General features: G+C 44.3%; 1 pseudogene; it reads right to left on the bottom strand.

Moving 5' to 3' along the window:
- Positions 1-31,904: 31,904 nt before the first annotated feature.
- LOC147665129 (uncharacterized) lies at positions 31,905-49,423 on the bottom strand (annotated as a pseudogene).
- Positions 49,424-72,089: the final 22,666 nt, after the last annotated feature.

The raw sequence follows: 72,089 nt of genomic DNA, 5'->3' as shown, positions 1-72,089 counted from the left end.
CGGAGTGGAGGCACTGGCTGATGGGGGCCAGACATGAGGTGACGGTGTACACGGACCACCGCAACTTGCAGTTCATGACGGCAGCAAAACACCTGTCGCTTTGGCAAATGCGGTGGATGCTTTTCTTTTCCGGGTTTCGCTTCCACATCACCTACAGGCCCGGCTCGGAAAACAGGAAAGCGGATGCGCTGTCCCGTCAATCGTCCGCTCTGGAACCACCCCCTGCTCCGGTGCACTCAATCATCCCGCCTGGCGCGGTGATCAGGGCTGTACAGCCTGACCAGTTCCTAAAGGGAGTCCAGAAAGGGATTCGAACATTTGCATGGAAACAATGGCTATCGTGCCATAAGGAATGGAAGACGGTAGACCGCATGCCGATGCACGGCAACCGTTTGCTGATACCCACTCCCCGCTTGAGGAAGCAGGCGTTTGCTTGGTGCCACACGTCGCCATGCGCGGGCCACCTAGAGTTCGAGAAGACCGTGTCCAGTCTAGGAAGACACTTCTGGTGGCCATCGATGCGGTCGGATGTCCGCAGATGGGGGATGGAGTGCACCGTGTGTGCCGCAGCGAAACAGGACCACAGCAGACCACAGGGCCTGCTGCAGCCTCTTCTGTCGCCCAGCAAACCATGGGAGAGCATTTCAGTGGACTTTATAGTGGGGTTGCCGAAGGACCAGGACTGTACGGCGGTGATGGTGGTTGTGGACTATCTCACAAAGATGGGGCACTTCGTAGCCTGCAAGCAAGTACCCTCGGCGGGCCAGCTAGCCTTGCTCCTACTGAAAAACGTGGTACGGTTGCATGGATTGCCCACCACTATCGCATCAGACAGAGGCTCGCAGTTCACGGCCCAGTTCTGGAGAAAGTGGTGTTCGGCGTTGCACGTCAAGTCGGCTTTGTCTACCAGCTATCACCCGCAGACGGACGGGCAGACGGAACGCCTTAACCAGTCCCTCAAGCAGTATCTGCGATGTTTTGTGGATCAAGGAAAGGAGGAGTGGGTAGATCACCTATGGCTGGCAGAAATCGCCTACAACAACGCTACCCATAGCTCCACCAAGTCGTCCCCATTTTACTCCAATTATGGTCATCATCCCAGGTTCCTACCTTTCGTTCACCCGGCAAGAGTCCTACAAGTGCCAAAAGCCGCCAGGAGAGTGGCACGTATCAAGGACGCACTTCTTCGGTCTCGTGCATGTCTGGAGGCGGCCAAGAAGTCATACAAGGCCGCGGCGGACAAGAAGCGACGACCGGGACCTCTGTACACGGTGGGGGAGTATGTGTGGGTGTCCACTAGGAATCTACATTTCCGGAAGCGCAGCATGTTTCAACCTAAATTCATAGGTCTGTATCGCATTACCAAGTGCCTCAGCCCTGTGAATGTACGCTTGTGTTTGCCTAGCCACTTGAGGATCCATCCAGTGTTCCACGTATCCCTCCTGAAACCGGCCGCTAAAGGCGGTCGAGTGCCCTCGGTGCCTGTGTCGGTTGACGCCGATGTGGAGTATGTGGTGGAGGGGATTCGGGACTCCAAGTGGCGGGGAGGCAAGCTTTGGTACCTGGTGGCCTGGAAGGGATACAGCCCTGAGGAACAATCCTGGGAGCCCGAGGCTGGCATCAACGCGCCGCGGTTGGTTGTGGCATTCCACAAGAGACGCCCTGATTGCCCGGGGCCTGTTCGGTGAGGCGGCTGAAGGGGGATGTACTGTCAAGCTCCGGGGTGCGATGGAGCGCTGAACCCAACCTCCGCACAGAAGACAGATCACGTCACGGAAGACTCAGGAACCACAAGATCCGGCATGCCAAGCGCGCGCATCATGCACCCGGATATGAGTACTTAAAGCGCATGGGCCGAAGGGACATTGTCGAATATTTTGATTGCTGATCGGCTGTCCGTTGTGTCCCGCTTGTCCTGTGTTCACGGGAGCAAGGAGCTGTGAGCAGTTCGACGTTTGGAGTAAGTACTGCAGTTTGGAACTCCGGTATAGTTTCCCGGAAACGAGCGGCTGCTCGTTTCACTCTGCAGCATTAGAGTCTTGGTCGAGCGTTGGTTTCTACGCTCCCGAGACGGACAGGAACAGAGACGCCCACCAAGGGAGGTGGTTGCCGCGTCTCTGTTTTGGGTTGTTCGGTTATCATTACTGACCCATCGGTGGAGCACCTGGCTTGGTGTTCCCGAGGCAAATTGCAGATTAAAGAGGACTCCTCAGCGCGCTCCCCCATCAGTCGTTTTCGAACGGCATTTTCGTCCGTTTCTCTGCACAGTGTCCTCTGTTGGCCGGACACCGGGACCGGTGTCCATGCAGAGGACGGTTGGATCACGGCTCTAAAGAACTAGGAGCCAACGGCTGATGGGTAACGTATGAGAGACCTTGCAGTGCGAGACTTGAATCGCTCTTTCTATTTGTTTTCTCTATCCTATGTGTACTTGTGTTTATTAAACAAGAACATAGCAGTACAATTGTTTCCGTGGGTTGTTCTTACCAATATTCTCGATCCCGAGTAGTGGGGGGATTACAATTCTCGAAATTTCTTTGACAGTTTCTGTTTTCCTGAATCTTCTTCAGATGGTGGTCACGTTTCTGGTTCTGTTTCAGATGGCCTTATTGAGAATGGTCTTGAGCAAACTCCTTCTCCTGTTGTGGGATGGAACAGTATGTCTGGGGAATTGGGAGTTGCTGATAGTACCTCTAAAGATGCTTACCAATGCATATGTGAACCTAGAAGGAGTTGTTGCACTAGGAATGCTCCGTTAAAAACGAAAGACTATGTGAATTATTGATGGTTTTTTTTCTTTTTGTTTTTTTGCTGTTTTTTTGTTTTTATTGGGGGAGGTGTGTTGTATTTGTATTCTATGTTCTGATTCTTCTTGGGGATTCTATGGATGGGCGGTTGGGGATGAGTGTTGGAAGAGACTGTTGCTTGGTGGTTATGTAAGCTGTCCTTCTGCTATAACTGGAATAAAACTGGGAAAACATCTCATGCTTCGTTTCTGAGTTACTTCAATGTGAAAGAGGATGATAGTGGTAAATTAGCTGCCAAATGGACCACTAGAATGGGATTCAACATAACACCAAATCAGATTTCTGCGTCTTTTTGTCAATTTAACCAGGCTGTTCGATCCTCCAGTTTAAGACTTCAATCATATAGAACCGTCTGTCAATTATATTATACTCCTCAAATAATTTCCAGTTGGCTACCAAATAATCAATCAAGTGATCGTATTAATTGTCCCAAATACAATTTGGTGGCTGCCGACTTGGAGCATATGCTTTTTTCCTGCCCCACTTTGGCAGAGTACTGGAAAGGAATTGAAGGGGTTCTGATGAAGAACTGCATTATTTTTCCGCCCCTTTCAGCACACTTGATTTTATTAAACTTTCAGGATCTAAATAGCCCACATAAAGAGTTAAACACTATTTTATTTGCTTGTGCAAGATTGGTAATAGCTAGGGCTTGGATCTCTCCAAAACCCCCGCATGTTATGGAGTGGTTGACTTTAGTTCATGAAATTCATGCCATGGAATTAGCACTTGCAAAGATAAGGGGCTCACGCTCCTTGAAAAAACGAGAGAGAATCTGGGGAATGTTTATCTGAATCTATGACTTTGTTAAGACTAGTACAACTAGGCAATTTGGCTAACTGCCTTACTATCCTATGAAATTATTGTTATAAAGGATACATTTGTATTGTTAATTTACTATGAGTTGCGTAATACTATGTTTAGATTGAATCAATTTTTCTGTTTTTTTTGTCTTTCTCTTGCAATGAAAATAAAAATATTTTTTAAAAAAAAAAGACAAGTATGATCAAACTCTAAAGCATGGGTACTTATAAACTTTATCTCGGGGGCCAAATTTACAGTGTGGTTTGTGGCCGAGGGCCGCACCGGTGGGGGAGGGGTCAGGGGGAGAGGGGAGCCGGGCTAGAGCAAAATAAACTGTGACCATGAGGTTGAACACAGGCCCCTGCAGTGGACGCCTTCATCCACTGAGCCACCAGACCTTGCATATTTTTTTTCCTCTCTCTCTCTCTCTCTCTCTCCCTCTCCCCCTCTGTCTGCCCTCTGTCTGTCTGTCTCCCTCTGTCTCCCTCTGTCTCCCTCCCTCTCTCTGTATCTCCCTCTCTGTATCTCCCTCCTCTGTCTATCTCCCTCCCTCCCTCTGTCTATCTCCCTCTGTCTATCTCCCTCTCTCTGTCTCCCCCTATGTCTCCCTCCCTCTGTCTCCCTCTCTCTGTCTCCATCTCCCTCTCTCTGTCTATCTCCCTCTCTCTGTCTCCCTCCCTACTGTCTGTCTCCGTCTCCCTCCCTTTGTCTCTGTCTCCCTCTGTCTCTCCCTCCCTCTGTCTCTCCCTCTCTCTGTCTCTCCCTCCCTCTGTCTCTCCCTCCCTCTTTCTCCCTCCCTCTGTCTCCCTCTCTCTGTCTCCCTCCCTCTCTCTGTCTGTCTCTCCCTCCGTCTGTCTCCCTCCCTCCTTTTGTCTCCCTCCCTCCCTCTGTCTCCCTCCCTCCCTCTGTCTCTCTCTCTCCCCCATCTCTCTGTCTCCCTCCCTCTCTCAGTCTCCATCCCTCTTTCTGTATCCCTCTCTCTATCTGCCTTTCTGTCTCCCTCCCAACTGTCTGTCTCCGTCTTCCTCCCTCTGTCTGTCTCTGTCTCCCTCTGTCTCCCTCCCTCTGTCTCTCCCTCCCTCTGTCCCCCTCCCTCTGTCTCCCTTCAGTATGCACTTCATATCCTGGGGTCTGCAGGGTGTACACTGCCTCCTGTGCAGTGTACCATTCAATGTGTCCCCTGATCTGAGCATTCATTGTGTGCTCGGACCTCTGAAGCATGGGTTGTATATCACGTGCCGCAAACACTGTTCATGGTGCTGTGCCATTACTGTGAGGCAGGCTTGTTATGAATCCCACACTGCAGCATGTATTTCATTCTCTGGACCTTGGATTCTAAATGTGCCTCTGTGTGTCATGGTCTTCGTGTGTTGTCATCTGTACATCTGGCTGCACAGTATGTGCTGGCTATCCCTTGTTCTCAGTCTGTGCTGTGTGCAATGTGATTGTGCTGCACATTGTTCACCGAATATGTACTCTGTGCTATACATTGCATGTTGTGTACTCGACATACCTATGGATTTTCTCCATTTGCCACATAATCGAACATGTTGCATAATTTACAGGTTTCAACATAAGTTGAACATTGACAACGTCTATATGCCTGGCCTTTGCGAATTGACTAGTTTTATTTGCAAGCATATCTAGTGTGTTGCCGAGAACTCTGCTCTATGGGGGTCGGGCGATTCCCTTATCCTTCTGTCTCCCTCCCTGCTGTCTTCTGTCACCTCACCCCGAGCATGTGTCAGCCTGGGCTGAGACAGCTTCCAGGCACACACAGCTGCACCCGAGTACTTCACAGGTCTTTAAAAAGACCATTTACATGTTAATGAGGCCTTGTTCTATTTCACCTCTTCTTAGGCCCCTGAAGCTCCACTGTGACTATTGCTGAAATCGCCCTGGAATCGCCGGACCCCTTAGAGCAGAGTTTCTCGGCAACCGGCGGTGCTGACACTCAAAAAAAAGCCCCAAAACACAGGTACAATGCAGCAAGGTCAGCGGGCCGCCAAAGAAGGCTTGCCGGGCCGCCACCGGCCCGTGGGCCGTACTATGAGTACCCCTGCTCTAAAGCATGCCCTAATCTGTAAACACATAAAACATTCAAAAGAACACATAAAGGCTTGCTATTCAGCTCCTTCCTTCAGTCGCAATTCCCAATGCAAGAACCCAAAACCCGATCTCCCACATCGCTCTGCCACGTTGAGCATACCTAGTTTCTGTTGTCTTTTTCTGTCCTAAAATGTTAATGCCATTGATAGACCTGACAGCCTTGGGGTAGTCTGCCCCCAACCTTTCGCCGGCCTCTCTTCTTTTTTCTGTTCTTATTTATGCTGTTTTGAAGACTCTGAGCAATTTTCAAACTGCTAATAAGTGCTAAAGTGCAAGTGCTCTCTCCCTTTAACATGCTATGATCGACTTACACCTATTTGGTATATTTATTTTGCTTGTAAACCCCTTGTAATGTGGTATAAAATATATAGCCAGCGCCTGTAAATTAAATGCTACTAGTGGGCCTGCAGCACTGATTGTGCCACCCCCACAAATAGCCTTTAAAACCTGTCTCAGACATGCCATTGCAGGGTTTGCGTATGCAGTTTACTGCTACTTCAACTCTAAAACTACTTGCTGAGCCTTAAACTCTCCTTTTATTACATGTAGGTCACCCCTAAGTAAGGCCCTTGTTAACCCAAAGGGCAGGGTGTTAAGTAAGTTAGGTAATTTTATGTTTTACATGTCCTGGTAGTGGCTAACAGCGTATTTCATTTTTTCTCTAGTGTGAGGCCTACTCCTCTCATAGGCTAAAATTGGGAATTCCTTAAAACACTTTTTTCGCTGTAATTTATGATTAGAGAGGAGTAGCTTTTTCATATTTCATATGTTTGGAATCATCTTGATAAATCCACTTTACTGGTGAAGTTGAATTTAACATTACTGTTTTAGAAATGTCACTTTTATAAAGTGGACATTTCTCTGCTCTCAGCTTTGTTGTGCCTTACAGCCTGTGTACAATATACATCTGGGTTGGGTGACAGCTACACTTTGTGCATTCCCTCTAGACAGCCACAAACACAGGAAGGTGAGGCTAATCTTCATTCTGAGCACTCATTGCAATTCTGATGTGTCTTCCTGGGTGGGGAGGAATGGCAGGGGCTGACACACTAGGTAGCATTCTGTTCATACATAAAGCACTCATTTACCCCTCATAGTTAGCTTGGCAGACAGACTGGGCTGGAAGTGATTGTGTACACTTCAGAAGCCTGCCTTTGATGTCACCTCCACTTCCAAGGCACTTTGTGTAAAAGTACTGGATTCTTGACCCACGCAAATGAGATATTTCTAGACCTACAACTGGTCTATGTCAGACGAACTGCGGTGCTGCTCAAAGGACTCAACTGGACTACTGATCTTGAATGCCTGCTTTTCTGCCCTTCTGCCTTCTGCTCTCTGACTCTGCTGAAGAAGAGCTGGACTCTGTCTTCTTTCAAGTAATCTCCAAGGGCTTGTTGGCTTGCCTCCTGTTGCTTGAGACTCCATGCCTCTACCCCTGCTTTTGACTCACTGGAAGTGGTCCAGGTACTTGCAACAAGGATTTCAACGCATCTCCCGTCTGTAGCAGAATCGGCGCATCGACCTGGTTGCAGGAGTAAAATCAACACATCATTTGAGAACCAGTGCTTTGCCTCCAGAGATGGATGTATTGGAGAGCGTATCAGCATCGCTGCAGCTTGGTGAGATCGCCTCTTGACTCTGGCACCTGTCTTCGGAACTGACGCATCACCTTCACTGCGTGGAGAAGATCGGCCCATCACACTACTTGCAACCAGGAAAGGTTGTTCACCTGGGCCTGCATGGGTCCTGTAGCCAGCCAGCGATCCATCATGGTCAGCCCCAACTTTGACTTTGCCCGGGTCCAGCGTGAACGAAAGTAACCTTTTTAGAGCTACATGCCTCTAAGTGCTTTACTGCATTTTTTTGCTTTAAAATTTAGTATCTCAACTTCTACACTTTGACTTTTTGTCATTTTGGCCTTTTATTTCTCAGAAAAATGTTCTATATTTTTCCAATCTGTTGTGGAGTCTTTTTGTGATGTTTTCACTGTGTTATTGTATGAATTGTTGCACAAATACTTTAGGCATTTTCTTCTAAGTTAAGCCTGCCTGCTTTGTGCCAAGCTACCATTGTGAGAAGTTGGTATGGTATATGCTGTCCACTAGTTAAAGTGGGCACCCTGGACTAGTCCAAACAGCCCTTATGGTGATTAGGTTAAAGATGTCCTTTATGAAAGCTATCCTAGAGGTAGCTATGGAGAGCAGCCTTCAGGCTAAGTCTTTAAGGAATCTAAAGCAGCTTGTTTTACCATATCAGAACCTCTTGAATAATCAAATGAAAGGAGAACCACACAAGTGTTATATAAAATATATGTATTTATTACTAAACACTCTCTACTAACCTCTATAGAGATTAGAGCACAAAGCACACAATACGTAATCAATAGAACAACAGTAATAGCACAATACACAGCGGGCTCCAGGGGCAGACCAAACCATATACTAAAAAACTGGTATAACAACAAAGACTTCACTAGACACTGTGCCTAGAGCACCTAGAATTACTAGGACCCCAAGGAACCACCCACAGGATTGGCACAGGGAGCCCACGGAGCACGGGTGCAGTGTGAGAACATAGACGCGTATTCTGTACAACTATAGTTGGGAAAGTCGCGGTAGGAAAATTACAGTTTACGGACACTTCGGAGAGGACTTCAAGCAAACCCTTTGGAACAAAGAAGTTTCTAAGGCCATCACCCTTGTGAGTACTGAGGTACCCGTGTTATTTATCCCAGGGGAGCCGGGTGCATAGGGGTCAAGTGGTGTCGGAAACCCTTGTTATTTTGAATGGCATGATGCAAGGAAGTGCTGCGGCCGGAAAAATGAAAAGAGTCCGGTGGAATGCAAGCCTGGATCTGAGGTGAGAAGAACCTGAAAGCAGAGGGAACAGAGTCTGGGTCACTTCAGGGTGACCAAGGGCTTGGTAGACGAATGCCCACCGATGTCGACTGCTTCAGGTGTGAAGATTGGATGCTTGACTCTGCAGCCACGGGGACCAAGAGATGTCGACAACAACCAAAGTCTGGAGGTGAGCTTTCCCACAAAGAATGTCGAGTGCTGAGGGGGTCAGTTTCCTGATTGAATACCAACAAGCCTTGGCAAATGCAACCCATGTGGGCAGAGGAATCATGTTACGGTGAAGACCAGCAAGGTGCAGGAGACTCTCCACTCTATCAGGAGTCAGGGCACATCTGGAGCAACCAGCAAAGCCCGCAAGAAAACAAAGTTACTCTCACAGAGACCCACAGGTCAAAGGACCAGGGATCGTGAAGAGACCTCGAGCTGAATCACAAAGTATAGGCCCACGGAGCACTTGTGAAGTGGAGGCCAAAAATCTTCAGTGAAAATACTGCTCGGCATTAGCACAACACATAACACAAAGCAAAACCTCAGGGGTTGGCAAAAAGCATATGCTGCTGCAAAAGTACACGGTGCACTGGAATTCAGATTGCACGGTCCCCACAAGTGATACTGGTCTCAGAATTGCTTAGAGAGGAGATCGACCTCAGAGATGCTCAGCAACCCACCTCCTGTGTTGCAGAAATCTTCCTCAGTCCTCAGGAGCTTGTGAGATTGAAACTGGTCAGATGCGTAAAGGTGCCTGCTTCTACAGGGGAGTTACTCCTTTGCTCTAAGGGAGATTCTTCTGTCTTCCAGTGAAGTGTAGACCATCGAAGTACTTGGTTTCTGCTTGCAGAGTTTAGTCCAGGTAAAATGTAAAGTCCTGTAGTCAGGTTTCCTACTTTATACCCAAGGAAGGGGTTGGACAAACTCTGGGCACCCACCTATGGGAGGGTCAGGACATAGGGGTGGCTACACCTATGTCCTTTGTCCAGTTTTGTGCCAGTGCAGTAGCAAATGGCTCCTTCAACCGGTTTGAGCTGGACTATGCACTGGGACACCAAATGTGCCCCCAGTGCAAACTTTCTGGCACTCTCAGAGTGCACCCACCTATTCCCAATACACTAAAGCCTGTCTGGGAGGTGTTCACACCTCCCTGTGACAGGAAATGTATTGTCAGGTCTTCCCCTGCTCGAGCTCAGCTCAGCAGCAGGAGGGTAGACTTGTGTCTGTGGCTGGTAGCATCCATTTTGTGATGCCCAGGTCCGAAAGCTGGTACCAGGTGTACCGGTGTTTCACATAAGTACCTCTAGAAGGGTGGAATCATATTTCCCCCACCAGTTACTGGCGGAGAGGTATGCTTCCAAGGTGTTTGACGCTAAGCAGCCGTTTTAAAGTTAGCATTTATGGCGAGGTTATATAATGCAGTTAAGTATATATGGTTTGGCTGTATCACAGACAACCCCAGAGAATATATTCTGATGGCTGCAGAGGGGCTCTGCTCATGCAGGGGCACCCTCTCACACAAAACCCAGCACCCTGCCTTCAGGATTGAAAAGGCCTGCCATAGGGATGACTGATTTAGAATAGAAAAGGTAACCTATTTATAAGTAAGGGGTGCATGCACCACCTTACACAGGCTGTAGTAGCAGACCTGTGTTGCCATTTTGAATGGCCTCTCAGGGGTGGTGTAATACATGCTGCAGCCCCTGGGAGGCCTCTGGGGTACCCATGCCCTGGGTACATGGTGTACCATATACTAGGGACTGTAAGGGTACCCCAGTATCCAATCTGGAGTGTATCTAAAGTAAATGCAATCAATTTAGAGGAGAAAGCAGATAGACTGGGTCCTGAATAGCAGGATCCTAGTCAGTCTAAGACAAAAACAGTGATACGTCAGCCAAAAGTGGGGGCAACCATAAGAAGCAGATCCTACTCTCCTTCCACAATAGAGTGAGCTCATGGTAATTTAGGATTGTGTTGTAACTCGCCATGACTAGGAATAGGGTCCCTACTTGGACAGGGTGATATCTCTGCCAAATAGAAACTCAATTTCTAACAACCATGATATACAAAATTGTAGTTCCTCACGTACAAGTTCTCATGCCACAATGGAGCAGAGGAGTCCTCAGTTAATGAGAAAAATTGCCTGTGTAGGTCAAGTGGCAATGGTATATCTTAGTACTTTTTATATCTATATCTGGAAGGGACATAGAAATGGAGTGTAGAATAGTAAACCTATATTTATCTATGCATACATACCTTAATGTATTTTGGTAGTCAAAATGTTGGCTTTGGGATATTTGCATGGAAATATTTTTGCACACAGAATCCCAACATATAATTTTTTGTATGTCACAGTTCACACAACAATTTGAATCAAATCAAAATGGCAGAATTGGACGCATTTCACGTGGTGTGGTACATTTTAGCAAAGGGTAATTGCGTAATATTCTTCGATGTCTTTTAGAGCAATATCGGCTGACCTGGATGTGCCTCTTTAGTCCACAGATATAGTTTAGAGACAAGGTACGAGTATTTGCTTATCACGTTCATGGCCTTATATTCTGCGGCTAACAATAGCACATTAATGTGATATTCCAATATGAGAGGAACATGGTGGGTGACTGAAGAATGGGATGAAGGGACTAAACATTGAGTGATCACCTCAGTGCAACATTTCTGTCCTGGACAGTAGAAGAGATTTTAAGACATTATTTGCTGCAGAGCATTGTTTTAATCTCAGTGGACTTCATCAATGCGCAATATAATTTGGTACTAATATGTTCATTGAGAAGACAAGTTTTATTTCCATTCCACAATACATTTGACCTGTGCATTACTTCACCACTTTTTGAACAGGCAGTTTAGAGGTGGATTTAATTAGTATATTAAGGCTAGCCAAGTATCTTAAGAGGTTATCCCAACTTCTTGATTCATTTCTCAAGAATTTCTTCGCAAAGCTGCAATTGCCCTTCCACCCATGGTGCTGGATAGCTACAAAATCTGCCCTGTATTTTTTTTCCAGAGATTTATATAGGGCGAACTTGACCCGAATAGGGTATCAGAGCGCTTTGCATAGCACCAGTCACACTACATGAGGACACACATTCATTTTTGTTAGGCACAGGGAGATTAAGTGATTTGCCGAGAATCACAGGATGTTTAGCAACGTTACTGAGACTCAAACCCAGATCCCCAGGTCCGAGGTCGAGCGCCCAAGCCGTTAGGCCAACTCCTCTCCCATGTATTGGTTTTGCAATTCAAATCTTACTGTCATCTAAATACCCTTTTAGTACATCACTTCATTGATAGATGTACATTTGCAGATAAATAAGTAACATCAATGTAATCTTAGAAGAATATTCCGCACAACTTGTTTATTACATGGGACAGTCATCTTGGGGTCCTGCCACCCTAGTTTGAAAAACAAAAAGCAATTAGGAAGTGCCTGGCTCCCGCAACTCTTCAGTTTTTATCACCGCCATCTTGGAAGGGCAGTTTTATGCTTATGTTTTACTGTTTTTCCCTTATTATTATTTTGAAGTAGCATTGTCACCACAGGGGTGCCTGTGGGACTCAGCAGGGGTTGCTGGACCCCAGTCTGTTTTACGTTGCATTCAGTTTTTTAATATTTAATACGCACCGAGGAGCGTCCTAGACCATGCCTACTTTGACACCCGATGCCAGCCTATAAAGCCAGCCTGTCACTGTGTCCGCTAAGGAAAGATAAGTCAAACCATCTCCTCTTGTTTCTACATCCTAAAAATTCTCAGAAAAGTCTTGCCCTATGTCCCAATAAGCTTGCAAAAACCGATAATCATGGCAATCATCTCCTCTAAATTGGATTATTGTAACGTACTCTTCATAAATATTAAAACACGGTTTCTGCACAAGTTGCAGACGCTGCAGAATTCAGGACGGCGTTTACTGCCAGGTATTCTGAAACATAAATCTGCATCTCAAGCTCTGGTCCAACTACACTAGCTTCCCATCAGACAACCCATCCAATTTAAGGCACTTTTTTATAGCCTTCAAAGTGTTACAAGGCCTTGGCCTACTGTTTTTGAGACAACGTTTCTGTTACATTCCAGCACGTTCACTGCGCTGAACTACTAGTAGAAAAATCGTAGTCCCTAAATTCAAACGAGTTAACTGGAGAGGGAGGGGGTTTGTAACATGTACGACAAGGCTATGAAACTCCCCATAGAAGTCAAAAACAAAGCAAATCTATTGGAATTCAGGAAGAACCTAAAAACCTGACTTTTCACCAAATAGCCTCTCATCGCTTATCTATAAACATATTTGGTTTCTCAGTCAGGCTCAGTGCCTAAACACCTCTGGGTAATAGTTGCGCTTCAGAAATGTTTTTTTGATTTCATATCACTATATTGGCACCTCATTAGAACCACCAATATCACAATCTGAAATACCACAAATAACACACCACCACTAATAGTACACCACCATCAACACCGCAACATCACTAGTATAACACCATTACCATCACCATCAACAATACCAACACCATTAACACAAGCACAAATACTAATAATGAAACCATTACCAATACCGCAGCTAGTATTCAACAACTGCCACTGTCATCCCAAATGCATTAAATGATAATATTGATATCACCACCACCACAAGTACCAAGCAATATCCACCCTCGTCACTAAGACCATCACCACTAACATTATATAAACCAGTACCACCGGTACCAGAAGTTCCAACAACTAAGCCACCACTGTAACAATTAACAGCGCCTTCCACTAACTCCACCACAACTAAAAACACACCAAAATTATCAGTGGCAGCAATACCACCATTTATAGCAAACCAACAACTCCACTGCCACCAATAGCCCCACACTTTATTACTCTGGTTGCAACACCAATCCCTCTACCAATAACACCACCAGTATCATCACTACTATCAATACCTCTACCACCAATATTACTAACACAACCGTAACCACACCACTAATTCTACTCCATGACCACAGGCCAACCATAGTACAGGATAAATCTCTCCCGAACATCTTTGGCCACTGTGGATGCTTTCTGGACTTATGGGAAAATGACAGTGCATAGATAAGTACTCAAACTCTTTTCAAGTACATATTTGAAATAACTTTACACTTTCCCATGCCAATCTCAAAAAGCCCATCAAGAACAAATCCAAAGCGCTTCTGTTTTTCTACCTAAGAGTGCTGATGCACTTTTCGGTTGAGTCATCCTGGTGATGCAGTGTGGTTACTGCTTCTGTACATCTCTAGCTAGGCAGGGCCAGCAGAACTATCTTCAGACCAGGTTAAATTGTGTCAAATCACAAATGCCCCTTGTCATCTTGAGAAAGTTGAGCCTTATTTTTCAATATGCTCCTATGGCTGTACCTGTCAGTGATACCTATGAAATTGAGACTCTCAATATTTCTGTAGAGCATGATTCTCTGCTCAGTTTCATCCAAGTCAAATCAAGTATAACTTTATTCGATTAGATTAAAACCATCAAAGTGCACATCCAAAAACTCTTTAAAACTTCAATTCGTTATTACAAGGGTTATTGTTTCAAAAAATTCACACTACTACACAAATTATTAAAAAGCCATCATATGCAACGCAATCCTATCCAACACCATAAGTCCAAAGTCAATGAATATGTAATAATAAAACTACTATTGTCCAAAACATCTCATGTTTACATAATATACTGTTAAAAAACACTGATATTAAATAAATGAATTCCTTTTAAAACATAGTCCCATTTATGCTATCGTCAGCCTATTCCTACACCTAATGGCGCCTGTTATGTAGCTGGCAACCCCAAAACACACCATGGGTGATGCCAACATTTGTAAATATACCAGCGCTGGTCTGACTTTTCCAAAATTTAGGCCTTTTAGGAGGGGGATGATGTATTTCCTGTGTAACAAGACGTAAAACTCACAGAAAAAAATCATATGAAGAATATTTTGATCTGAGAAGTTGTCGCAGGGACAGGGTCTTAACGTTCCCTCTTTAAAAAAAACTTTCGGGAAGGCCAGTAGCCAGGGTACTATATTATGCTTGAATCTAACTATGACAAACAGGTGATAGGGCCTATTTATATATGTTAGATATGGTTGCATCTGACTACCTATACTCAATATGAAAAAAACCTCTCACTGTGGGTTTCACTGATTCCCTTTCCTCCCTAGACAGTATAGATCTATTCAGGAACTGCCGCTTCAAGTCTCTAATCGCTATTTTTCCCAGAGCTCTAGGGCTTGAAAATAGGTCAGGTCATACAAGAATAGCCATTTGAGACTTGATATAGCGAACCCAGGGTATATCTAATCCCTTGTCTAAAGAGATGTAGTCCTTGATGATCAGCTGGTTTAGGTTAGGGAATGGTTTGGCCCAAATTCTCAGCCAGCACATAATGGGGGCAACCGCAATCTGATCTGAGATGAAGGTAGCTCCAAGTTCCTCATGGATATTAAAAACAGGGGTGGAGGCCGGGACAGACAGTAATTTACGAGAAAAAAACGCCTGAATTTCACTCGACTCTAGATAGCCCCATAGATCACTCCTGTACGTCACCATTGGAAGACACTTGGGATTATAAAGGGGAGAGGTTTCGAGCCAATTCTTTTAGCGAATTCCACAATGGCTCCCGAGGTTCGAGCTAAGGTGTTACTTTTATGCATACGCTGCATAACCCACGAGCGTTGGTCGTCAAAGAGAACCCCCAAATACGGGAAGGCAGAAACCTTAGTTAATTCCATATTCTTACAGTAGAATTTAGCCTTCCATGTTCTAACAGAGCCAATGGACATGGAATAGTACTTTTTAAAATTTTTGACCAGGTCGAGGGAGTCCATAAAAATCAATAACACAATTTAAAAGAGTTTGAAGCCCTCTTGAGGTCCTTGCCAGAAAAGGTTTGAAGGTTATTCAATTGTTTGGGGAAGCACACATTGCATAACACACTTTTTACAATTTTGTTTGCATTCAGGGATACTAACACAGGGGGTTTCTTCAGCTGGGTCACTGATTTGTGTTCAATTTCCTATTAAGCTTCAAGCATCATTTCCAATTTAGAGATGTTACAGTATGCCAATAGAAATTCACCAAGAGTTGTTATTTTTTCTCATTCACTTTTCTCAACTTTTTTATTTTTGCCCAAACTATACCTTTTCAATATTACTGTGTGGGAAACATACTCACATCTTAAACATATTTCAGTCACAACCCTAGAGTTGCAGGCTTCTTTTAATATTATGGTGATTAAAATGGTATGCCACAAGACCTGGAAATCGTTGTTATAACAATTATTGATCAGATTCTTTATTTGTTCATTAATAATATTTTACATTAACTTGACAACCGTTCTCAAGAGATGCTTTCCACAAGTTCTGTTCTACTTTCTAACGTTAACAATCCTATCTCTCTTACTGCTAAATTAATTAAATGGGTGTGTCATTGTCATGCCATTTTATATTACAATGATAACTAAACAAAAACTTCTGAAATGAAAGGAAGGTCCTCAGGATCCATCCAGGATAGGCTGCATCTCCAAGATTCAGAAGAGGACTTTCCCCCTGAAGCTGAAAGTCCCCTGCCATTTTTTTCCGGCCTCCTGAGGATGCAGGCTTCTGGAAAGCGTATTGATGCTTATGTTATCCTTCCAATCTCCGAGCTTGATCCAAGGGTCATAGGTGTAGTAAGAAGCTAGCTACTGGTTGCTGCTAGCATAAACCTAAACATTGTCTTCACACAGCTGACGGACCGTTGCCAGTTTTTACTGTAGATGGACTAGGCTTATCTTCAGGAGGGTTTGATGAGGGAGAACAGTACCCAAATCTTTTCTTTCAATGGGGTCATGGTTAGCACTTAATTTGAAAACATAAGTGCTGAGGTCCGAAGTTTTGCCCAGAAACTAATGAACGGCGCTATTTAAAGTTGGCGGAATGAATATGAAGGCTGTGTAATCCTATTTCTACCTCACACCCTTAAATCCACCAGCAGAAGCTCCATGCTCCCTTATCTCACTCTTGCAGGATCCTGTTGTCCCCCTTTGTCATGATTTTTCAGCTTTTCTCTTCCTCCTTCTGGTCTGTTGAATGCTTGTCCCTAAAATAAGTGCTGGGGGGGGGGGGGGGGGGGGCACCTGCTGGCCAGTGACAGCAAGGGTCCTGTCATTTGATTGCTAGGAAGTTTGGTGTGTTCTATCTTTGTCGTGGCAACAGCACAAAACCTCTTGACAAGAGACAGGTTTGTGTTTCGGCCATTTTTAAAGTTGTCATACTGATCATCATGCAACAGACTCAACAGCAAGAATGAGGCTTGAGACTATGGTGACGTCTGGTCTGTTGATGAAAAATGAATGCTTGTCCCTAAAATAAGTGCTGGTGGGGGGGCACCTGCTGGCCAGTGACAGCTTGGGTCCTGTCATTTGATTGCTAGGAAGTTAGGTGTGTTCTATCTTTGTCGTGGCAACAGCACACAACTTCTTGACAAGAGACAGGTTTGTGTTTCGGCCATTTTTAAAGTTGTCATACTGATCATCATGCAACAGACTCAACAGCAAGAATGAGGCTTGAGACTGTGGTGACATCAGTGGAATGAAGTAAAAGGCATAGATCATGGGCCAGATGTACAAATTCATTTCTAGTGGCAAATCCTGTGATTCAACAAACCTCGGGGCTTGTGAAAAGAAAATGTGTGTTTGGATTGCACTAAGCTCATTTAGTGATTCAATAATATACAACCAAATCACTAAATGGGTTTGGGAAACTGTTAGGAATCACTAATTGGAAGGGGCGTGTTTAGGGCGCCTATTACAAATAGCGCACCCTTATGGTATGTATTAATTTTGATAACGAAACTCCAGTTGCAAATTTGTATATTTTAATGACTACTGACAGGTAGGGGTAACCCATTCCCAAATGGGAAGGGGTCCTCAATGGACCTCCTTCCCTTTGTAAATGTTCAAAACAACATTTTTTGGGAGAAGGCAGTGTTGTACATTCCATTTAATGGCAATTTAAAAGCAATGACAGACATGGTGGTCTGCTGATCCCATCAGGCCCCATCCTTGTGATGGCAGCCAATCGTGGTGGGTTGCAATTTGCAACCTATCTCAATATTATTCATGAGGTAGTTTGAATTTCTGCTCCCTGCAATTGGGTATTTTGTGAACTGGTCTATTAGTACATAGGTCAATTCACCAAATATCATAGAAATTGCAAAGATTTGGTGTCCAACCATTTTTTACGAATACTATCTTGGTACAACTGGCCCCTTTTTTCCCTTGCCATACAGAAATGCATAAAACCAATGAAAGACAAAAAAAAAGACTAGTCTGTAACAACATCGATGGCTATTTAATAGGCAGCAATATCAGAGGTGGGATGCTGTTATAGTTTAAAGGTGGGCAAGAGCACCTGTTTTGTTTCCATTAACTTTTACACATAAAGGAAGACACATAGGGCAATATTTATCATTATCTCACACAACGCAGCAAGCCACCTCGATGTGCTGCATGAAAGCGAGAGGGCAGGAATGTGCCATATCTATCAACATATGGCGCATTCCTGGTCTCTACCTGCGTTGGTTCACAAACTGCTGCCAAGCTCAAATACAGCCACCCTTGTACCTTGGTGAAAGGGTGTATTTTTACAGGCAGGATTGGTTTTAATCAGGAAGATACACCTTCCTGCACAAAAATAATCCTTTAAGGCTTTTTCCTTTTCATTTACAGCGCACAAAGAAAGAGGAAAAAACTAGGAGAAATACTCACATCTCTCCTCATTACACCTCTCATAGGGAGACTTATCTTTTTGGGGCATTCCTAGATTTACAAGCTTTTGTAAATCAGCAAATGCCTCACAATTCATGGATGTTACATGGGAACACCCACACATACCCAGTGAAACACCTCTCTGGCGCACAGTAGTGCAACGCAGCAATTTGCTCTGCGTTACGTTGTTCGAGATATTTGAAGCAACACAAGGGGTGTAGCTTCATACTTCTTATTTTACATTTGCGTTGCTCTTGCACCACGTTGAGTGGTGCAGGAATGAAGCAAAGGGACTCTAAAATGAGTTGACATGGATAGTGTAACAGGGAGTCGTGGGTAAGGGAGACGTGAATAAAAGAATGGAAATACCAGGACATATAAACAACAATAGATAGACAGTAACACAGTGAGACAGTGACTTGTGTGAAGGACAAATTGATTTTGGGAGGGGGAAACATAGGAGCGTTAGTAGAAGGAGAGAAGAATGCAGATAGTGGGATGTTGAGTAAGAGACAAGAGGACAATGAGACACTCAATAAAGGGAGAGACATGGAGGCACAAATTCGGAGACACAGACACTTTGCCAGGTAAACATGAACACCAAGGGAGGAGACACAAACAATGAAACAGGGAAAGACATACTCAGAGTCAAGAGACAAGGCCTCTGTGACAGGGAGACACTGTGACAGGGAGACACATACTCTTAGAAATTGAGCTATAGACACTGCGTCAGTGATAGACAGACTCTTGGGCTGTGGACAGAAGGACAATCAATCAATCAATCAAGACATTTATAGAGCGCACTACTTACCCAGAGGGTCTCAAGGCGCTAGGGGGAGGGGGGTGGTGCTGCTACTGCTCGAACAGCCAGGTCTTGAGCTTCTTTCTGAAGGAGAGGTGGTCTTGGGTCAGGCGCAGGTCGGTCGGTCGGGAGTTCCAGGTCTTGGCGGCCAGGTAGGAGAAGGACCTTCCTCCTGTAGTCATTCTTCGGATGCGGGGGACGGCGGCGAGGGCGTGACTGGCTGATCGGAGGTGGCATTTGGGAGCGTAGAAGTTGATGCGGTTGTTGAGGTAGCTCGGGCCTTGATCGTGTAGGGCTTTGTGTGCGTGGGTGAGGAGACGGAAGGTGATTCTTTTGTTGACGGGGAGCCAATGCAGGTCTCTCAGATGTCCGGAGATGTGGCTGTGTCATGGGATGTCGAGGATGAGTCTGGCTGAGGTGTTCTGGAGCCGCTGGAGTCTCTTCTGGAGCTTGGCGGTGGTTCCGGCGTAGAGGGCGTTGACGTAGTCCAGTCGGCTGGTGACGAGGGCCTGGGTGACCGTCTTCCTGGTCTCGGTGGGTATCCACCGGAAGATCTTCCCTAGCATGCGCAGGATGTTGAAGCACGACGAGGAGACAGCGTTGACTTGTCTGGTCATGGAGAGGGAGGAGTCCAGGATGAAGCCCAGGCTGCGTGCGTGGTCTGTCGGTTTGGGTGTGGTGCCCAGGACGGGGGGCCACCAGGACTCGTCCCAGGCGGAGGGCGAGGAGCCCAGGATGAGGACTTCCGTCTTGTCTGAGTTCAGTTTCAGGCGGCTGGTCGTCATCCATTCGGCTACATCTTTCATACCTTCGTGAAGGACACAATGACACACAGACATGAACTCACAATACTGGGATAGGGAGACCCAGATGACATGGATGTGGGGGCAAGAGACATCGACACACGCATCAGGACAGAGAAACGCTTCACTTGGAGAACTTGCCGTGCCACGTATTGCTTTGCAGCTAAGCTGCTCGGACTGTTTACCTGCCGCCTCACTGCTGCCATAGGGGTCATCCCGCCTCCCGCCTCCCGCCGCACGCCTCCCTGGTCATCTGGAGTGCTGCCGTAGTGTGGAGGGTGGGCCAGGGGAACCACAAGCACCAGCATGCACAGCGCCTGCCGAGCACCATCTTCAAGCGTCAGGAGGCGCATATAATTGGCGTACTACCTGCAGAGCGGGGGAACCCTTCACTTGGAGAACTTGCCTTGCCACGTATTGCTTTGCAGCTAAGCTGCTCGGACTGTTTACCTGCCACCTCGCTGCTGCCATAGGGGTCATCCCGCCTCCCGCCGCACGCCTCCCTGGTCATCTGGAGTGCTGCCGTAGTGTGGAGGGCGGGTCAGGGGAACCACAAGCACCAGCAGGCACAGCGCCTGCCGAGCACCATCTTCAAGCGCCAGGAGGCGCATATAATTGGCGTACTACCTGTAGAGCGGGGGAACCCTTCACTTGGAGAACTTGCCGTGCCACGTATTGCTTTGCAGCTAAGCTGCTCGGACTGTTTACCTGCTGCCTCGCTGCTGCCATAGGGGTCATCCTGCCTCCGGCCGCACGCCTCCCTGGTTATCTGGAGTGCTGCCGTAGTGTGGAGGGCGAATCAGGGGAACCACAAGCACCAGCAGGCACAGCGCCTGCCGAGCACCATCTTCAAGCGCCAGGAGGCGCATATAATTGGCGTACTACCTCCCTCGCGGGACGCGGGCGGGACGCCGGGCTAAGCCCGGGCAAAGGACAGGCCGTCTGTGGCCGTCCAGGGATGGAGGACGGGACGGGCCACCCCTTTTTCGCCTTCATAAACCCCCAGGCTGCTGACAAGGTAGGACATAGATATCATGACTACATCAGGTGACAAATCGTTGTCTGTAGGGGGCAGTAAAGGTACTTTAGAGAACTACTTTACAAGGGCTGCCACAGAGTTGGACAAGGAATTTGTGATGGCAGAGCACAGGACAGAACAACGTCGCTCTATTGAAGCCATGAAAAACAGACCCTTGATGGATTTGATGGGTGTATCCGTATTGTCGGACACTGCTTCTGTCCCCTCTAGTGAGGACCCACTGTCCTTGGACAATTTTCCTGTACTTCTTAGAGGCACTTCGCCACAACATGTTGAGGTAAATACTGTCGCTTTACCCACTGAGGCAACCCCAAGTTTTCAGAGTACAGGTTCTGATGTAATTATTGTGCCTTCTTTTCCAGCCAGGAAATTACTTAAAAATAAGGGCAAGCTGCCCCATATTTCGAAAGCTCAAGGTCCGCCCCCAGCCAAACGGAGAAGAGGGGTTGCCCAGAGGAGTAAGCTCAGTCATTCTGAGTTTGGTAAATCATTAAAACCTATCGTATCGGCTGTGCCTAAGGTTAAGGCCCCAGAAATCTCAGTTGTAGTGCCATCGGCTTCTGAGGTTGTAGTAACAGCGGAAATAATGCCTGCTACCAACCCATTATGTGAAACGAGGCCAGCCCCTTCCCCCTTGGAAAAAGTCTTATTGCCGGACTCCTCCTGCGCTCCTATTGAGCATTTACTTAGGTCTTTTATGCAACCAATATTAGATATTTTGAAGAGGGTGGAACAACGGCTGGGGAACCTTGAGTCATTATTCGTCGATAATGTTGGGGCAGGGCTTTCCTTGTCTACTGAAAGGCCAGTTCTCCCACCGATGGTCACATTCCAGGCTCAAATTGCTCCTGTTCCTTCTCCGGCCTCGGTTTAGGGTCCTATTAAGGGCAATCCTATTGTTAACAAACCCCCTGTCAATCCCTAATCGGGAGTAGTAACATACCAGCAATCTGCTCAACCGGCCCCATTGGTATCAGCAGCCAATTCAGCAGCATTGGTAGCTAGAGAATCCCAGAAGGGTGGGGAAAATCCAACTACCCCAAATAGGCGAGTGGGAAGTGGAAGGTTGAGTCGTCCCTCTAATGATAAACGGCGGGGCCTTAACGTTGAATTGCCGCCCGACGCTATGCCTTTTGTGGTCGTGCTCACAGGAGTCCCAACCTTAGAGGCAGGTAAAAGGGAGGGGTACTCCCAGTTAAGAAACAAAACACTGCATTGGCTTGGACTTAATAGACCGCTCCCTTATTATGTTAATGGAGAGATTGTTCATGTCAGGCGTCTCTCTTGGTTGGGTAGTAGGGAGAAAAATCTGAAGGGAGATCTTATTGTAATCAACTTTAGAGACCCAGAGGCAGTCAGACTTATATTGAACGGGTTCACGGGGAATCTGAGTAGCTCCATAGTCCCATATGACCTAACATTTTTTTACCCCCGATCCCTTGTGACCCCTCCATCCCATTCGGGTGGATTAGCTGACATACAACCTGACAGATATTTGCAACCCATTAATAGTTATACGGGGCAACCTCTTAGACCCCTGCACACGAAGAATGATCTTGGGTGGAGTACGGTGCCTGCTAGAGGTTATAGCTTGCCTCTAGGGAGACTGGACCACCTACATGGGAACAGGAGAATGGATCATTTGATTCCTTTTACTCCGTTGGAAACATCTAACAGATTTAATATCTTCTCCTGTTTCGATGGGTGTGATTGACAGTCGGGTTACTCCGCCGATTGTCCACCGGGTACAGTGACTCTAACACCTAACTCTTAATTACATCCAGCATATGAGAGTCCTTTGTCTGTACAAACTATAGAGCTTAAAACTGTACTCCCTTCTGCTGACCTTTGTTCTTTCACTGTGGGATCCGAAAAGGGGTTATCTGGTTTAAATGTTGTTAAACCTACCCTAGGTGAATCATTATTACCTGTTCTGCCTGTAAGCCGCCTACCCTCTTGCACTTATGTTAGCCCAACTCTTTGTCTGCCCTGTCCAGTCTTATCTAGTCTTGCAGTAGTAGGGAAGGGGGCAACTGATCCGTGCTTACCGATGTTACGCATATGCTCATGGAATATTGCCGGCCTTGAATCAAAGCTTGATTTACCCGACTGGGGGTCCTTTATAGACCATTCTGATATCTGGTCTTTCCAGGAAACCTGGGCTACACGGCCTATTTTCCGTGCGGGGTATCTGAATTTTTTTAGACCAGCTGTGAAGGGTGCAAGCGGTAGACCATTGGGTGGTCTAGCAATATGGATACGCCAACATGTGGGAGTATCAGTGGAGGAGCTCCCACTGGATAACCCCGATATGTTGGCCATACAGGTAAAATCGTCTACGGGATTGTCTTTGGTGATTGTAAATATTCAAATGCGGGGTATCCAAGGGGGAAATGTTCTCCTGTTGCCTTGGTGTTGGAGGGTTTCTTAAGCTCTCTTCCGGTGAATACCAATAGGGTGGTGCTGGGGGACTTCAACACCTGTTTTGAACCTATGGGGTCGGACGATGGCACGCTCACAGAAGATGAGGATTCTTTATGGGGAATTCCAGGGTTGGAGTTACAACCTATTAAGAAATGGTCCCAATCAGCCATATTTTTAAAGGGTCTATGCTTGAATCAGGGAATGCGTGCAGTTAATGGGCGTTTGAAGTCTGATAGGATGGGGGCAGTGACCTACGACAACGGCAGATCTGGTTCCCGAATTGATTACATCCTGGTGAATGTGGAAATGTGGCCCAGTCTTCTGGATATGGTGGTAGCAAACAGACCTGAGAGTGACCACAATCCCCTGGTCTTATCGTTCAAAGAAGGTTTCTTTCTAGAGCCCTTGGTGGTAGAGGCGTCCCCGCCGCAGGTCTTATTATCTAATAATGAAAGAAGGGTCAGCTGGCCTAAAATTGCCCAGGATGAGGAGGTTCTGTCAAAGATTAGATCCATGTTGAGGGATACAATGACTCAAATCAGTGGGTTCAGCCAAGAGTCGGCCTTTCTACATAAAATTACTACACTACACAGGGATCTATTTCTAAAACTGAAAACTCTTTTTATTAAACCTACTGGCCCTAGAAGAAATAAGCAAAAGCCCCTAACCTGGTTTAATAGTGCTTGCAGGGAGTCACAAAAGGCGCTGCATGCGGCTTTAAAGTCAAGAGATCAGAGCCTAATCCGTAGTTGCAGGGCCACCTACAAAACTGTGCAGGCCACTGCTAAGAAGAACTGGGACGAGACTCGTTGGAAGGAACTGTTGGAGGCCTGCCAGACTAATAACATGATTAAATTCTGGCGGCAGCTTAAATGGGGCAATCGCCCACAGGATAGATACCCTTCAAACTGTGTTGAGCCAGGGGAATGGGTTGAATACTACGGGAACCAATTCAAAGCGAATATCACTAGTTCAGAAATTTTTCTGCCCATTACTTTTAACGAACCCTTGGTTTTTTCGCCAGCAGAAGTGAGGGCAGTGTTAAGGGTTATCCCGGGGGGTAAAGCACCAGGTCCTGACTGCATTCCAGCTGATATGTTTAAGCAGGATCAGGACCTCTGGGTCCTATATATTGTTCTTTTAGCCAATGCTTTGGCAAGGGGTGCGAAAGTTCCTGACTCATGGTTAGGGGCGGAGATCCTCCCCATCCACAAGAAGGGTGACCGCTCAGTAACGGCTAATTATCGTCCTATTAGCCTGATTGATGCTATACAAAAGATTTTGGCTCGCCTTCTTTTGGGTAGGATTCAGACTTGGATCTCTGATCACGATGTTCTAAGTCCTCTTCAGGCGGGTTTTCGGCAACATATGGGGACTTTAGAGCAAGTTTTTGGATTCATGCTACTCTATTGGAAAGTGGTCTATCTTGGTGGAGGTTTGTTGTTTGCGGCATTTGTGGATCTTAGGTCTGCGTTTGACCTAGTGCCCAGGACCAAGCTTTGGGAAGTCCTGCTGGACTTGGGCATGCCCAAAGAGTTGGTGGCGCTATTGATTAATCTGCACTTAAATACTTATGCCAAAGTAAGATGGGGTGGTCCAGGAGAGGTTACTGGCAGTTTTAAAGTTGCCAAGGGGGTTAGACAAGGGTGTGTGTTGGCCCCCACCCTTTTTTCCTTGTTTATCAATGGGGTGACTAAATACTTTTCTAATTATCCAACGGACGCGCCCTCTCTTGCTGGAAGGAAAATTCCCCTTCTTATGTTTGCGGACGACACTCTAATTATATCAAAAATGAGGCAGGGTCTTCAGTCCGCACTGGCCCGTTTTGAGTGTTTTTGCAGTGAGTTAGAAGTGAATGTCAATAAGACCAAATTTATGGTCCTGCGAGGTCCTAAGACTGTGAAGGCCAAGGTGTCAATGAGTGGAGCAATTTTGGAACAAACTGAGGTTTTTACATACCTAGGTGTTACACTAAGTGAGAACTTGAGCTGGAAACCCCAGTTGGACCTTATGACTCTGAAACATGCACAACTTGGGGGTGCCCTACTGAAGGAGCTCGCAGAATCTCTCACTAAACCCTTGGCACCGTTGGTAAAAATATATGGCTCCAAGATAATTCCTGCAATTATTTATGGCGCAGAATTGTGGGGGTATAGTGATCTAACCACTCTGAGGGTGGCTCAGAATAGGTTCCTTAGAATGGCAACTAGTCTCCCACAATCTACACCTTCCTTACCCTTGCAGCTTGATTTAGGTGTTAAATCCATCGAGGATGCAGTAAGGTATAGACCATTGGCGTTCTGGCGTCGTCTGTGGACTACACCTGAATTAACCCTGTTTGCTGAGGCCATTACTGAGGTGAGGGGGCTTGAAGGGTCCCATCGGGTTTCCTGGTTCTCGCATCTCAGGATGCTTTTAAAAAATTTGAGCCTGGAGGCATTGTGGGTTGATCCTGCACGCGCGACCTTTCCATCAAAAAAGGCACTTAAAGATATTTATTGGCACTGGATCGCTGAGAGGAGATCCGCTATGGTTGTTGGTCCTACCATGACACTTGAATTTCTGGTTGTAAAGGATGTCCCTAAATATGAAGCCTACTGGGACGTAATTACAAAGCCAAACGATCGCAAACTGTATCACCAATTACGAGTAGGCTCGTTACCCGCGAGAGAGCTTACGCACTCCTGGTCAACTGGTGGTAGCGACAAGTGTCTCTTCTGTGTAACAGCAGTAGAAAATATTGAACATCTTTTTTTCTGTTGCCCTAAGTACTTGTTACCCTGGAAAGTTTGGCTTTTGCCAGTCTGTCGCCTATTAGGTACCAGATCGGCAGTGGCAGCGACTAGGATTCTTAAGACAGATACTTCAACCCCTATTGCCATTGGTGTAGCAAAATTTGTGAGCTGGGCATGGTCAATTCGTTCTCGCAACCTTGGCAAATGAAGTTCCCACAGTACATGTTTTTATATCTTTTAGCTGGAATGTAGTATTGTTTATGTAGTAAGGGGTCTTTTTGTTTTTGTACATCATTGTCTAAAAATGTAATACTTTTCTTAACTTGTTTTTAAAAATGTATATATTTATTATCTTATATGTAAGAGTATGAACTGCTTTTTAACATGTATTTGTCTTTTATGATGCAAATCGAACAAAGACCTCTTGAAAGTAAAGAAAGTAAAGTAATACCTTTGAGGGTGAGTAAGGTTTACTCGGTGGGTGGTCCCAATCAAGTCTATGGGAAGACTTTTCATGTTTGAAGGGAGTGGATGCTAAAAACAGTGTTCACACCCACCAAATGAGTATGAGTTGAGCCCAGTGTGTTTTGTAGGTTAGTAATGCGTTATGACGTTTTGTAAACAATTTATGTTAATAGCACCCAAGGGTGATTAATTTACTGCCCTTTAAAGGGTTGTATGACGATACATCACAAATGTTCACTTCGTGTGCTGTTACAACGGGGCAAAAACATTGCATGGTGTATCACAGCAGCATTTTTTACATCGCATGCATTAGCGCCGCTAATGCAGTATCGGCCAATAACCACGCCCCACGCCAGTTCGGGGAAAAAGGACGCTTTATTGGACAGGTAGGCATTACACAATATAATTACATAACATATCATAGTATCAATATTTCCCGATCTAACACCCCCATCCCCTAATCCATATCCCCCTGTCAACTATTTCCCTATCTTGTTCGGCCTAAACCTCCTCCCCAAGCCTATGTCCCTCTCCTGCCTACCTCTTGACTCCAAATTCTCTCCCCTGCTTCCCTCTGTCCGAACCTATTCCTAATGCCCCCAACCCTTCCTTCCTGTCTTGATTTCCTCCAAATCTGCCACCAGGAAAAACCCTATCACAGGTGTTTTTCCTGCCCTCCCCCCCGTTGGTCAATTGCTATAACAGAAAAAACTGTATGTAAAAAACCTCTGTCACCAAACAGAATAAAACTTTATTCCAGCATGAACAATGCATAAGCATGAAAACATTTTGATTGTATACTGTCGCCATAACAGTAAACAGCTCTATCCTAATAAAGGATATACAGAAAAAACTATCACCCCAATAAAATCAGAAATAGAAACATACTTAGCTACTAATGCAAAAAACAGTTTGGAACATCTCTAAAAATGAACGAAAAAAGGGGGGGGAGGGTGGGAGGTTAGAAAAAACAAGGGTAGAGATGGGCAGAAACGGGATAGGGATGGATATACAGAAAAGGTGAATTGTAAAAACAGCTTGCTGAAAAAACAAAACGTGTGCTAATGTACTGTCGCTAAAACAGCACCTTTTCAACACCAAGGATTTATGCTTGAAATTCCAACAATCATTTCCCTTATGCTCAGCAGATAGATCTCATTTCCAATGAAAGAGAGGTGCACCCCATCATGCCTAAAAAAATAAAAATCAGCTCTGTTAATATCATCATGCGCCAACCAATAAATACGATTTATAAAACAAAAACACTGCCAATGCCGATTTACTTTTCTCCGTGCCCGTTCCACAGCTGTGAAACTTGTCCGCCCCTTTCCATATTCTCCTGGGCAATAGAGCTGTCAAGATGATCCGACATCTGGGCCATGTCTTCAATAAAATTTCAAGGTCAGTTTTCATGTCAATCAACAGCCCCAAACCATACAATTGGACCAGGTCATTTCCCCCAGGTGTATTAAAAGTAAGTCTGGCATGTTTTTAAAAGAAAACTCACTTATCAGTGGTAGTAACTGGCCCCATTTCATCCCACTTTTTCCCCACCACAAGAAAACAACTGCATCTGATGAAAAACCCAAGTTCCTGCCAAAAGGTCGCCTTTCTGCCTGGGTGCCTGCCCACTTGATGAATGTATGGCCAATGAGCCATACTTGCTTGCGAGAAATGTTAACACCTGAAAAGAAATAACATTTAATACCCTGAGCTTAAATATAATGTTCCAGTTGTCTAATGTAATGTAAAAAGCAATCGGAAGACCATCGCCCTGATTTTATAATGTTCTCAACAGAGAAACCCCACCTGGCCGCTTCTGAGGCTGCCCCAATGCGGAAAGAGTGTGTACCAAATCTTTTGGGATTCTCACCAATAATCCCCAAGGACTTTCTTAGTATGGCTAACAATTGTGATGCTTTAAGTTGCGAGCCATCTTGACGACAAAAAAGAAATATGGAAAATGCACCTCCTATGTTTAAAAATTCGCACCAAGCTTGTATAGGGCAGAGAAGTCCTCCAATGGCCTGCAAAATTACTGTAGAACCCCTACCTGCCTGGTCAGTTTTGGAATGCTTTAGATAAATTTCAATGTGTGAATGAAATCGGGATATGTGTGTGGTCTTCAAATCATCATTAACGGCAGTACCCAGGAGCTCTGATACCCTGAAAGCCCCAAAAAAGAGCCATACCATGCACCATTTAGATAAATGGAAATCAAATTCAGAAAAAAATCTTAGGAAGAACTGATAGGATCTTGGATAACAATTTTAATGATATAGGGTCTCTCTGGTAGGAACCCCTCTTCCGTTACTTAGCCGAACCTTGAAGCATTCTCTTACCCATCTCACCTGATGAGGGCTCGTATCCCCAGAAAATGTTTCCATAAAAGGAAATACCTGCTAATTTGCCAGCTATAGTGGTGGAAGAAACATGTTTCTTGATATTAAACATAATAAATCGCACTACGTTCTCCCTACGCTGTCTTAAACCCAATCCAGTGTGAAATCTAAATATAGCACCTGAATCTAAAAATTCCAGCCAAGCTCTTCTGTAAGCCAATTTGGTGATTTTTGCTAGAGAGTTCTCGATGAGTTGACAAGCATTCATATCCCCAAATTCCATAGCTCGCTGGGAATGGGAATCCCATGCGAATCCGCTCCGGGCGCCTAACCACGGAATCTCTTCCACTGAAAATGAGACAGGGCATCAACAATATTATTGTCTATGCCTGCAATATGTTTAACCTTGAAGACAATGTTAAGCTGTAAACATCCAAGCATGAATATCTGCAGCAACTTCAACATCTGTCTATCTTTCGCCTTCTGGCCATTCACTAAATCTACCACTGTCTTGTTGTCAACATTGAATAACACTGTTCTATTGGCCAGTGTGTGACCCAATATTTTAAGAGCCACTATAAGTGGAAAAAAATCCAAAAAGGCAATGCTTTTCTATTTGGTAAACCAGTGTTCCGGCCATTTGTCAGCACACCACTTACCATCCCAAAATAAGCCAAAACCATGGGCACCAGAAGCATCAGAAAAATGTTGTAGGTGACAGAAAAATTTTTCGTCCATGTTCCAAAGTGTGATACTGTTGAAATCTGATAGAAAAACTGACCAAACCTCAAAATCTGCTCTCAAACCCTGATTCTGTGGTGAGGGAATCTCATACCTGACATAGAAAAACCTAATCGCCTGCAAAAAGACCCACCAACAAGGATGACCTTGCATGCAAGATTTAAATGTCCCAGTAGGCACTCTGCTTCTAATAAAGTCAGTTTGTGTGCAACGCTTTCCTTGACCAAGAGCCCTGTAATTTCGAATATCTTCTTTTTAGGAAGCCTAGCCTGCATTTTGATGGTGTCTATCTCAATGCCAAGATAGGTAAGGCAACAACAAGGGCCTTCTGTTTTATTCTCTGCTAAGGGTACTCCCAATGTTTCCGCAAAAGATTTGAAATTGCGCAAAGCATCTTCGCATTGCGGGGTATTAGCTGCACCTATAAAAAGGAAATCATCCAGGTAGTGTGTAATGCCCGAATGTCCCGTTTGGTAAATAAAACACCACCGCAGAAAAGAACTAAATGCCTCAAATAGTTTACATGAAAAGGCACATCCCATAGGAAGGGTCTTGTCAACAAAAGATTGCCCTTAAAAAAATATGCCTAGTAATGAAAAATCCGATGGGTGCACTGGCAACAACCGAAAAGCAGATTTAATGTCACACTTTGTTAACTGTGCCCTCTCTCCTTTGTCCCTGATCATAGTGAAAGCCGAATCCACTGATTCAAAGTGTACCATAGAGTCCTCTTTAACAATGAAATCATTAACTGAGGAACCTTGTAGCCATGATATATGTTGAATCATCCTGAACTCGCCTTCAGCCTTCTTGGGCACCACTCCCAGCGGAGACACAATCAAATTTGTTAAAGGGCAACGATCAAAAGGACCTGCCATCCGGCCTTCCTGAACCTCCAACAACAATTATTTGTCCAGCAATGTGTGGAAAATAGTTAGCAGACTTTAAATTCTGCACAAATCTGGGGCTTGTAGAACCTTGATAACCCAACTTGAAACCTTCTTGAAAACCCCAGCTTAAGAGAGCGGCGTCCTGCGTGTCAGAGTAGCACCGCAACCATTTACATAAAATGTCCACCTTGATGGGAGTAAAAGCCCTTGTTGCCAAACTGTGGTGCAAGCCCTCTGCCCCTGCCAGGAAAACCGGTTCCCCCTTGATTCTCTTCCCCGAAACATTGTGTGACAGCGTGTTTTCCCCCACATCTGGAGCACTCGTGTTTGTATTTGCAGGGGTTGTGAAAACAATATCCTTTGTTGAAATTCCAGCATGCCCTGGAGACCATTGTTGTAGTTCTATTCCACCCCCCACCCCCCCCGGGGTGGGTCTAACCTGAAAGGGCCCGTAAGGTACCGCCAAACCACTGGCTGTGTACATAGATGGGGATGGCCTTTGGGGGTACATCCACTATATCCAAAGCTCATTGTCTACCTCCCCCCATAGCTTGTCCGCTAATAATGCTAACTGCGCCCTAAACTCTTCATCATATTGAAGCCATGCATATCCTCCTAATTCAGATGCTGCCTTCCTAATTATATCTAGACATTTAAAAAGAGATACTGATCTGTCTGCAAAGTTTTCACAAAATACACTTGCAAAAATGAGGAAGGCAGAAGTCTAGGAGTCTATGTTTGTTGGAACCCTTGGCCGTTCGAACAGTTCCCAAGCCTCTTCTTTGAAGCCCTCTTTTGCCTGTATGTCCCTGTTAGGAAGTTTAAAAAAGCCAATAAATTCCCCTTTCCATATCCTATCCTTCATGACCTTGCTTAAATGAGCCCCCAGAGGCATAGAAACGCCCATATAAGGCAAACGTTTAAATATGCCAACTGTCTTCTGTTCAAGATATGTTTTGTTCGAGCTCTCTTCCACTACTGATGCCTGAACCGGAGTAGACATTGTCCCACCCTCTTTACTGTCAATGACGAAATCTCATTTAGCATTTAATGCGATATGCGCCCCATCGGTACCCACACCTTTGTCCACTCTTGCACGTTTCGCAGGCCGCACTGAAGTCTCACCTGACTTATGCTGTGCTTGGTATTCAGCCAATCCGCCATGCTTCACCCCTTTGCTCTGTTTCTTCATACCCACTCCGCAAGTGCCAGGTTCCGCCCCTTCGTTTTGCAAAAAATATAAGCTGAACAATTCTTAAGTGTGCACCCCCGATGGCCCTGAAAAATGAGGTAAAGCACCATCTATGTCCGCGGTTTCTTAGAGCTTCACCTCCTCCAGGGACTCATTGTTCCCCTCCTGTGGAAAACTACCTACCACCCCTTTCTTACCAAGGCTACCACACCTGCCGCTGCCACTAGATTTCTCCCCATCCCCAATACCACCATCAAATTCGCTCCAATTTACAACTCTTTTGAAATGGTCAAGTCTCTTGTTGTCAAGTGGTGTGGGAAATTTCGCAGAAAATTCCCCTGTCTTCTTGCTTCTGTCGGTGCAGGACATTTGATGCCTGGGTGGTGCGCTCTTAGTGCCCTTTTTGTGCCTGGCAGTGGTTCGCCCTCGCCGGACTGCAAAACGCCAAATTTTGCAGTTGAAAAGTTGCTATTTTGTTGCAAGCTTTGTAGTCTGCTTCCATCAGTAATTTCAGCGGCATCCATACCCACTGACCTTGTCCCTCAAAGTTCTTATGAGCAGTAGCCTGATCCTTGCCCATTTGAGTAGTCATACATAATAGCTGTCCATGGCTAAGGTGTGCACAACATCAGAATTTGGTGAATCAACTTTAATACAGTGAAAAGCATTGCCATTTTTGTGAGATATCACAGGGGATAAACCTCTGTCCGTTGTTACTGTTGGTGAAATGACATTTTTCCCAACCTTATTCAATCCAAAAATACGAATGTCCCTCTCAACTATATTTACTTCAGGAAGTAATGTGGGCCTAGCCCCAATGTGGTCACCAGATGGCACACTGGTAACACTGGAAGCTTTGTTAATAGAGACTCTTTTCTGCATGGAATGTTTTTTAAAGTTTGTTTGTCTTTTAATATGATAAGTGGGCACTGAGCGTGTGAGCGCTTTATTGCCTCTCCCTTTTAGTTGTTTCCACAGGCGGGGTATCCAGAGCCAGCACCGAGGAAACAGGAGACAGCTTGCTCCTTAAAACCTTAATAGACGCGGATACACTCCTCGCTACTTGGCGCCCCTCCTCTCCAGCCCGACCCACGCCTGGGAAAGTGTGCCAGGCACGAGTAAATCCTTGCGCCCCGCCTCGGCTATAATTTAGAGAACTTCCCTGACAGAAGCTGCAGTATGCTCCATACCTGTAGCCAAAGCGTTAGAATACTTCAAAACAAAACACACGACGAGCCGTCAAAAATCCTCTGCTCTCCTTCCCTGCCACCTGAAAGCCCTCAGCTTGGAACGTTACGTTCCACGCTCGCGCTTTGCCCCTCCTGTCCGATCCCCCCGAACGCCCCATCCTTGAGCAGCAGAGGGGCATACCACTGCCCGAAAAAGCCCGGGGGCGAACCCTTTGTGAGGGGAAACAGCCATTACAACGCAACTAAAACAACGCACTACCATTACAACAAAACCTTTACAATGCAGGATCCATTACAACGCATGTCATTACAACGCATACCATTACAACGCAGCTGCTATTACAGCGCATGCCATTACAACGTAAGTATGGGTAAGTATTTAATTAAATGTTAACCCCTACACCATCCAACACTTACCCTACTATTACACCCCCCTGGAATTAGAATAGTAATTTTAACCCATACACTATCCAACACTTACCCTACTATTACACCCCCCTGGAGTTAGAATAGTAATTTTAACCCCTACACTATCCAACACTTACTCTACTATTACATTCCCATTCATTAAAAAAAATAAAAAATACTTAACCATACTTACGTTGTAATGGCATGCGTTGTAATAGCAGCTGCGTTGTAATGGCATGCCCTGTCATGGCATGCACTGTAAAGGATCCTGCGTTGTAAAAGTTTTGTTGTAATGGTATGCGTTGTGAATGCATGCATTGTAACGTCATACATTCCTCTGTGAGTGTCGCCCCCAGGACCCCATTCCTATTGCAAGCGTCTTACTTCGCAGACTTTTACATTTTGTGCCATATCACATTTTCCACTAGTATACCTTACAGCTAGAATACAATGCAGAAACCTGATTATAAGAACGGGTGGAAAAGAGGTTTAACGCAAATCGAATATAGGCCCTGAATCCTAGAATCGGGGTGGGACGTGGATAGCAGAAACTCTCACCGTGGATCGCAGAAACTCTCACTGTGGATAGTAGAAAGTCTCACCATTGGATAGTGGTTAAAGTGCGGATAGCAGAAACTTCCACCGTAAAAGATAGTAAAGAAAACGCGGACACAGATTTGAACGTCTAATAATTTAATAATTTAATTATTTTGGCGTGATCTCCAGCATGCGTTGTGCGTTGTAAATGCATGTGATGCTAATGTAATCGCACCGTTGTAGCATGCGTAGTAAATGCATGCGACGCTATTGACCCTGCGATGGAAAAGTCACGGTGCGATGGCACTGCGATGTACTGGCATCGCTATAATGGGTGTTTACCCTTTAAAGCCTTAGATTGAGCTCAAGCCTGTGATATGATGCACTTCGAAATAGACTTCACTGACTCAACCCGATCACTTTTTTTTCGGGGGGGGGTGAAATATGGGAAAATTGTGAGAGCACGTACATACTCGATGCAATCAAAAAGTTATTATAAGCCTTTGAATATCTGCTAAGTTGCCTGATGTGTGTTCCTTCGGAAACTCTTGGTTTTAAAAACAAAATATTTTGCTTTTTGTGGTCTGCGGTTTTGTTTTCCTTTGTAACATTGTAAGTGCCTAATTAATACCAGCATGGAGAGTGCTGTTGGCTAAAAAGCCAGCACTGACTTAAGGTGCCCTTGAATGTCACCTATGGAATGGACTCGTTTAGTAGCTATACAGTCCCCAATGAAGACCGTCCAGATAGCTGCCAAGTTCACCAGGTCCATGGTGTTGTGACGCTCCACTCCACGTTTTTACTTTGCACTCCGAATGTTGTAGTTCTGTTTCATAATGATGAAAGCAAGAGTACAGTCCCAGAATTCAAAGAAAACCTGGAATGGAGCAGTACATTTTTTATGGACCTGGGAAACTTGGCAGGTCTGCATCATGACAAGTGTTAAGTGTTATTGATGCAGGACTGTATTTCTCCATTACTGGTTGCCAAGGTTACTTAAAAATAACTGTGTATTAATCATAAGTGGCCCGTGTCATGTTCATGTTTTGAACCAGCCCTGCCTTTTTAGACCACGTGGCATTGCATGGTGAGAATTTCTTTAGTCTATACATAGTTGCTATAGTGAAATTACAAATCCTGCATACAACATGCTGTGGCTCAGAAACTAGGTTGGCTGAAGTTTCCAACATGTCAAGCCACCAAGCTTTGTTCTTTCTCGTATTCTCTTCACATCATTCCAATGGCCTTTCAGTTGGTTCATTATGTATATGTCATGACCCGAATTCCCTACACACTGCACCTTTAAATGATATCGCTATTTAAGTCACCAAGACTCTCAGAGCAACGCTTTACGTTCTTGCGTCTAGCTCTGTTTGTTCTGGTGTTCCGTCTTGTTCCTGGTTGCCTGACTTCCTGTTTTGCTATTCCGTCTCCGACATCGCTGGGGGAGTGTTTCCGGCCCTCGCGCTCATGTGCGGGCTCCGGCTTTCCTTCTCCCCACAGCGTCCTTGAGTTTAGCGGGCGTCTCTATTCCTTGATGTCCGCTTTCGTTTCGTTACAGTTTGCACTGTAACGTGGATGCTACCCTTTTCCTGGAGTCCCGCCCAGCGGGCCGGGTTCTTCCCCGCCATCCGGCTCGGCTCAGCCTCTGTCCTTGGTTATCCTTGTTGCTCTACCCGGCAGCCGGGCTTGGTCTCTGCCGTCCGGCTGGGCTCTTCCTCAATCCTTCCCCCCTTACCTGGTTTGCTCCGCCCGGCGGCTGGGCTTGGTCTCCGCCTCCCGACTGGGCCACACTTAGGCCCACTAGCTAGTTAGATTCCGTTCCTGCTCCATTTATTTTCTTTCACTCTGGTGCTCCGCCCGGCGGCCGGGCTCGTTCTCCGCCATCCGGCTGGGCACTTATTCTCGTCATACTTTATTCTTCACTCTATGCTGAATCCCTATTGGGCACATCTTCGTTTTTACCCATTCCTTGGCCAGTCTCACATGTGTTCTGGGATTCTTGCATGGACCTGAGTGGGGTGCAGAATTCAGCCTTCACGACTTAGAATCACAGTAACAGCGCTATGCGCTGCATACATATATGTTGGCTAATGTTATGATTCTAATAGAAACCTGAATGTATGTCTTGTTTCATAGATTTCCTTGCAACGATCAGTGGTGTTGGCATCAGCTCATTGTCATATTCATCAGAGTAGTGGATGTTTCCCAGTAATCTTCTACAACATACAGAGTGAGAGTTTAACACGTCAGATACTTGACTCTTATGTGTGCAGGGTTAGAAGACAGTGCTTACTGTTATTTTCTGTCATCTTTGTAACAGCTCAATACGAACTCCTACAATTATCCCACATATCAGTTCTGCGACATAGACGAAACAAATGTGGTATGTAGTGGTCATATACATAATATAGACAGGGTGTATCTGTGTATTGTGTTTAACCTAGATATATTGTATATTTACCTTTCTTTACAGCCCACCTGTTGCCAAGCGTCCATTCTGAGTTGCCACGCATCCACTCTGAAGACCACCGTCAAGCTCTTATTTCTCCCCCCACCTTTCCTTGTTTTGTCTCCCTGTTTTCCCCTGGCGAGCCTTTCGATACTCTAGTGTTTGATAGAGTCGGAAGGCCGTAGGGGAAGGCTGTGGAATATTCTTCGGATTCCTGACGCTCCTGCGGAACCTGCTTGGAATTCATTACAGTATATCTGCAACTAAATGTTCATGTTTACTGAACACAGTATTTAATTTGAGCTGGTGGTTGCTGGCGGCTGCCACCAACACTCAATTTTTGATACTAGCACTTATTTTTCCTCAGGAAGAATAGGCGACCCAGTAACCATGGGAACAGGGTACAACAATTATTAAAGGAACAAAAGGTCTCTTAGAGGGAAGTGTCAGGCTCAACTTCGGTGGCAACAAGTAAGCCAACCATCAATGTATTGGCTGAGATTTGAAACACAACTTATTCAATGCACTTCTCAAATAAATTCACCTCCTCCCTTGCACCGTGCCAGAGCACTATTTGGTGCACCAAATGTTCTCAATGTATTTGCTAAAATTGAATATGAGAAATGTATTGAATAATTTATGCTTCAACCTCAGGTTAAACCAGTGCATTAAGGGTTGTTGTTACTTGTTGCCACGGAAGTTGAGGCTAACACTTCCCACTTAGGGACCTTTAGTTCCTTTAATACTTATTTTTCCTCATTAGACATTGACTGAGTGCAAGAGAGGGAAAAATACACAAAGGGGAAAAACAGGGTAAGAGAAAGACGGCAAAATCCCTACAAACCGAGAAAGCAGGAACCTGCAAGAGATAAATGGATGGGGTGTGCCTGGTAGTGGATCAAAGAGGCATGCCTTAGATTCTAGAGTACACTTCCAGCATGCCGACATTTAATAGTGCCAGTAACTGGCTTCAGAGCACTGCTTTAGGCACCGGCATTCAACCTTTTACAAATTAAGCACTGTTTTACAAATAGAATGAGTTCATTAACAGCGCATGCCTGGAGCAGGAGCTATTCTGCACTTTGCACAGGAAGCAATATCCTTAACCTAGTAATGCAACAATAACCTAAGTTTATTAAGAGTCAGAAGCAGTTGTTCCTCTTCTCATATGGCCATAGCTCCAGGTGTCTTCAAGTTATGTGACACTTTCTCAAGTGTAAGCTTTATAGACGACAGCATTTTGCATCCTAGTACTTGTAATTTCCTATTTACCATCAATAACTGGATTAAGTCACAAATGACAGAGGCCGTTACGGAGATATGTGTCATTGCTGTGCTGTCACAACAATCCGTGACATAGCAGTTAACTATGCAGGCGAGCTGCGAGGGGCTGTGGAGAAATGTAGAAACTGCTCCCATGGTTGATAAATCAGACTTGGAAATTATTTTAAACTAATATTGTTTCATTCAGATCTGTGTGTGTGTGGAGCGGTTTAAAAATGTTACTTGCTGGGAAGACTTATAGTTATACCCGCTGCTGCTACTGACTTAGATATGCCCTTTGTAGATGTGGAATCATACAAAAAGTAATGATATTATGTGGTAAATGCCCCAATTCAGATGAAGTAATTCACGCGTATGCACAGGATGACTCTTTCATTTTACTGAGGTGGTTTAGGCAACAGAGCAGGCCTGTTTCCCTCCCTCATTAAGAATGGCCTTCAAACCTTCTTTACAGTCATCAACAAGCAGCATTTGAGGCTGGGTGAGCTCTGAGCTCTACAAGTGCTAGGACAGGAGCAAATCTAACTTTTAATTTAGGTTTTTCCAAGCTTGCCACCACTTCTCGGTTTACCTGCGCTCAAATGGCTCCAGGATTTTGTGACATGGCGGTATGTATAGTTGCTCAGATGCATCGATGCCCTGTTTCTGTGATCAGTGCTTAATTTATGAAAAGAGGATGCTGCAGCTTGAACCCATTGCCCTAGCCAGCCATGCCAATCACAGTATCAACACAACCACTAACCATAACACTCCTACAAGTGAGAGTATTCAGACTATTACAGGCCTCCACAGCTTTAAGAATGGCTTGGGCGGCAGAATAAACAGCTGTTGTTGTGCTCTATTGCAAATCAGACAGACATCACCACCCTGTGGTAGACTGTCATAAGTGCCGTTGTTTACAATTAAGTGCTGGTGCCAGCACCGGAAACAACTGGTTCAAATTAAGCAGGGGAGGCGTAGGATTTTGGTGCATCCCCAGGTTTACATGGTTTTGTAAATCTGGGGTAGGGTCTAATTACATGGGTGATGCATGGGAACACCCACTGCAAGGCCACTGGAATAACTACCTAGCACAGAGTAATGCAACACAACCTTGCCTTACTCCATACTTATGAGGCCATTCAAAGCCTAGCAAAAGTGCCTTTGCATGACCTCCTAAATATGATTTTGTGATTTGCACCACCAGAGCATCCCAGAAAGAGACGCAACAACGCTGAAAGGGCCTCATAAATATGCCCTCCAGTGGACAAAGTTATTTTCATTCAAATCATAGCATGTAAAATATTACAAGATGTGGGGTATTGGATATTCTACTTTTATTGGAAACTACACTATGACCATAGCACCTGTTTGGATGGTCTCCAAAGGCAGCAAGTCAAATGTTATCCTGAGATTTTAGATACATTAATATGTGGTGGTGCTTAAAATACTCTCAGTGACTATTTCTTTAATCTGACACTTGAAAATATAACAGGCCCTGCAGGAATACCGTAATAGATTACTACTTTCCCAAAAGGGATGAAATGGTAGATTAAAATGAGAGCAACTGCTTACACCTCTGTAATTCACACAGTGGTGTTTCTCTGAAATTCTCAAAGGTAGTGGCGGCTCGCAGTGGGAGTGCTGCAGGGTGATGGGCAGTGCAGGGAAGGGGCAGGGTGGGTGGGGTAGCGGGGTCAGACAAACGACGTCCATGATTAAAGTTAGTAAATAAATAAATAAAACTATTTACCTTGCACTTGCTGCATAGCCAAGTGCAGTGAGTGCAAGATAAATAGATGTATTTATTTATTTACTCACTTTACTCGTGGATGTTGTACGTCCGGCTCCACTACCCCCCCTCCCTGCCCCTCCCCCACTCCGCCCCACTGCAGCACTCCCACTGCGAGCCGGCACTGCTTAAATGGTGAATGCATCCCTCACAATTCTTTAAGTGATAGATAGGCTCTCAGTTGTGGTCTGAATGACATCTAGTGCTGCAGTCCGACCACCTCATTAAGGCCCGACTGATGATTCTGAGAAGCCTATACGACTATTGGTCAGAAACTTTATCTCCTACAATGTGGCAGTGCCTGCTCAGGCATCACGGTAGGGATTACAATTTCCCTTTCAGGCAGCCTTTCAATGGCAGTCGGACCACCATTTAAAGGCTGTCTATAACTGGCTTTGGGCGCCCCTAGCAGGGCCTGTGTCCCTCGGCAGCCTGCAAAGCCTCCCCTATGAGGCCTGGGGGGGCACAACAGGTGCCCCCTCAAACAGCCATACCCCACATGCCATGCACCACATAGTACCTGTCGCACAGGGCATGGATGTTTGCAAACGTTAATTTTTCCAATGCTGGTTGTGCTGTTGCCCTTTTCCAGCCGCTACATAAGCCACAATGGAAAAACGAATGTTTCCAACCACCTAATGGGAGGTCGCATCCAAATTTGTCGGATGAAACCGCCTACTACTAGTTGGTCAGTTTCCATTCTGACTGACATCGTAATCCGGGCCATAGTCTTTAAGCGTAACGTACCTCTTTCTGCATCTATAATGCAGAGAAAGACTACCCAAATATCACAGAAAATATATCCTCTGACATGAATATTTCTTACAAACATATCACCCCACTGAAGATAATAATATAGTATCGGCACCCAAGGAGACAATGTATTGGACTACTATGGGCCTAATTTAGATCTTGGCAGATCTGGTCCCATCGTCACATTTTTGTGAGTTTCTCTGCCCGCCTACTAGGCAGTCCCCCAGCTCAATTTAGATGCTGGCAGGTCTATGAATCATTGGCAATTTAAGTGCCTCTGTCTCTATCAGAATTTTCCACCTGTGTTGACGGCACCATAGGCAAAAGCGGCTGTCGGAGGGAGTCCAGCAAATATTTCTGCTGGACCAATCACGATGCGCCTTCCTGCCGACATATCTGTGGGAGGTAAACCTCCACACCCGAGTTGGCGGTTTCGAAGGTATATGAGGTTGAAATCTAAATTTTTTCAATTTCCATTTCCATTTTCATCAAGAACCCAATCATCAAAGTTCTTCCTTTACTGCAGCTACTTTCACGAGAAAGCAAATCAACCCCTTTGTCACTGGAATTGAAGGCAAGCTTCTTTTTCACTTGTTTCAATTCGAATTGTCTGTTTGCATTTGCTCTGGACGTGTGTATTTTGACGACTTCCTTACAAGCAATAATTTTCCAATGTGAAATGCAAATGTGTGTAATGTTGTAGTTTAAGAAATTTAAAGAGACACACCTGTTTACTTTTTTTTTATTTCAAATTTCGTGCAAGCTGCCTTCATAATGATGTAAACTTACACAAAAACTGACATTAATAAAAATAAACTAAATGTGTCCATACAGGCGTGTTTAATTATTTTTGCCAAATTATCAAAATATAAACATATGCTTTGCACATTATTTGAACAGTTGAGATTTAATCAAATTTAGAAATTGCACAAGACAAGGAAAAATGTTTTTTTTCAAATAAATGCTAAATCACTGTTAGTTCCAAACTCAAATTATCTAATGTATTTATTAATGTAACATTTCCCCCTGTCTAGTGCTTTTTCTGAATTTGTTGTCATTTTAATTTTCTCCTTATTCTTTTAAGGTGTAATGTATTTGTCTATTTTATTTATTAGTTATCAAGTTAGGAAAAACATTTTGGGATGTAAGTTTCCATTGTCATGATGAATGCTTGCACCAAACTTTACTGTCCATTTCAATTTTATTATCACTAAGGTTTCGACTGTACACATATGTCATTTAAAGACATTTGCATTGTCTGTCATAAATGTAAGTAAGAATATGTATGCCATATTTTCATTATTAACATTTCAATATTCAGTGACTTGTAAATTAATAATAATATTAGAACAAACTTTTATATAGAAATGAGTTACCTCTCTCAATCAATCAAATAAGCTTTATTTGATTAAGAAAAGAACCATAAAAGCACATATAAAAGAAAAAAATGAGTTATACAGTACAGATTCTTACATGATAATAGTCTTTCTGAATAAAAAACAGCCTTTAAAAACAATGTAATGGATAAAGTGACAAGTTCTTCCCCCAGAGATTGCATAACTATAAAAGCTGGGCGACATTGTCTCAAACCAAGTGCTCTAAGAACCGGGAGTAACCATCTTCACCTCTGGACTATATAAAATTTACAAATGAATAAAACATGTATGGTGGATTGTGTAGATAAATCGTCACATGGGCAATTAGACAGCTGCCTAGTCCAATCATTAATTACTGGGAAACTAAGTAACCTGTGGACAATGCTCATCCTGAAACGTGTTAATAAAAATCTTTCAAAATCAGAGCTTACATAGGTTAAATACGGCTTTATATTGAAAGTAGTCAGAATATTTTGGTGGGCGGAAACTGAATTTTTTTAACACTGTATTTAATCTAATGTTGTCAAGGTATTTAAAATAGTGGGGTTATCAAAATATTCTTGATGGCCGAATTTGCACAGGAATTCCTTGACATACTTGAGCCACCCTATTTGTGAAACCCCATCTAGCCCATGACAGTCACTAATCATTTGTCGATTTAAGATAGTCTGCTCAGTAGTCCAAATGTGGTGCCAAAGAAGAATTGGTTGAATGGTGATGGCATCCTCTACATACAGTAAACCCAGTTCAGAGTGACAATTAAAAGTAGGGTCACTAGCTGGGACAGCAAGCAGATGTCTTAAAAATCTGTTTTCAGCCCTCTGCAAAGATGTCACATCTGTGTGTCCCCAACTGCCCGCCCCGTAAATAGCTATAGAAACACATTTAGCTTTGTAGATGTGAAGAGGTTCTGGGGGGGGGGGGGCATCTACCCAATTTTCTCCCGAAGTTGGTCAAGGCTGCCAGTGCCTTTGAAAATAACAGTCTCCTTTGATTAACAGCCTGTTTCCATGATCCAATAAGATCAAATAAGATCCCCAAATATGAGAAAGTATTGGCGCATGTTAAATGATTCTTCTCTGAAAAGAAAGAGTAGCACTTCTTGTTCCCCGTGCCACATTTTAAAATAAATGTTTTAGATGGGTTCACAGAGAGACCCAGAGTGGACATGAAATTTGCAAATCTACATATAGCCTTCTGGAGAGTATTTGGGGTGCGAGCCATAAGCTCTGCATCATCAGCATACATGAACACAGGGAGTGGGCGCTTCCCTACCCCTGGGAGGTCCTGGCACTCCTCTCTCAACACCAGGTCCAGGTTGTTAATATACAAGGTGAATCGTAAGGGCGCCAGGACACAACCCAGCCTTACACCCCTCTTCCAACAACAAAAGAATCAGTGCACTCGCCCTCTATGCCAAATCGCACCCTTGCCCTGGCCCTATTATAGAATTCTCTCATTAAGGATATTAAGGGTAATTTCACTCCCATCTTCTTCAAAATTGGCCAAAGTTGATCGTGAATAATACAATCAAAGGCCGCGGATAGATTCATAAAAGCCAAGTAAAGAGGGCCCCTTTTTGCCTTAGTATATTTGGCATTACCCCCAGGTCCCCCCTGTCCTCCTCCCATTCCTTACTAATTGGAGATGACCATCTCCACGACAGAAAAAAAGAAAAGGAGCATGCTGGGATACCCTACCCACTCCCTCCCACTGGGGGTACATAAGCGGTACCAGGCCAGCATGCAGCCTGTTCTTTTTTTCTGTCTTTCGACGGATTTGGACGTGTTGGACTTACCTGATGGATTCTTCACTGGACTTCTCGTCGGGGCTGCTGGGCTGTCCTCACTGTCCTCTTCCGCGTTCTCCTGGCCTGCCGGGCTTGCCAGGAGGCGAATTGATTGTCAACCAGTCCTTTGCGGCTGGGGCCCCATTCCTCCCGGTCTCTTCTGGGTTGCATTGCGCGTCTCCCTGTGGCTTGGCCGGTGTGGGGGACGCGCTGCTGTGGCTCTTTGGCGGGTCCTGCGGCTCTGCTGGGCAATGCTCCTGGGCCCCCTACCTGGCTTTTGCTATCCTGCCAGCCTCCTCTTCTTCCTTCATAATATCATTACTTTTTGTATGATTCCACATCTACAAAGGGCATATCTAAGGCAGTAGCAGCAGCGGGGAATAACATACATGCTCTTGTGGTTTCACTCCCTGCTACTGCATCTTATTTTTCACCTGGGTTTTACGGGTTTATTTGGCTTCTGCTTTCCGTGGGGTTCACTTGCAGTCCTGGGTGATATCTCCTCCCCATGCCCTCTACAGGTGTTTGGGTTGCTGCCTGCATGGCTTTCTGGTCGCTGCCGCACTGTGTGCCTGGGCCTATGGGTGGTGCCGGTGTTTGCACACCTGGGGCCTCCTGCTTGCATTTCTTGCGCCCTTTTTTTGCGCTGGCCTCCGCTGGTCTCCCTGAGCCTTGCTGTCTGGGTTCCTTGCTTTCTTTCAGGTGGTGTTGGTTCTAGTTGGCTTCAGGTCTCTCCCGGTGCTGGTCGATTCCTGTTTTTGGTGGTGCCTGTTCCTGCGCGCTGGCCCTCTGTGCTTTGCTGGTTGCATGTGGTGTGGGTCTGCTTGCTGTTTCGGTCCTGGGCCCTTGGTTTCTCCGGACTGGTTTGCTGCCTCTGCTGCCCCCCTGCTCCCAGGGTATTGGCGGTCCTTCTGCTTCTTCAGCTCCCTGCGACGTTGGTTTCCCTGCCTTTGCTGTCCTGTCTGTTGCCATGGTTCCCCCTGGGTAGCTACCTTTTTTTGGGTGGTTCTGCCTGGGAGGGGGTCCTTTGGGGCTTCCTCCGTGGGTTGTGTTTTCTCTAGCCTTTTGACTTTTCGCTTGCTTGGCACTTGTTGCTGGTTGGCTTCTGGGCTGGGAGTCAGTCCCTGTGGGTCTCCCGTTGGCCTGTCCCCTTGGGGCCTGATGCCTGGTGTCTTCTTTCTTGCATGTGCTGGGCTGCGGCCTTGGCTTCTGTTGCGCCTGCTGCCCGCCCTGTAGGTTGGCCGGGTTGGCCCTGGTTTCTCCCTGGGGTGGTGTCTGCTTGCTGGGCCGTGGCTCGCTTTGGGCTGTCACTCCCGAGGTTTGTTGGCTCTTTCTTCTTTCCTCTTTGCTAAGTCCCCTGAGTCTCCCACCATCCTGTCCTGCGGGCTTCTGTTGACCCTGGTCGGCCCTGGTTGGTGCCTGGATTGGGGTGCGCCTGTGTTTGCCTGTTGCTGTGGCCTGTTCTGGTCGCCCCTGGTTGCTTGTCTGATGTTTTGCCCTTTTTGGGTCCTGGTGCCTTGCGGTTCTTGGACTTCCTTTGGCTGCTTGCGGTCCATCCGCCGGTTGGTTCCTGCCCTTATGTGGGTTAGGGCCTGGGGCATGCCTGTCTGAGTGCCTGCTTTCCTGCGACTTTCGCTGTTGGGCCCTTCTTACGTCCTTTCGGGTGCTTTTGTCTTGCCCCGTGCTGGGGGTATCTGCCTTCCGCTGGTTCGCTGGGTCCTCCCCCTTGTTTTTGGGGGGGGGCTGTTGTGTTCTTCCTCAGTTCTGGGGGGCCCTTGGCCTTGTTGGGTTGTTGGATCTGGGGCGGTGCTGGTTGGGGCCCTGGAGGATTCTGGCTGGTGTTGGCTGTTGGCTTGTTGGGTTTACCTTTTTACCTGCTGCTTCTTTGGCCTCCTGTGGGAGCTGGTGATCGTTGGTCTTCCTTGGCCTCTGCCTTGGGTGGCCTCTTGTTCTTCGGGTGCCCAGCTCTTGTGCCCTGCCCTATTTGTTGTGCCCTTTCCCTGCTTGTGGGTGTTGGGTGGTGGCTTCCCCTGTTGTGGGGGCCGCTTTGCTGCATGCTGAGTCAATGGGCAGTGCATGTGTTGCCTCCCCGAGCGCTGGCTCCTGCCGGTGTTGCCCTACTGGTGCTGCTTGCGCAGTGTTTGTTGGCTCTGGGGTGTTCCTTCTCCCCTTGTTTGGGTTTGTTCCCGCTCCCCTGTTGGGTAGTGTGCCTTTGGCTTCTCCGGGCGCCTCTCCTTTGCTTTTAGTGCCTGGGTTGTTCCAGTGTGCTCTCGGGGCCTGGGCTTTGCTTCTGTTGGTTTTGCCCTTACTGTCCCGGTGTTTGGCCTCCCGTTCGCTTGTGCGTTTGGTTTGCTGGTGCATCTCTTGGCTTGGTTGGGTTGGGCTTTATGCTGTGGGGCCCTGGTTTGCTTGGGGTTCTCTTTCGGTTCCTGCTTGGGTCCTTTCCTGGCCGCTCGGGTACCTTGCTGATGTCCTGGGCTAGTCTTCTATCCTTTCCGGTGCTGCTCCCTTCGGCTGGCTGTGGCGCTGGGTCTGTTGTATGGCTCCAGGATCCCTCCCTCTGCTTCTCTGCTCTCTGGGTGGCCTGGCTGCGGTTTTCTGCTGTGCCTTTCCCTGTGCCCCTTTGTGGTTGGGGATTCTTTTTGCCTCTCCTTCCAGGTCCTGGTGGTGCTGTGTTCTGTGCCTCCTGGCTGGCTGACCTGCCGGTTTTCCATCTGGCTTCTTGGGGTTGGGCTATTGGCCTCCTTGTAGGTTGTTTTGCCCTTCTGCCTCTTGGGGTTCGCCTTCTGTGGTTCTTGATGTCCTCCTTTCTCCTCCTGGCGGTTGGTCTGCTTTTGGTTTGTATCGTTCCTCCTTTCCGGGTCTGGGGTATTGGTTTCCCCGGTTTCGTGTGGGGCCTATTTGGGCCCTGGTGTTTCCTGAGTCTGTTTCCAGGTTGCGCTTCATTGTTCTCCCTGGCCTCCGTTAGGCGGGTTGCTGGACATCTTGTCCCGGTGTCTCCTGCTTTGAGGGTGTGCCTGGGCCTGGCCTTTTCTTGTTTCCTGGGTTCTTCTCCCGGTAGGGTGGCCTTTTGGTTACTGTGACGCTTCGGTGTCTTGCATGGGGTTGGTCGTTGGTCAGTCCTGTCCTGTGGCTTGGTCCTTCTGTGGGTTTCTGGCCTCCGGTTTCCCTGTTGCTGCTGTTGTCTCTAGGGGGGGTTCCCAGCCCCTTCTCTTTCTGGCTGTTCCTCTGGGTGGGTGCCTGTTTGCTCGTCCGGTTCTGCCCTCTTTGCAGCTCTGCTGGTGGCTTCCCCTGGTGCGTTGGGGTCGTCTGGTGGTTGGTCGTGTTTTGCTTCTGTTTTGTACTACCTGGACCTTCGGCCCTGCTACCCTGTACGGTCTTTTCTCCTTCGCTCTTGGCCATTGGGCTGGGTTGGCCTGTATGGTCCCTGGGTGGGTGGCTGCCTGGTGGTGCCTGGGTCCGGGGGCGGCACCCGTGGGGGTTTCTCCCTGTTTGTTTGCCCTTTCTGGCTCATTTTCTCCATGGTTTTTGGCCCTTCTGGTTACTCCGTCTGGGGCTTGGCTCAGCGTGTCCGCTGGGTTGGGGGCGTGCTTGGCTGGGTTTCCCTTTCTGCATTCCTCTCCTTCTTGTGGGCTCATTTTGCTCCAGTGGGGTGCTGTTTTTGGTCTGGTGCCCTTGGCGTTGGTGGTGTTCCGGAAGGCCGGGTTCTCTGCTTTGGTATTCTCCAATTAGTAAGGAATGGGACGAGAATACGAGGGATATGGGGGTAATGTCCTATTACTTACCGGTAATCTTCATTACTCCTGGTGCCGTTGTCCTCGTCCCATTTCTTACGCCCCTCCCTCCCTCCCTGGCGGCCGACCTTCCGGTTGTTGGCTTGGTGTTTTCAGGCTGCATGCTAGGCTGGTACCGCTTATGTACTCCCAGTGGGAGGGAGTGGGTAGGGTATGCCAGCATGTTCCTTTTCTTTTTTTAGGTCGTGGAGATGGTCATCTCCAATTAGTAAGGAATGGGACGAGACCAATGGGACCAAGAGTAATGAAGATTACCGGTAAGTAACAGGACAATAGTTAATTCTAAGTTCAGGCACTGGTCTATCGTCCGCAGGCCCTTACGGAACCCCTATTGGATGTTGCTAAGGATACAATGATCATCTGCCCAGTCCTGCAGTGTGGAAAGGAGTACTCTACCGATTATCTTAACTGTGGAGTCTAAAAGCAAGATAGGCCGGTAGCAAGCTGGGTTGTGCCTGACCCCCTTTTTAAAAATCAACCAAAATCGATTCGCTCCAGGTGGGAATAAGGTTAGTTGCGATGCATGCATTTATAACTTGAGTTAAAATTGGTCCCCAGAGAGCTATATTATGTTTAAAAAGGTCCACAGGAATACCATCTGTCACTGGGGCCTACCGCTCTTGCTCTGTGCAATTGCTTCCCCGATTTCGTTAAGATCTAGTTGAAGATGGGAATGATGATTTGCAGTTTGGGGTTCAACCATGGCCCCCGCCAAGTCGCTATTAGTTAGTTCAGGTCCTGGGATAGAATATAATTGGGAGAAATGATCAACCCATTCCTCCCTAGTGACTGCTATTTCTATGCTTGCCTTCCCTGCATCAACTAGAAAGGGGGCATTGACCGCTTTCCAGAACATTGAAGAGTCTTTTGTTTCAGATGCCACTCAGAGAGCATTCCATGCCTCCTCTTTTAAACATTTTTTCCTTGCTTTTAGAGCGTATCTATATGCCCTTCTTGCTTCTTTTATTTCTTCAGTGTCTCTGACCTTTCTATGTAGTGCAAGATTAAGTTTAGAATGGGCTTTAGTGCAATTGGAATCGAAACACCCTTTCTTTTGAGGGGTTTTCCCAATAGAATTTACATGCAAAATATTACCAATAAATTTTGATAACCCCTCCACTATGTCCAACGCGGTGTGGGCATCTCATAGACATAAGTCGATGGCTTCACTACAATTAGTTATCGCCTTACTCATAAAGGAGTCTGGATCTATTTTTTTCCAGCTCAGCACATAGCCGTTTTTTCTGGCCAATGTAACATCCTTAACACCATGAGCAGACAAAATATACTCTTTAACTAATCTGTGATCGACCTTAACACCAATACTCTGCGGGGAATGATCGCTAAGAGAGGTGTCGTGGGTTTGAAAACTTGTGACTCTGGAGGCGTGTCTAGATGAGATTAAAATAAAATCAAAGGTTGAGAATAGTCCCCGTCCATTAAATGTTGGGCTGAATGGGACTGATGAACTGCATAAGTTGTTTGCAAAGCCAATATCACCTGAAATCATTATATCATTTAAAATCTCGCCAGATCCCTGATGATTAAAATGAGGACAACTGGTATTATTATTATTATACCCGAGGCCGCAAGCCCTTGTGTCCCTGTGCTGGCATAAATTGATGTTAAAATCTCAACCCCAAATTATAAAAAGGTCTTTGGAGGAGGCTGCCTGGGACCTGGTAAAATGGAGGGAAATAGACCCCAGAACTCCTGCCTGGTCTTTACGCGGCACATTGTTCTAAAAGTTCACTGTCAAAATACCAATTGTGCTATCTAAATATGCCCCTATAATTAGATAGTAACGCTCAGCCACCAATATTACAGGGTTTGTCAGATTTGAGTGATATGCTCCATAGGTGCACAGCCCCCCCCATTGCTCTCCCATGAATTGATGCCACTGCAGACACATGGAAGGTCTTTAAACCATTAATACGGATCGCATCTTCCACCCATGTTTCCTGCAGACACAAAACCCCAAACCCAAGTGAAAATTCTGTCAATTGTGGATTCACAATCTTTGATTTTTGTCCTTCAATATTCCAGAATAAAACATTACAAATGTGGTCTTTGCGGTTTTCTACTATGACCCTCATGCATGTTCCAGACGCAGTGGCAGTATCAACTTCAAAGGAAGCCCATGAACTATTAGCTAGGCTGTGGGCGGAAGGAATGACTGGGAGTGGAGTATTACCTGTAGTCCCATCAGTTACTCTCATTTCTGGAGAATGGCGGTAATAGTTAAAGTCATCAGATGGAACACTTTCTAAGACTGTTGATACACTTGCCATGGTTTTTATATTACTCAACTCAGTTACTTCTCTCATAAAGATTAAATTAAATTAAAAAGACAAAAGGAGAACAAATAGTTCCACTACAACAGACTGTGGCTTTGTGGCCAAAAATGTGGCCCTAAACATACTGCTAAAGGGTAACCTCCTCAGGAAGGGTCATCTATTGGGCACAGAGCAGACCCCTCAAGGATCTTTCCTGGGCAGAGCGGCTTTGGGCTAGAAAGGGGTTAAGTACAGGTAAGAGGTGAATTTGGGAGGGGGAATATAGGTAGGAAGGGTGCTATAGGATTTGCTTTTGGAGGTAGAGGGAGTTAGAGTGGGTGATGTGCTTGTGTCTGTATCGTTGGCAGTTGTATGTGGGTCTGGTGTTTGTTTGGAGGTGTGTTTTCGGTGGTGTTTGTTATTCTGGTGAGTGTATGCATTTGCTTTTGGTTGGTGCTGTTTTGTGTGTAGGTGTGGTTTGTGTCAGTGTGTTGTTTTTGATCAGTGTGCTGTTGATGGTTTGCATGGTTGTGGTGCTTGTGTCTGTATGTTTGGCAGTTGCATGTGGGTCTAGTGTTTGTTGTTTATGTTAGGAAGTGTGTGGTTTGGCTGATGATTGGATTTCTGGTTAGTGTGTGCATTTGGTTTTAGTTGGTGTTGTTTTGTGTGTAGGTGTGGTTTTGTGCGAGTGTATTGCTTTTGATGAGTGTGTTGTTGTGGTGGTTGGTGTGGTTGTGATGGTTGTGGGTGTGGTGGTTGTTGTGGTGCTTGTGGGTGTGCTGAATGTTATGTGTCTGTGGTGCTTGTAGGTGTGGTGTTGGTTGTGGTGCTTGTGGACATGGTGGTGGGTGTTGCTGCTGTGCTTATAGTGCTGGAGAGGTGTTATTTTTGTGTGTATGTTTTTTATGTGTTTGTTTGTGTTTCTCTCTGTGTTTGTGTTTATGTGTGTGAATGCTCTGCTTGTGTCTATTGGAGTGGGTGCCTGTGAAGAAACAAGTGGGCTTGGGAATGGGCAGGAGTTGGGATTTTGGTTGAGGAAGGGACCTGAGTTGGGGCAGAAGGTTGGGCTGGTTGGGAGGCTGGGGTGAATGGGGTGAGTGAGGAGGCTAATTTTGCAAGCAATCTCCACATGCCAGACATTGAACTGTGAATGGCATCCAGAAATGCAACAATTTTTTGCATTTGGCAGGTAAGGCCACGGATGCCAATCACTATCGTGGTCTGGTCTATAGAGATGCTGCGTAAGAGGTCAATAGATTCCTCACTCAGTACAGCTGGAGTGACTGGGCCGGGGTGAAGTGCCTGTGGCGAAGGAGACCCCAGCCCATTTTGGGGGTCATGTTTTCCAACTGAGGGGGAGCAAGAGGTAAGGTGGAGATGGGTCTCTCGGTGGTGAACAAGGATTTGGTTAGTAAGTTCCTGTAGGGTTCACTACCACCTCTAGGGACAGGTCAATTGTGGGGGCCTCTGAAGATGAGGACAAGGTGGTGGCCTCCATCCAGACCCCTCACCCTCCATGCCACTGTGTCCATCAGTGTCAGATGTTTCACAGCCCAAAATACAGTGGCCACCTGCTTCCCCGCCTTCTTGGCAATGTCCCCTTTGCCAGCTCCTGAAGATGCTGTTATGACATAGACAATAGTTTTATTGTATCTGTGTAAATATAGTTGATCATGATGATTCTTCTCAAAACATTTTCTGAATTTTCATATTTTACCTGCTCCAAGACTTTTAAACTTTGTTTTTTTATCATTATCTCCTGCATGTTGGAAACATCTCACATAAACCATTCGATCACAGTTTTGTAATTTCCAATTGTTGAGCTATTTTATTTTTGATAATTTTTCTTAGCCATCTTCATTTCTGTCCAGGAACTGTTTAACATATTTGAAGGGTTCTGATTTGTTTTTTTGAATAGTGAACAAAAAATATTATAAACTAAAAAATCCCTTTGTACATTGTGTGTACAGGTCAAAAAAGCTGATTTATTTCAATGAAAAGAAATACAAATATGAATCAATGTGTGTTACTATTTTCTGCAATATTGTACCAATATTTATATAAGCTAAAATCCTGCTTCCGTTGTTTGGGCATTTAACAATGGTAACATGGTAAAACTTACTGCAAGGCATTTAAGTATTTCACAATTGTTAAAATAAATTGTATTGATTCTGTACTTAAGTTGCTTATTAATGTACCACTGCATATGTATTTGCTCATGTTGTTGAAGAAATTCAAAAATATATTCTTAGTAGTGTCAAATTACTTCTACAGCATATGTAAATAGTTTTTGATACATTTCTAATCCACTTCAGCTATAAAAAGAGTTTCACTACAAAAAGGTATACGTTATTTTTAGTTTGTATTTACTATTATGAAAAACCGTTAAAAAAATCTGGCTTTCAGTTTAGTCAAGAATTGGTACAACATTATGGTAAAATGTAAATACATTGAAATATGTTTTAAAACAAATTAAAAATGCAAATTAGAATATGAAAAAGATTAAACCTAGATGCATTTTAAAAATTTTCAAAATTTGTTATGTTTGTGTTTGATTTCCAGATGGGATACTCCAACATATATGCAACAGAGCATTCTATCTGCAAAAGTCACTTGAAGTAATTTATTTTTGTTCAATATTGATTTATCATCTGGACATAATAAAGGGCACAACAATATTATGTTTGGTAATGTGTTACTCTCTCATCAATGTTTTCAAATTTCTGTCTGTTTAAAAAAAACAAAAGAAGATATCATGCTAATCTTTCACTTTTAACATAAATTAAATTGTGCTTTTTATTAAAAACATATTTGTAATATGTTTTTAATAAAAATGTCATTTCATATTATATTTCTAGTTATTTGACTCACATGGTCACTTTACTTTGTTTATAATACTAACTCACAAATGTGACATTTGGAACAGCCACTGAATCATAAGTGAATTTTATGCTATGTCACTTGTAATAGACCTATCGTAACATCCTTCACAATTGTGATGGAGCATCACACCTGACACAATTAACAATTTGTCCTGTTTGGTACAGATCTCCCTTATACCATCAAATATACTCATGTATATTTGTTTTTAGGCAAGCACGTGTCTGCTCAAAAAGTCCTTTAGAAATTATCAGAAATTTATAAGTATCATTTAACACAAATTAATATACAAAACACATCCTCATACATCTTGTGGAAAACGTACACCTTCAAGAACTCTTTTTGTGCATTAAATATGTGTCAAGCTTTAGGTTGATGCAATAATTTGTTGTTGTATCATAAATAGTTATTTAAAATGAAAAAAGCAAAAAGGAACTTCGCCCTTGTTGCTGCTGTTATGCTCTCAACTGCAATTCAAGCTGGGAATAGGCTAATACAAGTATGTGGGCCATTGGGGGGTCAGGGTGTCGGGTAAATGCATAGCATGCAGAGAGGACTGGCCATGCTGGACTTCTGTTGACTTCTTGTTCAAGCATCATAGGTCCTCCCATAGCTTCCTGAAGTGGATGTTGCACTACTTGTAGACCCCCAGGGTCTGCACCTTCTTGGTGATAGCCTCCCAGATCTCCTTCTTACGATGGGAGTTCACCTGAATGGATACAAAAACTGAAAAAGAAAACATTTTTTATTTGTTGTTTGTTTGCTTTGATGTCATACAACTTTGAGAAATCTACTGCAAGCATTTTTTAAAAGGTACAACAGCATATTGTTATTTTTTATTTTGTAAAATAAAAAAAACAATTGTAGTAACCTGTTATACTAATCCAGGCCAGTGACATCATCTAGGCTGAGCTATTTGTGGGATAATACAAATATTACAAATCAATTATACTTAGTATGTGATTATATATATATATATATATATATATATATATATATATATATATAATTCACTGAAGAAACTATAGGTTTCAGGGACATTCTAGTTAGTTTGGCATTTCACTCGTACAAAACCATAGAAATTCCTCTGTTATAGTTAGTTCAGCTAACTATAACTCGCGCGCCCGCAATGCACTGCTGATGACGTCACATATTACATCACTCATGACATGGTCAGTGACATCACTGATGACATCACTGATGACATCTCAAATGACATTACTGATGCCATCATCCAGTGAATGTGTGTTTTTCTGAAAATGAAATATGTTTTATATATGTATTGTAGTGTAGTTCCAATATTCCCAATAGGTTCTGCGCATTGGAATAATATATCCTATAGATTTGACATAGGACTGAGGTCAACTAGGTCTCTATCGAATATACTAACCTTAATTGTGTGTGTGCCAGCTAACTTAGAGGTCACTAAAAACTTTCTCGAATACACAAGAAGGGATTTTTTTCTGACAACAGAATAAACATGACAACCATGTTTCCCAAGAATAAGAATATATCTCTCAGAGTTGCGGAAAAAATAGATAAATATTTTACCCAGTCAATCGTGCATGCTTTGTTTCTACGGAGTTGCAGAGAAATAGTGAGTCGGGCATTTTCATTAAAAAGGGTTATTGAACAGTCTTCTTTCTCATGCAAGAGAGGTGAACTGCTATGATCGTAATGCAGACTGCAAAGTATAATGCGTACAGCGTAAACAGTAATATGAAATAATACTGTAAGAGCATGGTATGGTTTCTAAGCCATATAAAAATACATACATATATAACATGGACTAAAATACTCAACTGGTGCTTCTAAAATACGCATACCCCAATGTACCTAACCTAAGTCTAGTATGAGGGAAGAAGTAAGTATTGTGTAGCATAGGTTTAGTTTTTGCCAAGAATCTACCAAAGGTTTCTCTAGTTACTAATCAGCTCCATACCTTGTTAGAATGAAGGAGGTCTGGTATCTCTGTCTCGGGGCTCGATTTCCCAACACCCCACAAGGGGAGCCGGAAACACTGGAGCTGGATTCTTGGCAGGGGAAGGGCAGCTTCCTGATCAGCGCGTCAGCTGGAGAGTTGGCTTCCTTCTGCACTTGCTGTAGCGAGCTGTGTCGGGCAAGTAGGTTTTTGAACTGCTCCGAACCACTGTATCTTGCTATTGCAAGTGAAGGTATATTTATACCTTGAGGGTGTTTACGAATGCCATAGTTTGACGTAAAGTCCGGCATATGAACATCAGGAAAGAACCCCTAGGGAATAGTTGTTCCTTGTAAAGTAACTGAGTTCTTGGACAAATCAATATTCAGGCAAGGGGAAGTCCCTGACTGCTTAAGCTGGTTTTTCAAGAAGTCGTTGTGACGTTTGGTAAGGGTGGAAGTAGCCATGCCTGTATTTGGGTAGCATTGGCTATGCCTAAATCAGGGCTTGATTTCTATGCCTATATAAAGGCAATATGAATTGTAGCTATATAAGGGCATGAATGGTGAAAATTCACTTGGAGTTTAAAACGCCACACAACAGTATTTCTCAAGGACGATAGAACAATAAATGGGTATATAAGTGTGTAAATGGATGATTTTCTTTTGTAAAATTGATTGTATAACGGACTGAATAAGTGTATCTTAGTGAATGCATTGGTTAGTGAGTGATGTTTAAATATGTAAATAATCCGCCGCCAAGACAAGGAACACCCTCCCCATCCACCTACGGCAGACCAAAGACCTCCTAACATTCAGGAGACTCCTCAAGACCTGGCTCTTCGAACAGTAGCAGTGATCCCCCCCCCCCCCCCCCCCCCCCAGCGCCTTGAGATCCTCATGGGTATGTGGTGCGCTTTACAAATGCTATGATTGATTGATTGATTGATTGAAGTCCTATGTCAAATCAATAGGATACATTATTCCAATGCGCAGAGCCTATTGGGAATATACAAACTACACTTCATGGTGCATAACGTTTAGTAAGGTACTAATTTAACGCTAGATACTGAAGTAACTCAGTCTTGCTTTTCTCAGAGAGCCCCTTTTCCATAAATACTCCAATAGACGTCTAAGTGGGTAAAGGGATAATATCCGCCATAGCTGAGTAGGACGAAGAATTTTTGGTTAATTCAACGTTCAAGGATACAGTGTTCCAAAATATTGGGCACCTTATCTTTGTTTCCTTGAAGCTTGCTTTGCAAAGTTTCAGTGAACAAAAATGTTAAATAACGGCAGCAAACCGAGAATGGTTTAACTATGGCTGATCAAGCCCATGCAGTTCTTAACTATTCAAGTTTCCAAGAAACCGACAAGGATGCCATAAGCATTCCTACAAATTTTAGGAGAGCCATCACTAAAAAATGGTCTAACAGCAAGAGGTGGTAGGGTAGTTTTTGTGATAGAGGCACATGAATATCACCAGACAGAGGTATTCTATTCTTGGATAGTCTTCACCTGAAGCAAATCCAGTAACAAATGTGTTTCACTTCTACAAAGAAGATGAACCACCAACAGAATACATTCCTTTCGAGGATATTGAATTTCCTCTAACTTACCCGGAGCATGCGCCCTGGTTTAAATGTGCCCTAAAACATGTAAATCACAATACCAGGCTCAGTCCACTAGGTAGACCAGGAGCAACATGGCCAGTTTTAGCCAGCTATACTCCACATCCTGAAATTAATGAAATGACAGATGTGGAACTTCGAGCTCAACTCAGAGAGATAATCAAAATCTATAGACAATTGGTTCAATATGTCATGCAGACTCTTACATTCTAAACAGTAATAATGATTCCACAGCATCCCCCCCACCAGGGGAATACAAATAAAATTACACCACAGGCTGTACACTCACTCGTCGGTAAATTACCCGCAAAACGGGAACAAATTCCATTCTGGATAGCTCAAAAAATTACTCAAATTGAGGCAGTATTTCATAATACTACCCCTCACGAGAAACACAGAATTTTAACAATCTGTTTACCAATGGGTATCGTACCACATCTAGAGGACTGGTACACTTGGGGTACAGTCTTTGCTGCAATTTACACTAAAACACATGGTGCTCCATCAATGGCGGTAATACCTGGCGTCCTGAAACAGATTCAAAATGAATCCGGGTCAGAGCCTGCTTTAAATCTAGGTATGAAATTACTGAAAGATTTCAAACAGGTCTCAACAATATTATTAGCTAATATTAAAGGTGCAGCAGCATCCGTGGTGATCCGCCAAAAGTTAAGGGAATTTGTTGCATCTGAGCAACCACAAGAACTGGCCAGAATAATTGAGAAATTCTACGAAGAATTAGGCAGAGAGAGTCTGGGTGGGAATTCAGTTAAACCCTAACTGTCTGAAGGTCCTGAAAAGGTATTTAATAAAAATACTCCTACTACTCAAAAGGAGCCCTCTAAAAGGAGGTATAACCTCAGGAACAGGGATAATTTGAGAAAACCTTATAGATTTCAAGTTACTGATACACGTGCCTCTCGTACCTTTCAGACTTCGTCACAGAAATCCGAAAGAAGAGGACGGTCAGAACACAAGGAAGAACTTGTGAAGTCCAAAGACGGTCAACACATTCAGAAAAACAAGAAAACTCAATGCACCAAAAAGAAAGTAGAAGGTCTAAAAATCAGACATGCCGAGGATCTTGAGGACACAACTCAAGAGCGGATAATGGGCTCAGACAATTTTGGACAGCGCAGAAGAAATCACCATAGCTCGCAAGAACTTGAAGGATCAACTGGAGACAGTGGACTTGAATGAATTCATTCAAGTTGAAACTGCAGATACCAGGGTTAGTTGTCCACATAAGTTACAAGAAAGAACACTCCGAATGGAGGAAGACACACCAAGAAAGATAAGAGAACTCTTTTGGGATCGACTCTCTAAGGGTTATGATATTCTTCTAGCTGAACAAGACTGGTCCCCACAATTTGTCAGGGAGTGTCCACATGGCAAAGACATCATTATGCCAGCCTTCTCCAACCACATTCCAATTCATTTAAAATATACCTATGCCAGGAAATGGGCAGGAGCCCAGGCTCTTTCAATATATAAAAATCATGTAGGATGGGATGAGGATTCTCCTCACCATAAAATTCATTTGAAAAATCAACCAACTGCACAAAGGCAGTACCCAGTTAAGCAAGAAGCTAAATAACAGGTCAGGGAGATATTAGATCAACTTGAATACCAAAGGGTGATTGAAACATGCACCTCCTCAATGAACAATCCTCTGTTTCCTGTCTCTAAACCAGACAATACATTTAGTCTAGTATTGGATTACAGACATTTGAACTTTTGTTGCAAAGCTTTTGCAGTACAAAAATGCACATAGTGCAGCATTAATGAATAACATTGTGCGTAAAAAATATAAAACAACATTAGATATTTCTAACGGCTTCTCCTGTCAAAACATCGCACCAAAAGTAGGTATTTGACAGCTTTCTCAATAATTGGGACACAGCGTCACTTCTGTCGTCTCCCACAGGGACAAAAACACTACGGTGGGAGAGGACCTCGGGGAGATTTATAGACCACGTTCTGGATACAATCCCCAAAGAACCTATAAACAACACAAGGTACCAGAGGGTCTCAAGAAAAGGCGCCCAGGAGTGTAAAGAAGTTACCCAAGACACCAGCACCACTAGATCGATGCGGCACAGGAGATTCTCAAAGGATGAGGAAATTACCCATCAGTCACCTTTCGGATCCGCCCTTCATCATTTGGGATTTTATCCGAACCACCTGTCTGAGAAAATCAGTGCCACACTCAGAGGTCAACCCGGTGGTAAGGGGGTCCCTCAGAGGGTATAGACACTAACAGTGTGGTCTACCACTCGATGATAATGAGTGGACAAAGGCATGGGACTGAGGTGTGCAGTGCAAGGAAAAGTGAGTGAGAAAAGAAACCAAGACAAAAGAGTGTGTTAAAATTGGTTTAGAAAAAGCACAAGATAATATTTATTCAATGCGTGCCTTAAATACCAAGATTAAAAATATGTGCAACCTTAAGCAGTCTGGTTATGTAGACTGCCTGAGGTAAGGGTGGTCAACATGTTTCTGCAATGTGGGGACTACTACGTCCTTGCATTCATCAGGACCAGAACTAAACAATTATAGCTACTGCACAACGTGAAAATAATAATAAGTGAAGTGAAAAAAGTGACACAAGGAACTAAAACAAGTGCTCACAGTCACCTGAATAATCCGAGTGCCCTTACAGTCTGTGTCGATCACTGCGGAAAGAAAAGGGGTAAGGGGTATGGGTATAACTATCAATATATCATGGGCTATGAAGTAAGTCCATAGTCTATGGATCAATCTTAAAATCACTCTCAAAGAGTTGATCTAAGCGCTCTTAATATTAATAGAGCCAGATGTTATACATTTGGAAAGAGACTTCATTTGCCAAATGTCGTTCAGTCCTTACCTTGATCTGTAAGGTAGACTGGCCTCACCCCACCTGGCAGCGGCTCAGGGGAAGATGAAGCACCGCTCTAAAAAAACATGTAAAACACATGTCAATTACAGTATGCACAAGAGAATACAGAACACTTCTCACTGTCGGTAGCCGGTTGTCAATGGGACTTGCATCTTTAGTTAATGGTGCCTTTCCCTAAAGTAACGGAGAAAGGACTCCGCCGCATCCACGGAACTCGTGCCGGGATGAAGCAGCATCGCGGGAAATGAAGGGGCTCGTCTTACCTTTCCGTCGGTACTCCGGGGCCGGCGTCCTGGCTGACTGGGGAGGTACCGGACGGCAGGCACAAGACTGATTATATCACGCGCTGTCGTTGGTCACTTAATCACGTGGGGCGCTTGAACATGCATTGTCATTGGTTCAGGTGATCTTAATAATGCAAAATGCGCGCTCATTGGTTACCCAGCCCTAGATCAATGATTGGTCATTGGTCGACCACGAGGGAAAAAAGGTAAACATAAACAATAGCGAGCGCATCCAGAGCGAGGTAAAATGAGGAGAAAATGCTAAACGGACAACGTTTAATCCCGTATCGCTGTTGCTGGCAAATTACAGATATTATGGTAAAAACCACCATATTTGATGTACATAACAAAACCGCCCTGTCAAGACAAGAATAGCTACATAGTGTGTCAACAATATAGGTGGACAGATGTGGACCCCTCATGGAGGTGTATCTCCGATCAACTAATATATTATCAAGTCTAGCTGTAATGACTTTGAATTGGATGTTATAATGAAGAGCACCAAATAAACGTATCAAGTGAGAGTGTCACATACAGTATAATGAACAAGCCATTTAAAGTATACTGTATAGGGCCGGTGTGTTAATATATGAAAGAGGACAGATGTATGTATCCTACTGCTAGTATTGGTATATCAGTGGCAGTAGATCCAAACAGTAACAAGGTGTTTAATGGCCTGTTGATATCGAGAGACAGACTATAGTGTGGACCAAGGGATATCATCGTTTAAACCCTCTTTATGTGTCTTAAGTTTTAGTACCCATCTTTGCTCTTTTTTCATAAGGTACTTGGCCACATCTGCTGCATGTGTTGGAATAAAAGGTTGTTCCAAGACAGTCCACTGAAATTCAGTGGCTAGATGTTTAGCCTCCAAAAAATGAGCAGTTAGTTTTGTGGCTTGTCTGGCGCAGCGGATGGTACTCTTATGTTCCGATATCCGTATGCGGACCTTCCGTGTGGTCATGCCCACATACTTATGGCCACAAGGGCAGGTAATTCGATAGATCACATGATCGCTGTTGCAGTTAGTGAATTTTATCTGCTTCCAGGGTCTTGAAGTGCCAATATCAATCTCCACTGATTTTGTAGTCTGTGCACACACCTGGCAATTGCCACAGGGGTGGTGTCCCTGGACAGGAGGGAGATTCCACAGTGAACCTATGGCTCTTGGTAGATCTTCACGTGGTCTGGTGTGCACCAGTCTATCTCTAAGATTTGGGCCCCTCTTAAATGAGACCAGGGGGCGAGGAAGAGTTAGACGTCCCGAATTTAGTATTGGCCAGTGTTTCTTGACCATGCTTTGAATACTATTGGAGAGATTCCCAAAAGTATGGACAAAGGTGAGGCGATCCAGAGTAGCTTTGGGGGGCCTCGGTTCCAGCAGAGCTTCACGATTGTTGTTCATTGCCCTTTTTATGGACCTTTGCACAAGTCTAGGAGGGTATTTACGGGCAACCAGCTGCGTGCTTAATTCATTGGAATGTTTCTTGAAAGCTGCCTTTGTTGAGCAGTTCCTATTCAAAGCATGGTCAAGAAACACTGGCCAATACTAAATTCGGGACGTCTAACTCTTCCTCGCCCCCTGGTCTCATTTAAGAGGGGCCCAAATCTTAGAGATAGACTGGTGCACACCAGACCACGTGAAGATCTACCAAGAGCCATAGGTTCACTGTGGAATATCCCTCCTGTCCAGGGACACCACCCCTGTGGCAATTGCCAGGTGTGTGCACAGACTACAAAATCAGTGGAGATTGATATTGGCACTTCAAGACCCTGGAAGCAGATAACATTCACTAACTGCAACAGCGATCATGTGATCTATCTAATTACCTGCCCTTGTGGCCATAAGTATGTGGGCATGACCACACGGAAGGTCCGCATACGGATATCGGAACATAAGAGTACCATCCGCTGCACCAGACAAGCCACAAAACCAACTGCTCATTTTTTGGAGGCTAAACATCTAGCCACTGAATTTCAGTGGACTGTCTTGGAACAACCTTTTATTCCAACACATGCAGCAGATGTGGCCAAGTACCTTATGAAAAAAGAGCAAAGATGGGTACTAAAACTTAAGACACATAAAGAGGGTTTAAACGATGATATCCCTTGGTGCACACTATAGTCTCTCTCTCGATATCAACAGGCCATTAAACACCTTGTTACTGTTTGGATCTACTGCCACTGATATACCAATACTAGCAGTAGGATACATACATCTGTCCTCTTTCATATTTAACACACCGGCCCTATACAGTATACTTTAAATGGCTTGTTCATTATACTGTATGTGACACTCTCACTTGATACGTTTATTTGGTGCTCTTCATTATAACATCCAATTCAAAGTCATTACAGCTAGACTTGATAATATATTAGTTGATCGGAGATACACCTCCATGAGGGGTCCACATCTGTCCACCTATATTGTTGACACACTATGTAGCTATTCTTGTCTTGACAGGGCGGTTTTGTTATGTACATCAAATATGGTGGTTTTTACCATAATATCTGTAATTTGCCAGCAACAGCGATACGGGATTAAACGTTGTCCGTTTAGCATTTTCTCCTCATTTTACCTCGCTTTGGATGCGCTCGCTAATGACAATGCACGTTCAAGCGCCCCACGTGATTACGTGACAAACGACAGCGCGTGTTATAATCAGTCTCGCGCCTGCCGTCCGGTACCTCCCCAGTCGGCCAGGACGCCGGCCCCGGAGTACCGACGGAAAGGTAAGACGAGCCCCTTCCTTTCCCGCGATGCTGCTTCATCCCGGCACGAGTTCTGTGGATGCGGCGGAGTCCTTTCTCCGTTACTTTAGGGAAAGGCACCATTAACTAAAGATGCAAGTCCCATTGACAACCGGCTACCGACAGTGAGAAGTGTTCTGTATTCTCTTGTGCACACTGTAATTGACATGTGTTTTACATGTTTTTTTATAGCGGTGCTTCATCTTCCCCTGAGCCGCTGCCAGGTGGGGTGAGGCCAGTCTACCTTACAGATCAAGGTAAGGACTGAACGACATTTGGCAAATGAAGTCTCTTTCCAAATGTATAACATCTGGCTCTATTAATATTAGGAGCGCTTAGATCAACTCTTTAAGTGTGATTTTAAGATTGATCCATAGACTATGGACTTACTTCATAGCCCATGATATATTGATAGTTATACCCATACCCCTTACCCCTTTTCTTTCCGCAGTGATCGACACAGACTGTAAGGGCACTCGGATTATTCAGGTGACTGTGAGCACTTGTTTTAGTTCCTTGTGTCACTTTTTTCACTTCACTTATTATTATTTTCACATTGTGCAGTAGCTATAATTGTTTAGTTCTGGTCCTGATGAATGCAAGGACGTAGTAGTCCCCATATTGCATAAACATGTCGACCACCCTTACCTCAGGCAGTCTACATAACCAGACCGCTTAAGGTTGCACATATTTTTAATCTTGGTATTTAAGGCACGCATTGAATAAATATTATCTTGTGCTTTTTCTAAACCAATTTTAACACACTCTTTTGTCTTGGTTTCTTTCCTCACTCACTTTTCCTTGCACTGCACACCCCAGTCCCATGCCTTTGTCCACTCATTATCATCGAGTGGTAGACCACACTGTTAGTGTCTATACCCTCTGAGGGACCCCCTTACCACCAGGTTGACCTCTGAGTGTGGCACTGATTTTCTCAGACGGGTGGTTCGGATAAAATCCCAAATGATGAAGGGCGTCTCCCACAGGGATTCAAGAATAGTTCTGGGTTATTCTCAGCAAGGGTAATAGAGTTACTACAAACGTATGATGATGAAGCCTTAAATATGTGGATGACATCTATTTAACAGACGATGATTTGGACAGGCACTTGAACAGGGTGAACACCATCATACTTGGCTTCACCTTTGAAGGGTATAATTTCAATTTTAAGAAATTGAGAATTGCCCATTTAAACGTCTTTATCCTAGAATATGAACTTACAAGTGAAGGCAAAAGCCTGGCAGCAAACTTTCTTGAGAAATGTGCGCTGCTCCAACCTCCAAAAACACTGAAAAACCGTCGATTCTAGGTTTCCAGAATTTCGGAAGAACATACATTCTAAATGACGCAGAAAGGGTTAAACCTCTCGACGAATTAATCAAACCTGATTTCAAAACAGTTAATTGGACAAAAAAACACACAAATTTTGCGTTCATTGAAAACAGACATGTTAGCAACAAAAGATTTGCAAACATGCATAAACATACTCAGCTTAGTGATCCAAATCATTCCAGGACAATGCAGATTCACATACTTAACTTTTAACAAAGGTGAAAAAGTACCAATAGCTTACAAATCACACTTGTACACACAAGCTGAAATGAAATTTACTTCAACAGAAAAAAATCTAACAGCAGTTCAAACTGCAGTAGCAAAATAGAGAGCCCTCCCTCAGGGTAAACGCATTATGGGTCGTTACACCTGTACTGCCTTAGAGACAGTGACAAAAGCGAGCATTCCAAATGCTAAAGCTTTACATCCAAGATGGATAAAATGGGTTAATTCTCTTGCTGCAACAGACGCTCAAAATGTTTTTGATCCATATTTGAAAACACATGCATTTCTACAGTATGAACAAGAATGTCCTCTGCCTACTGAAATTCTGCCTCTAGAGTAGTATGAATGTATAATTTATACTGACTGATCAGCTCAACACGCTATGGGGGGTAAACAAGCCTATAGTGCAGCATGCGCGATGTCTTAAAGGTCATTGGCACAATGGCAAATTCCGACCAATGGTCACTAAAATACAATCTCTAGGAGATTATACAGCTCAGCGAGCTGAACTACAAGCATTCAAGATGGGGCTTGAGAATACGGACGGCAAATTCCCCACACTCATAGTGTGCGATTCGTATTATTGGGTTCAATCTTACAATGAATACTTGCAGAACTGGATTCAAAACGGTTACAAAGATGCAAAAGGTGGCATGATCAAACATAAATTGCTTTGTGAACAAGTAGTTCATTTACACCAAGGACTACAAAACGCTCACGAGATACATATGCTGAGTCATCAGAGTGATGGCGTTCACGTTGCAGGGAAATCATTGGCTAATGAAGCCACGAATGCAGCTGTGCAAACGGCTTCCGTAGCTGCAATTATTCATTCAAAAACGAAAATAGATGGCAAAATAATACTAGCTGTCAATGCTACAAGCAAAGGCAGCAGTGCAGTGTTACCTAATAAGTTTCCAATCAAATACTCATACATAATTGATGCAAACTCCGTTCCTTTTGCTCGAATCTCTGGAGTGGGGGACAGAGTAATTCCAAACAGGAAACATAGAGTAGCTTTGATATACGAAGCACATTTGGGAGAGGGTCTGATACATCAGGGGTTATCTAAGACTATACTAGAATTAAAAGAGATGTACTGGTGGCCAGGAATTAATGCACACATTCACACATTTGTACTTAACTGCAATGACTGCAATAGAGATCGCAGCATAGAACGCCACCAGATTCCTGACTATAGCATAGCCAGCCCAGTACAGACACCATTGTTAGACAGTATTAGACTTTCTATACGCAGACGTCCCTATGGACAAATGCGAGTCCACAAATATTAAGACTAGGTTCATTTGGATGTGGTCTCAGCGCTCGGCTGACGCTAGAACTGTTATAAAATATTTGCGCGTCTTTCTCGGCACATACACAGTCTTCACACTACATTCTGACCAGGGTCCTGCGTTTAGCTCTTGAGCTTACAAGGAGGCCATGGCCAAATTGGGCATTGCATTGCGGTACTCTAGTCCAGTCCATCCTGAGGGAAATTCAGTAGTGGAGAGAAAAAACCGGGACATAAAGCAATCTATGACAGCTAGGGTATTAGGCTTGAGTGACGGGTGGGTCAATCATCTAATAAGTGTCCACGTAGGCTTAACAATCTGCCATGAAGTTCTCTAGAGGGGATCACTCCATATGACGTCCATTTTGGGACCAGACTGTAAATATAGGACCTTGATTGTCAGACTTCAGCAGTAGACCAAAAGCCCTTTGATATCAAAGACCGTTTGGCTGTTTTATTGGACTTAAATGAAATAAAAACGAAACAAAGTAACGTATTCCTGAAGCCAACCCTCACTGGAGAGAAACTGATCATCCCAGCAAGGCCTGTCTGGATTCCTAAGCTTGGGGATCTAGTCAGAGAGAAGATCGCGCACAAGAAGGAATTTGGGCCTTCTTACAGACAACCAGTACCTGTCCTAGCAATCCACGGATCAAAAACAGTATTACTGCCGCCCCTTGCTGGTAAAAATGAGAACAGGTTTGTGTCCATCGACCTGGTCAAACCACATCATGTGGCCGATCATAAGCAGTAGAGAAAGAGGACTCTGCCAATGTAGCAGATGCCCTAATCTGGCTACTATCCAAGAGGTTCAAACTGAGAGACTCATCACCTTTTAAAAATCTGCAGTGTGAAAAGAAGGACTATGCAACAAAGCTATGGAACTTGTACCTCTTGAGACCCAAATAACAGTTCATCAAGAAACACCTGTCTACAATGAAGTAACAAGTGATCACGTGGTTCCAGCGATTTCAACGAATCCTGATGCAATCCCTACAATTGACAGAACTGCCTCTGGCTATTTCATTAACTTTGATACGTTTTCTGAGGATCCCAGCAAACCTGAAACTACGCCAGTAAAAATAACTTTCAAAGAGCAGGCAACAGACCATTTTCATCACCTGGAATAGACTTATCTGGTTTCACCATGGATTGAACTTTGGATTGTGTTGGCTGTGCTTTTTCTTCTAATTTGGTTGACTCTTGTAATAACTTTGGGAATGCTGATAAATGGAAGATATTTTAAAAAGGATACAGCAAGTCCTGTCAATGTAGAGAGTTGTCCCAAGTTGGGAGGAGAAGATGGTGGCTGACTAAAGAGCTCAGTCGTGAGCTCCTTGCCTAAATGTGAATGCAGACCAGATAATGCCCACTGGGAGAGGAAATATGCTCTGAAATTGATGGTGGCAGCCGCACCGCAGTAACTATTGGCAAATATGAGAGCGTAAAAGCATAATTAACAGAACAAACATTCCAGGCATTCCTGTACACCAAACAATCGCTGAGTTTCGCCCTTACCTGACAGAGGCATCAAGCATCCATAGCAGCGGAAAGCGGAGCACAGCAAGGTGCAAGACCAGGTCGGGACCCGATGCTCGAGCTTCGAGGAGGACTGCATCCTCAGCCCAGCTAATGAGCCTGGAATCGGGACCCGTGCTCGTGGTTCGAGGCAGACTGCTTATTCAACTTTGCAAGAGAGACTGGAGCCGGGACCCTTGCTCGGCGGTGCTCGAGGCGGAGCTTGAGGCGGTCTGTGCACCCGTCCCATTCCCCAGATAAAGGACAGCAAGAGGCGGCGGTAGACAGCAAGCTAAAAACCAGGGAAGCTGAGATTAGCGAAATAATGGAATCCCTGGAAAACCAGGCTAGGAGAAATAACATAAAAATCCTAAAAATTCCGGAGGGAATCGAAAGAGAAGACATAAAAGGATTCATAATCCAGCTACTAGAGGAAAAAATCCCCTGGGCCAAATCAGTTAATCTTGATGAAGACATCCAAAGGGTGCACTGGGACCCTTTCAGGAAAGGGAAATTCAGGAAAAACCAGAGGAAAGTCCTGATTAGTTTTAAGACATACTCACTGAAAGAGCGAAAACTAAGTGAAGACATAAAGGCAGTATCCTACTCCAAAGATGATTGGTCCTTTAGAATTAGATCGGACATATCTAAAATGACCACGGACAGACAACGGTTGCTGGGCCAACATATGCCTCAACTGAGGGCACTCAGAGCAAATGTGCAGATGCGCTTTCCTGCGTCACTCAAAATTATGTGGAACAACAAAATGCTCAACATAAGAGACCCGAAGGAAGCTGAAAGACTAATAGAACAAATCAAGGCCCACCAGGAAGATCAATCCCTTTCAAAATAGAAATCATAGCCCACGCTTTAATAAGGAGGCCACAACACCAGTGGGAAAAGAAAAGGAAAACTTGATTAAAAACCAAAGGCAAGGAGCTCAAAAGGGCAGTCCAATGCCCATAAGGAAGAAGACAAGGGAGGCTTCTCCAGGGTGGGAAGGGCATCGACACACAAAAGACCACCAAAAGTTGTAAAAAAGGAAAAAGAAAAAAACAAAACACAGGTTAGGGAGCAAAATGGCGAAAAAAAAGACAAAAAAGAAGTCCTAAAAGCAATACTTGAGGGGTACAGAGCCCCAGATGAAAGAAACGAAGACCAGACCAATGATGTTGGCTACCAGTAAGAGCGTAGAAAAGGAACTCAAAATCTTAACGCGGAACACAAATGGACTGAGAATTAAAACGCGGAGAATGAAGATACTAGAATACTTTAAAAATTGCGACAGTGAAATAATTCTAATCCAAGAATCCCACATAACAAAAGAGGAATGGGAGCCGATTTGCAAAACTGAGGGTTGGATAGACCATTGTATTTGTACAAACCACAACTGAGACATAAAGGGAATGGCAATTATTTTCAAAAAGTCTCTGAAAGCGGTGATTGAAAAAACTGACACTGACAGAAAAGGGAGATGGATCATCGTGACGGCTAGAATCCACAACAACTCCTATACTGTGGTGGGATACTATGGCCCAAACACCGATGACCCTGAACCTCTTCAGAAGCTGTATACTAACCTCCTAAAAACGAACACTCCAATAATAATGGGAGGGGACTCCAACATCATATTAAATCCCTTAGAAGACCTAGATATGGTAGACGTCTGGAAAGAAAAAGGAAACAAAAATCACTGATTCACCTTTAAAAACAAGAGACTAGGACAGGCATCTAGAATAGATTTAATTCTCATTAGTATGAGCCTAGTTGATCAAACAATAAAGGTTGAACATATCCTAGCCCACATATCGGACCACTCAGCGGTACAACTCAGCCTAATGGTAAAAACCTCAACCCTTCCCCAGAGGTGAACAGTGAACAGGAGTATCTTCTTGGACCCTGCCTGCAAAGAAAAACTGGCAGACTAAACTTAACAGTTTTTTTATTTAAATAGAGACGGAACTACAAAACAAATTGCCTGGGATGCATACAAAGCGGTTATCAGAGGTAACATTTTCAATATGGCAGCTCACAGGAAAAAAGAGACCTGCTATCTCTAGATACAGAGCTGAAACTGCCAAATCCAGCCAGTCAATCTCTGAAATAGAAGACAGAATAGGAAACAAGAAAGCAGAGCTGAACGATTTCTTAGAAACAAGAATAAGAGAAAAATGGGAAGCCAGTAAACTCGCTCACTATGAATACGGAGAAGGATGCAGGAGGATCCTGGTATGGAAAAGCAAAAACCGAAAGAACTAAAAACAGGATCACAAAGATACAGAGAGAAGGCCGTTCAGGATACACCTCAGAAGGCAGGGAAATTAGGCAAGAATTTAAACGCTTCTTTGATAATCGTTACACAGAAGATTTAACTGGAGCAGGAGATCAAATACAGAACTTTCTAAAAATATCACGACCCCTGAGGCCTCCCAGGAACAGAAGTCAGCTCTTAACCAAGAAATCTCTAAAGATGAAATCAGAGCTACAATTAAGAGTTTAAAAAGAGGTAAAGCTGATGGCCAGGACACCTTACCAAATGAAATCTATTTACAACTACAGGAAAATACTGGTAACGCCTATCACAGAACTTCTAAATTGTATATTCATAGAAAATCAAAAGCTCCCAAACTCCTGAAATGACGCAATTGTCAGTATCATCTTAAAACCAGGGAAAGACCCAACCAAATGTGAATCCGAAAGGCCTATTTCCCTCTAGAACGCGGATTACAAAATATATACACAGATTCTGGCAAAAAGACTAGGGGCAATGGCAGGGTCCCTAATACACCCAGACCAAAAGGGCTTTATTAAAGGTAGGCAAATTCATGAATTATCACACAAGCTCATTGCCGCCATGGATATTGCAACTCATTGCACTGTTCTTCTGTCAATAATAACTTTTGACGTGGCAAAAGCGTTTGACAGAGTCAACTGGGCTTTTTTGAGCGCAATCTTAGCAAAATTTCATCTGGGAGACAAACTCGAAGACGCTATAACCGACATCTCTGCAAGTCCTACTGCAATAATACTAGTAAATGACGATCTTATTGACAATGTACACATAAAAAGAGGCACATGGCAATGATGCCCCCTGTCCCCCTCCTATTTAACTTTTACATTGAACCATTGGCCATTCAACTGATTGGAGAAGAAGGAATTACGACTTTCAAACATCAAGGATGGGAGAAAAACGTCCCACTATATGCCGACGACCTGATGATATGTACTGATAAGCTAACCTCTTCCCTTCCCAAAATAGAGGAAATTATAGCCCAGTTTGGAGCTGTGTCAGGTTACTTGGTTAACCAAGCCAAAACAGAAATCCTTGAGTGGAATACCGCCTCAGGAAACCCTCTAATCAAAGACAAAATTAAATATCTAGGAATAGAATACACAAAGGAATTAGACGAGATAGCCAACCTGAACTTTTCCAGGATACACAAAGAAATAAGGAAATTTCTCAAGGCCTGGTCAGGACTACAACTATCTTTCTTAGGACAGTCTAACCAAATTAAAATGACCATAGTTTTGAAATGTACATATCTATTTAACTCCATCCCGCTGAGTTTCAACACGGAGCAAATTAAAAAACTTCAGTTAGAAATTTCAAGCTTCATCTGGGCAGCCAAGGCGGTCAGAAACGGATGGAAAAAGCTAAGAAGAAGAAAAGCACAAGGGGGAATCGCCAGCCTGGACATACTGGAGTACTGTAGATCCTTCCAGTTTAAGAACTTTAGGAGACTATTGACCAAATGGGGAAACTGTCCCATGTACGAGAGCCCTCATAGGCCCGGAAGAAGACCACTATTTATACAAATTTGGCCACCTCAAATTCTTCAAAAAGATTAAACTTAAGACGATATAAGGAGAATCCTAAAAATACCATATCACAGCAAGCAAGCGCCGATTTGGAATCATCAGGCACCCCAGAATGTCTAAAAGACGCCCTAGCAAACCCACTAAGGAAACAACATATAGACTACTGGGGGCAATTGATATAGAATATCCAGATTGTGCAATGGGATACACTATATGAAGAAACGCAGGGGTCCTTATCCAGATTCAAATTCTACCAACTAAGCAGCTGGATAAAAACACTAAAAGAAAAACTTCAAGGAGATAAGGTCATTGAGCAAAAACTCCTGAACCCAGAGCCCTTCAAAAAAGAGTTTCCTATTGGTACTGGGCCCTTATAAGAGCAGGTGAATCAGAGTACAAAGCCCCACAAGACATCTGGGAGAAGGACATGCCGGGACTAGACTTTCAAATGCTCTGGCTAACCTCTAACACAATTATGGGACGTGCAGTAAAAGCCGCCGCTCTGAAGAAAAATCACCTCTTCACGATTCACAGATCATACTGGTCTCCAAAAAAGATTATCTAAAATGGCCCGCAACGACCCAAAAAAGTGCCTCAAATGTGGAGAAGAAAGAGCAGAGGACTTACATATGTTCCAGGACTGCATAATGTTAAAAAACTACTGGGACCAGATTGGTAAGACTCTCTCTGACGTGATAGACAAGCATATACAGGTAAGCACAGAATTGGTTATTCTTGTGATTCACGTTAGCGCACTATCTCTGCCATTATCTAAAGACCAAGAAAGCATTCTTTTTATATTGATCCTGTTAGCCAGAAGGTAGATCTGCATAAACTGGGTTAAACAATCATCACCAAATTACTCAGACTGGTTAAACTCTATATTAAGGGTGTATAAACTAGAGAAGCAAAGAAAAAGTACTCAGAAAAACAAATTTTGGAGTCTATGGGAAAGACATAACCAGATGTGGTGTCCAATGAATAAGGCAAAGGAAACAACGATCTCAAGTTGATTCTTGATTTGAGTAGTCATAATACTAGCTCCCCCACAGCGGAAAATCGTTTACCTTTGGATGGACAAAAGAAAGCCCCATAAGGACAAAGCATAAAAGTATCCCATCCAGGGCAAATCCGGTCCACCCACCTCTAACCACTAAATGGATACTGGGGCTTTCGACTCCTCCATACCCCAAGGAAATTTGCTTGATGAGGACTAAAAAAGGGCACAGCAAGTAAGAACATCCACTTATTCCTCAAGCCACACAAATCAACTCATCATGAACAAAGAGACTTGTCATCAGTGAACATCACAGCCGTTCCTATACCTGGTGGTATAGCTTGGGACAGAACTGATTATTACATTTTTGGCCCGGAAGAGCTGTTGAAGATTCCACAACAGTTCAAGATTTCCTTGAATGACTTTGTTTCATCTAGTACCTTTTCTGATGATTGGGACTTCGAGACTGTTAATAATATGATGTCAGACTTAGAAATGTCTGCTGTATTTTCCAATCATGAATACCGAGAACGTTCATCAGATTATGAATAAATGTACTGTTATAATCACTATGGTCATCATTTCTTGCACATATCTGCAATCCTAGAAATATACTGATGTATAACCAATGGGAACATTGTCCTACGCCACCAAAGGTTACCTCAAAATTCTTTGGGGGAAAATGTCCATACTTTTCAGGTTTTAATACTTCAAATCAGAATCGTTTTACCTTAAAAATGTTAATAAGACAGGAATTAAAAGTATGTTGACTAATACCAAGCAAATTTATTCTGCAGCCTTTTATGCTCAGCTGTCTTCTCTCGGTTTCGACTTTTGGAAAGACAACATTGAGACTAAAACTGTCTGGGGCACAAAAGACTGGCAAGTGCAGGGATTAGAAGCCTTATTTAGAGCCTGCATCATCCCAGAGTAAATTATGTTTTGAATGACACTGTCCATCAGACATCTTGTCTTGGCTTAGCCAGGACTAAAGATCTAAACAATCCGTCCATACCTACACCTACACCTGATAACAGTAACACTTCAGAGGGGGAGGTCGACGTACATACTATTTTTTTGCATCACAACAGAACTGATCCAGATTGGAAAAAAATGGTTAATCTGGCCCATAGACACAAACAACTGTCA

Source organism: Lissotriton vulgaris, unplaced genomic scaffold (genome assembly GCF_964263255.1).
Source record: "Lissotriton vulgaris unplaced genomic scaffold, aLisVul1.2 SCAFFOLD_3881, whole genome shotgun sequence".
NCBI lineage: Eukaryota > Metazoa > Chordata > Amphibia > Caudata > Salamandridae > Lissotriton > Lissotriton vulgaris.
The sequence above is the reverse complement of the archived record's forward strand: the minus strand, read 5'-3'. Positions and strand labels throughout refer to the sequence as shown.